The sequence below is a fragment of the Carcharodon carcharias genome, chromosome 27 (genome assembly GCF_017639515.1).
Source record: "Carcharodon carcharias isolate sCarCar2 chromosome 27, sCarCar2.pri, whole genome shotgun sequence".
Taxonomy (NCBI): domain Eukaryota; kingdom Metazoa; phylum Chordata; class Chondrichthyes; order Lamniformes; family Lamnidae; genus Carcharodon; species Carcharodon carcharias.
Window position 1 is genome coordinate 18,273,981 of NC_054493.1, and position 72,089 is coordinate 18,346,069.

General features: G+C 44.6%; 2 protein-coding genes, 1 long non-coding RNA gene and 1 pseudogene across 4 annotated transcripts in view; 1 reads left to right on the forward strand and 3 right to left on the reverse strand.

Moving 5' to 3' along the window:
- LOC121270336 (gastrula zinc finger protein XlCGF26.1-like) overlaps positions 1-7,909 on the reverse strand; it is a 9,444-nt gene extending 1,535 nt beyond the window's left edge. Inside the window, exons 1-4 of the mRNA XM_041175629.1 lie at positions 7,788-7,909; positions 4,173-4,342; positions 3,057-3,145; positions 1-1,659 (exon numbers count right to left, since the gene is read on the reverse strand). The exon at positions 1-1,659 is cut by the window's left edge and continues 1,535 nt beyond it. Of these exons, the coding sequence (XP_041031563.1) occupies positions 490-1,659; positions 3,057-3,145; positions 4,173-4,342; positions 7,788-7,909 (1,551 nt within the window). The 3' untranslated portion in view covers positions 1-489. The remainder of the gene's footprint in view (positions 1,660-3,056; positions 3,146-4,172; positions 4,343-7,787) is intronic.
- Positions 7,910-21,639: 13,730 nt separating this feature from the next.
- Positions 21,640-30,600, reverse strand: LOC121270103. Its single transcript, XR_005941479.1, has 3 exons — positions 30,481-30,600; positions 29,663-29,767; positions 21,640-21,940 (listed from the first exon to the last, which is right to left on the reverse strand). It is a non-coding gene; the product is annotated as an uncharacterized LOC121270103 (long non-coding RNA).
- Positions 30,601-33,639: 3,039 nt separating this feature from the next.
- On the forward strand, positions 33,640-38,171 carry LOC121270554 (zinc finger protein 271-like). 2 transcript variants are annotated; one of them, XM_041175916.1, is made up of 2 exons: positions 33,640-33,708; positions 36,604-38,171. In XM_041175916.1, the coding sequence occupies exon 2, from the start codon at positions 36,713-36,715 to the stop codon at positions 37,748-37,750; it is 1,038 nt and encodes a 345-aa protein (XP_041031850.1). In that variant the 5' UTR covers positions 33,640-33,708; positions 36,604-36,712; the 3' UTR covers positions 37,751-38,171. The 2 variants fall into 2 exon arrangements, with proteins under 2 accessions (XP_041031850.1, XP_041031851.1); XM_041175917.1 differs by having other exon boundaries at positions 33,643-33,683.
- Positions 38,172-47,500: 9,329 nt separating this feature from the next.
- On the reverse strand, positions 47,501-57,048 carry LOC121270183 (annotated as a pseudogene).
- Positions 57,049-72,089: the final 15,041 nt, after the last annotated feature.

The following is a 72,089-nucleotide window of genomic DNA, read 5'->3' on the forward strand; positions in this document are numbered from 1 at the left end:
CCAGGGTCATACTCAGTACTCCAGCTGTGGTCTAACTAGTGTTTTACACAATTCTAACATAATCTCCCTGCTCTTATATTCTAGGCCTCAGACAAGAAAGTGCCCCAAATGCCTTCTTGACCACCTGATCTCCCTGTCCAGCCACTTTCAGGGATCTGTGGATGTGCACTGCAAGGTCTCTCTGTTCCTCTGTACTTCTCAGCATCATCCCTTTTATTTTCATTCCCTTTCCTTGTTTGCCCTCCCCAATTTCATTATCACACACTGCTCCAGATTGATTTACATTTACCAATTTTCTGCTCATCTGACCAGTCCATTGATGTTTTCCTGCAGTCCACAGCTTTCTTCCTCATTGTCAACCACACCAGCAATGTTGACATCATCTGCAAATTTCTTGCTCATTGCCCCTACATTTAAGTCTAAATCATTGATATAAACTACAAATTGTGGAATCCCACTGAAAACTGAAAACAGACGTCCAGACATGATTCAGTCCTGTATGTGATTAACAGTAGCAATACCAGCAGAATCCAACCCCCGCTGTCGCATATGAACTTGCTGGTGTCTCACCAGGTTGTTTGACTGAGCGAATCTCTTCCCACACACGGAGCAGGTGAACGGCCTCTCCCCAGTATGAACTCGCTGGTGTGTCAGCAGATTCTGTTTACTTTTAAATCTCTTTTCACAGTCAGAACATTTAAAAGGTCTCTGATCAGTGTGAACAAGTTGATGTGTAGTGAGGTGAGATGACTGAGTGAATCTTTTGCCACACACAAGGCAAGTATATGGTCTCTCCCCAGTGTGAACTCGCTGGTGTATCAGAAGGTCAGATGAATCAATGAATTCCTGCCCACATTGACTGCAGGTGAATGGCCTCTCCCCAGTGTGAACTCGATTGTGTCTCACCAGATGGGCTAACCGAGTGAATCCCTTCCCACAGATAGAGCAGGTGAATGGCCTCTCCCCAGTGTGAGTGTGTTGGTGTTTCAGAAGATCCTTTTTGCTTTTAAATTTTTTCTCACAGCCAGGACAATTATAAGGTCTCTGCTCAGTGTGAACAAATTGGTGTGTCAGAAGGTGGGATGAAGAAGTGAATCTCTTCCCACACACGGAGCAGGTGAATGGCCTCTCCCCAGTGTGAGTGCGTTCATGGTTCAGTAAATCTTTTTTACTTTTAAAGCTCTTCTCACAGTCAGAACATTTAAAAGGTCTCTTATCAGTGTGAACAAGTTGGTGCGTCAGGAGGTGGGATGACTGACTGAATCCCTTCCCACACACATTGCAGGTGAACGGCCTCTCCCCAGTGTGAGTGCGTTGGTGTGTCAGTAGATCCTTTGTGCTTTTAAAGCTCTTCTCACAGTCAGAACATTTAAATGGTCTCTCATCAGAGTGAGCTCGATGGTGAGTCCGGAGGTTTGACAAAGCATTAAATCCCTTCCCACATTCAAGACAGGTGAATGGCCATTCGCCAGTATGAACATGCTGGTGTGTATAGAGGCTGGATGACTGAGTGAATCGCTTCCCACACACGGAGCAGGTGAACGGTCTCTCCCCAGTGTGGCTGCGTCGATGAGTTTCCACCTCAGATGGATAATTAAATCCCTTCCCACAGTCCCCACATTTCCACGGTTTCCCTGTGGAGCGGGTGTCCTTGTGCCTCTCCAGGTTGCACGGTCAAATGAAGCCCAGTCACACACACACACACACACACACACACACACACAAAACAGTCCCTCCTCCAAAACAGTTGATGTTTTTTCAGGCTGTGTGACTGGTTAAAGCTCTTTCCACAGTCAGTTCAGTAGAAAACTCTCACTCGGGGTGTGTGTGTCTGTCTTTGTGCTTTTCCAGTCACAATGATGTTTGAAACATTTTCCCACAGATAGAACAGCCAAACATTTCTCCTTCCACATTCAAAGGCCAATGATATTCGGATCCTGATGAATCAAGTGACTGTCAGATCTTGATGCGGTGTTTGGTTTGAATTTCCCATCTGCAAATCCAACCCTCCGAATACCCTGTAAATGAAGTTTAAATTGAAATACTCAAAATATGCAATTGACAAACAGGCCATTCTATCCAACTATTCTGCTAGTTTTATGCTTCTCCTCCCATTCTATGCAAATCATCTCAGCCTTTCAGCTTACCTTTCTAATCCCTTTTCTCCCATGTAGTCATCTAGTCTCCTGTTGAAACTATCACAATGTTTCCCCCTCAAGGGTTTCTTGTGAGTTCCACATTGTAACCACTCTCTGAGTGAAGAAATTTCAAGTGGAAACATTCTCTCCATATCTACCCAGTCCAACCCATTGATCATTGTAAAGATCTCTACCTAAAGAAAAAATGCCCCAACCCAAACTTTCCCAACACCTGTAATTTTTTTTTTGGTTTACAAAATTCATCAATTGGCCCAGTATAGAAATTGGGAAGAGACAAAAGTTTCTCTCGGTTTGAGTTTGCTGTGTGTAAATCCTCCTCTTCTAACCCCCTGTAAAAGGAGTTTCCAAAATCCATCCCTGTCAGTCCCGGATAGAAATCCACAACATACTCTCCTCCTGCTCCGGGTTTGTCACCGGGACATTTCCTCTCGGCTCCACTCAGTGCAAACGGAGAACCGGTAGGTTCTCATTTGGGGTTTGCAGTTTTCACAAGACGTTTCCGGAGCCTCTCCGTCCACCCGCCGGATCCCTCGCTCCCTCCGCCCCGCCATCCCGCCCTTTACCCATTCTAAATCCGGGAGAGAAGCGTCTGTCCCTGGTCATCTGACACTGCGCATGCTCCCAAAACTGGGCAGCACTGCGCCTGCGCACTACTCCCCTGTGGTTATGGACAGGGGACATTCTCCACCGCGGGGGATGCTGGGTAGAAATGCTGCCACAGAGAACTCCAATTAAGAACAGGTTTTTTTTTGCTTTCACACTGGGGTCGGATGGCCAATAAATAAGATTAAATTCGTGCTGGCTTTCCTTAATTAACCAACATTTATCAATGTGATTATTAATTTTATCTCGAATTATTGCTTCCAGAATTTTCCCCACCACAGAAGTTAAACTGACTGGCCTGTAGTTACTGGGTTTATCTTTACTTTGTTTGAACAAAGTTGTAACGTTTGCAATCTTCCAGTCCTCTGGAACCACCTCTGACCCTAAGTGAAATTGGAAAAATATGGCCAGTGACTCTGCAAATTCCACTCTCACTTCCTTCATTATCCTTGGATGCAACTCATCCAGTCCTGGTGCTTTATTAACTTTTAGTACAGACTGACTATCTAATATCTCCTTCTTATCAATTTTAAATACTTCTAGTGTTTTAATTACCTCCTCTTTCACCGTGGCCATAAAGCATCTTCATCCTTGGTAAAGACAGATACAAAATATTCTTATAAAAGCAAAATACTGCAGATGCTAGAAAGCTGAAACAAAAACTCAGCAGATCTGACAGCCTCTTACTCTCTCCAATACTATACTCTCACTCATTCTCTCTCCAGGAAGAATGTATCCATTGTCCTTTGTTGTTTCATTGGCCTTTATTGCTTTTTATCATCCGTAATTGGCCTTTAATGTAAGCGGATTGGAGTAGAAGAATTAAGTTGTCTTGTTACAATTATACAGGGATTTTCTGAGACCACAACTGCAACCCTGCATGCAGTTTTGGTTTCCACATTTAAAGAAGGATATACTTGCATTGGAGGTAGTACAGTGAAGGTTCACTACATTGGTCCCTGGGGTGAAATGGTTGTCCTATGATCAGTGGCTGAGTAAATCTCAGGAATTTAAAAGGTGAGAGGTGATCTCATTTTAACATTTCAGATTCTAAGGAGCTGGATAGGGCAGACATGGAGAAGTTGTCTTCCCGGCTGAAGAATCAAAAAGATGGGGCACAGTCTCAGGATAAGGAGCCAATCATTTAGGACTGAGATGAGGAAAAATTTATTCACTCATGTTGTTGTGAATATTTGGAATTCTCTACTCCAGAGGATTGTGCATGGTCTATTGTGCACGATTCTTTTAAGGCTGAGATAGACAAATCTTTGGTCTTTCAACGATCGACGGATATGGGGAACAGGTGGGAAAGTGGAGTTGAAGCTGAAGATCAGCTAGGATCGTATTCAATGATGGAGCAGGCTCGAGGGGCCCTATGGTCTATTCTGCTGCTTTTTCCTATGCACTTACGTCCAGAAAATGCTTTTAACTTGTAAAACTGATTCGATTTCTGATTCCCAGCTGTTGGTGTTTTAATCTTGTCCCATTGAGTGATTTCACTGTGACTGAATATGGTTTTACTGATCAATGGACATTGAGCTCTCAGTGACTGCGCTGCAGAAATCATTCGTTTAACTGTTCTGTTTGGAAATGAGAAACTGAGCAGAAAATGGTTAACAGGTGCACTTCTCTCAAACACTGAGATTAGAGAGGGGAAAATGTGTTATCGTTGACAGCAAGCAGTCTCAGGCATTCCATGTCTGACTGGTTGTTTTTATTTAATTGTAAGAAAATAGGGAAGTGTAACACAGAAATAAGAGGAGTTCATACAACTCCACCACCCCCCCCCCCCCCCCATTTTACATCATTATTTTGTTAAACGCTCTAAGATTTAGTCTTTTTAATCCTATTTGTCTTTAATATTCGACTTTCCAAGAGCTTATTTTAAACTCTTCAACTCATCTGTGATGGTCACTCTCTCTGTGCCCAACCTGCCTTTATTCGGAAATAAATTGATCATTACTTCTCTCTGTCAGTCTAACTTTCTCTCTTTCTAGGTATCTGTCATTCTCACTCTGCATCATTCTCCATCAATCCCACTCTTTACAGTTTTTGGAAAATATATTGTCCTTCAATAGAAACAGGAGGATGTCACTCAGCCTCCTTGACGCTACTCTGAATTCACTAAGAGAATTGCTGATCTGCCTATCAGCATCGTTCCCTTACTTCCATCTTCCTCGCTCAACAAAAGCAGGAACAGCCCCGGCAAACAAACTCCCAGGAGGAGGTTGGGTGTGGGGGGCTCAATTCCACTTGAGCATTCATTGATTGAACCAAAGTCCAACACCATAATCATTCGAACAACCTGCTGCAATGGAACCTTTTGCTGACCATTCATTGGGCCTTTCAGTGAACGAGACAGGACACATTCCAATGGTCATGGTGAGTTTCTTTTTCTCAAATGTTCCTTCATTCTATTTTCATCAGTCTCCAATTTGAAATGACTGACAAGTCCCTCTCAGTATTATAACTGAGAATGTGTCTATCTGCTCAGCATTAATTGAACACGGTAAGATTATTTGAACTTGGTTTCAGCCCATGCACACAGTGGTTCACTGAGGGCTTGGTGATACATGTGCTACTGACATATTTACGATGCGGGGAAGAGACTGTGAAGAGAATCTATGTATCAACATTACATAGGCAAGAAGATAGAATGGAGGGAAACTGAAATGAGTGGAGTGTATGAAGGCAGATAGAAAGACAGAATAATACATGATGGACACAGACTGTTTATAATGTACCTTCACTTGTCTGTGATTACAGATATCCGGTAACATAACGGTTGTGAACTTAATGTTGATTATCATGTTTTGTTTCAAGATTCAAACATCCATCTTCAAATTTGACATGTGGGGAATCTTCTCTGTTGCAAAGCTAGCTGCCTTTCCAGAAACTCATCAGAGATTTCAATGATGATGATGACGGCGATCATTACTATTAATTCATGTTGATATAACCATGACAAAGTGGATAGTGGAGGGGATACTCTTATGACAGACAGATGATGAGGAAAGTAATGCCATACCATCTTGCACCTTAAAATCGTAGACCTCATGTGCGCCAGCATCATCAGAATGTCAGTAAACCTCCACAATGTCACAATAGAATGTCATTCCCACTCGGTCTGTAACAGATGAACCATCCCGCCTGTGAGCAGGCTGACTATAACCTAGCTCAGGGTCAGAGAATCATAGAGTTATACAGCACAGAAAAAGTCCCTTCGGCCCATCATGTCCATGCTGGCCATCAAGCACCTATCTATTCTAATCCCATTTCCCAGCCCTTGGCCCACAGCCCTGTATGTAATGGCATTTCAAGTGCTCACCTAAATATTTCTTAAATGTTGTCAGGGTTCCTGCCTCTACCATCCCCTCAGGTGGTGTGTTCCAGATTTCAACCAACCCCTGTGTGAAAATATTTTTCCTCAAATCCCCTCTAAAGCTCCTGCCTCTTAGCTTAAACCTCTGCCCCCTGGTTATTGACACCTCCGCTGAGGGGAATAGTTTCTTCTTAATTACCCTATCTATGCCCCTCAGGGATCTATGGACTTGTACACCAAGGTTCCTCTGATCCCCTGTACTTCCTTGGCTCGTGACATTCATTTGTATTCTCTTGCCATGTTAATCCTCCCAAAATACATCACCTCACACTTCTCAGGATTAAATTCAATTTGCCACTGCTCTGTCCATTTTACCAGCCCATCTATGTTACCCTGTAATCTAAGGCTTTCCTCTTCACTATTTATGACACCACCAATTTTTTTGTCAGCTGTGAACTTACTGATTATACCTCCTATATTCACATCGAAATCATTAAAGTACACTACAAACAGCAAGGGTCCCAGCACCGATCCCTGAGGTATACCACACATCACAGGCTTCACAAAAACAACTTTGGACAATCACCCTCTGCCTCCTGCCACTAAGCCAATTTTGGACCAATTTGCCAAATTGCAGAGCTCGAAATCGGGACCAAATTAATCACGTTAACTATATGGGGGCTGCAGCTGACTGACGCTACAGAGTTGTACTACTCCCTGAGGCTCACAGTGACAGAAAACAGTGAAACTCTCATACAGAACTCCTGGATGCCTGGGCCCCAGCTGCTGAAGCGTGATATAAGGGCGGTCAGATGCTGACACGGTGCTGAGTCACGCCCCTGTGAGCTGACACACACGGAGACGGAGCCAGGAAGCAGCCCCTTGTGTGAAGGACTCACAACAGAGATTATTTGACACTGGGAAGTGTTCTCGAGTGTCAGCAATCTCTGTCTCGATGCGTATCTGAACTTTGAACCCTAGTTTTAAAGGGAGAAGTATTTGATCAGAGGCAAGAAGGAAGGTTTAACCTGTATATTGATTCTCTGATGGGTCTGTCTGTCCGATTCGATTCGACAGTTTGTTTTCTCAGCTGCTCCTGGACACAGTTGGGTGACAGTTTAAGCCGAGTTTCTATCTGACACCCAACAGGAGTTCCCAGCCACAATCCAAAGTCAGTTTTTGTACAGGGGTGAGACAGTTTTCCATCACTGTGAGTCTTAGAGAGAGTGCAGTGTGAATACGCTGGTGTCTCAGCAGGTCATTGCTTCTTGTAAAGGTATTCTCACATTCAGAATATTGAAACAGAGTGAACACATTGGTGTTCAGTGTATTGGGAGGATTCAGAGAGAAGCCGGAAGAGGCGGATAGTGAGAGTGGAGAATAAAAACAAAAAAACTGCGGATGCTGGAAATCCAAAACAAAAACAGAATTACCTGGAAAAACTCAGCAGGTCTGGCAGCATCGGCGGAGAAGAAAAGAGCCGACGCCTCGAGTCCTCATGACCCTTCGACAGAACTTGCCTAAGTTCTGTCGAAGGGTCATGAGGACTAGAGGCGTCGGCTCTTTTCTTCTCCGCCGATGCTGCCAGACCTGCTGAGTTTTTCCAGGTAATTCTGTTAGAGTGGAGAATGTTCATTGTTTAATATTCGGCTCTGGGGCGCACTCGGGATTTATAAACCCCGCCCTCTCACCTGACAGCTCACAATACACGGCTGACTGACAGCAGCTCCGGACCAATAGCAGGAGGGGGCGAGTCCGCGGCAGCGGCTGGTTCTCGAGCCAATCGGAGTGGTGGAGGGGCGGGGCTAGGCTGCGACTGAAGCATGCGCAGTACTGGAATCGGAGCCGGAAGAAGGCGGTCGGGTTAAGATCTCAAAGGGTGAGAAATGAAGCCGACGGCTGGAGATTGTGAACCGGGGGGGGGGGGGTGGGGGGAGCCTGGAAACCGCACGCGAGCTCAGAAGGCGGGTGGAGATTGTGAATTGGGGGGAGCCTGGAAACCGCGCGCGAGCTCGGGGGGCGGGGAGACGGTGGCCTAGTGGTAATGTCACTGGGCTAGAAACCCAGAGACCCTGTTCTGAGGATATGGATTCAATTCAGTGAATAAATCTGGAACATAAACCTCGTCTCGGAAATAGTGATCATAAAACTATCATGGGTTGTTTTAAACCCATCTGGTTCACCTGCGCCCCTTCAGGGAAGGAAATCTGCCAACCGACATTTGACTCCAGACCCACAGTGAAGTGGTTCACTCTGAAACCGTCCAGCAAGCCCCTCAGTTCCAGGGCTATTCCGGATGGGCAAAGCCCACATCCCATCATAGAATTAAAAAACACGGTGGCTGTGGGACTGGAAACCCTGCTAAGAGGCCTGGCTTATGCAGGCAACTGCCTGTCACCATCTTGGGAGGGGAAGGGGGTGGGGGTGAATGGCTGGCCATATTGGTGAGGGAATTGTCATTTGTGGGAGAGAATTCCAAACTTTTCCCAGCCTTTGTGTCTACAATTGTTCTCTCATTTCACTCTGAAAGACCTGGCCATAATTTTTAGACTATGTCCCTAGTCCACAACTCTCCAGTTAACAGAAATAACAATCCGAGCTTCAGTCATCTCTCCTGATAATTTAATTTCAGGTATTACTGTGACTGGAAAAGTACCTGGATACACAAAGCCCTGCTCAGACCACACCTAGAGAACGGTGTTCACTTTTGGGCAGCGCACCTTAGGAAGGATATATTGTTCTTGGAGGAAGTGCAGCACAGATTTGAATGAATGATACCTGGACTCCAAGAGTTAAATTGTGAGGGAAGATGATACAAAGTTGGGTTGTATTCCCTGGAATTTAGAAGATTAAGGGGTGATTTGATCAAAGTTTTCAAAATATTAATTGGAACTGACTGGATAGACAGAGGGAATCAATTTCCACCAGTAGGGGAATCTGGGACTGGGAGCATAGTGTAAACATGAGAGAGCCAGACCTTTCAGGAGTGAAGTTAACAAACACTTCTACACACAAAGGGAGGTAGAAGTGATGAACTCTGTTCCACAAACAACAGTTGATGTGAGATCAATGTTAATGTTAAATCTAACGTTGAACGATCTTTGTTAACCAAAGGTGTTAATGGATATGGGGCAAAGGCAGGCATATAGGGTTAGATCACAGATAACTCATGATCTCATTTCATGGTGGAACAGACACGAGGGGCTAAATAGCCATCTCCTAGAATCATAGAAACTTATACCACAGAAAGAGGCCATTCAACCCTTTGTGCTTCTGCTGTCTCTTTGAAAGAGCAGTCATGTTTAGACCCACATACTCACACTCTGTTTGTAATCAGTAAGTTCCTCATTCTCAAACCCTTTTAAAATTCCTTATAGAATCACATTCCAGCGCCTTTTCAGCTCAAGAGTTCCCGGTTCTGACAACTCCCTGCTGGTGCAGAAACTGCTGAACTCGATGTTGAGTTCTGGAAGGTAGTAAAATGTCGAATCAAAACATGAGCTGCTGTTCCTCGAACTCCCACTGAGCTTTATTGGAACAGTTCAGGGGGCCAAGGGCAGAGAGGTCAGAGTGGGAGTGGGGCAGAGAATTAAACTGACAAGTGACTGGAAGCTCAGGGTCAAGCTCACAGACTGAACAGAGGTTTTTCAACAAAGTGATCACCCAATCTGTGTTTGAACTTCCCCATGTAGATGCAGACCACATGATGAGCACTGAATAAAGAAACTAAATAGAAAAAATTACAAGTAAATCACTGTTTGTTGTAGGCTGAAGAAAGATGCTTTATTTGAAGAGTAGGGGTTACAAAGTAAAACAAGCCGATTTCCAGAATGTTAAATCACCAGTCCAATTATAGAGATTATTATCAGCAGAAACAAACCCAAACTATCAGAGTGAACATGGTTCAGTCCTGAATGTGATTAACAGCAGAATCCAATTCCTGGAGTCACTGCTGAACTTACTGGTGTGTCAGCTGGTTGGATGATGGATTAAACCCCTTCTCACACGTGGATCAGGTGTCCGGCCTCTCCCTAGTGTGAACTCGCTGCTGTGTGTCTTGGAGCCGACGGTATTCCCCATGCACCAGTTGCTCTTGTCTTTCCAGGTGGTGGGGGTCATGGGTTTGGGAGATTCTATCAAAAATTCTGGTTGAGTTGCAGATCTATGAAATCCATCTCCTTTTCCCCTCCTCCACCTCTCTCTCTTCTCCCATAGAGGCCAGAGTCTTGTGTAGGCAAAGACTGGTGGCAGGTTCCCTTCCCTGAAGGACATTGGTGAACCAGTTGGGTTTTTATGACAATCCAGCCCATTCTCTCGGTTCCTTCGCCTCCGTCGCATCTGTTTCGATGATGCTACCTTCAAAAACAGTTCCTCTGACATGTCCTCCTTCTTCCTTAACCGAGGTTTTCCACCCACGGTTGTTGACAGGGCCCTCAACCGTGTCCGGCACATCTCCCGCGCATCCGCCCTCATGCCTTCTCCTCCCTCCCAGAAACATGACAGGGTCCCCCTTGTCCTCACTTATCACCCCACCAGCCTCCGCATTCAAACGATCATCCTCCGCCAACTCCAGCATGATGCCACCACCAAACACATCTTCCCTTCACCCCCCCTGTCGGCATTCCGTAGGGATCGTTCCCTCTGGGACACCCTAGTCCACTCCTCCATCACCCCCTACTCCTTAACCCCCACCTATGGCACCTCCCCATGCCCACGCAAAAGATGTAACACCTGCCACTTCACTTCCTCTCTCCTCACTGTCCAAGGGCCCAAACACTCCTTTCAAGTGAAGCAGCATTTCACTTGCATTTCCCCCAACTTAGTCTACTGTAGTCGTTGCCCCCAATGCGGTCTCCTCTACATTGGAGAGACCAAACGTAAACTGAGTGACCGCTTTGCAGAACACCTGCGGTCTGTCCGCAAGAATGACCCAAACCTCCCTGTCGCCTGCCATTTTAACACTCCACCCTGCTCTCTTGCCCACATGTCTGTCCTTGGCTTGCTGCATTGTTCCAGTGAAGCCCAACGCAAACTGGAGGAACAGCACCTCATTTTCTGACGAGGCACTTTACAGCCTTCCGGACTGAATATTGAATTCAACAACTTTAGGTCTTGAACTCCCTCCTCCATCCCCATCCCCTTTCTGTTTCTTCCCCCTTTTGTTTTTTCCAATAAATTATATAGATTTTTCTTTTCCCACCTATTTCCATTATTTTTAAATCTTTTATGCTCCCCCCACCCCCACTAGAGCTATACCTTGAGTGCCCTACCATCCATTCTTAATTAGCACATTCGTTTAGAGAATATCACCAACTTCAACACCTCTGTGTTCTTTTGACTGTGACATATTTTGATGATCTGCTCCTATCACTGCTTGCTTGTCCCTACAACCACACCACCCCCCTTCCACTTATCTCCCCCCACCCGACCCCACCACCCCCCCTGCCCCCCCCACACCTTAAACCAGCTTATATTTCACCCCTTTCCTAAGATTCACTCAGTTCTGTTGAAGGGTCATGAGGACTCGAAACGTCAACTCTTTTCTTCTCCGCCGATGCTGCCAGACCTGCTGAGTTTTTCCAGGTAATTCTGTTTTTGTTTTGGATTTCCAGCATCTGCAGTTTTTTGTTTTTATCTAGCAGTTTTCATTTTATCCTAGTGCCGCCCCCCCACAAATTATCAGATTCATTCAGCTCAATTTCACAGCCTGCCCTTGTGTTTTTGTGGGTTCTGTTTCATAGTTCCTTGTTTGTTTTAAATTAATTTTACAGGGTATTAGAAAGATTTTCAGTCAGGAAAGTCAAACCAAACATCACATCAAAATCTGCCAGAGTCGTTCGATTCATTAGGACCTGAATATCATCAGCCTTTGAACATGGAAGCAAAAAGTACCATTCACACCAGGGAGAAACCCTGGAAATGTGGGGACTGTGGGAAGGGATTCAGATCCCCATCTGAGCTGGAAACTCATCGACGCAATCACACCGGGGAAAGGCTGTTCATCTGCTCTGTGTGTGGGAAGGGATTCATTCAGTTAGTCTGTCTTCAGAGGCACCAGCGACTTCACACTAGGGAGAGGCCGTTCACCTGTTCTGTATGTGGAAAAGGATTCACTCTCTCATCCCACCTGCTGAAACACCAGCAAGTTCACACTGACAAGAGAGAGTTTAAATGTCCCAAATGTGAAAAGAGCTTTAAAAACCCACACGGACTGAGGGTGCACCAGCACATTCACACCAGGTACGCACCATTCAGCTGCTCACAGTGTGGGAAGAGGTTCAGGACATCACCCCACCTTCTGACACACCAACGAGTTCACACTGACGAGAGACCTTTTAAATGTCCAGACTGTGGGAAGTGCTTCAAAACTCCTGGGGATCTGCAATATCATCAACGTATTCACACTGATGAGAGACCGTTCAGGTGCTCTCACTGTGGGACTGGCTTCAGGCAATTGTCTCACCTCACTACACACCAGCGCACTCACACTGGGGAGAGGCCATTCACCTGCTCCCAGTGTGGGAAGGGATTCAGTCAGTCATCCAACCTGTTGACACACCAACAAGTTCACACTGAGGAGAGGCCATTCACCTGCTCTGAATGTGGAAAGGGATTCACACGATCATCCCACCTACTAAGCCACCACCGCATTCACACTGGGGAGAGGCCGTTTACCTGCTCCAAGTGCGGGAAGGGATTCACACAATCATCAGCGCTGCTGACACACCAGCGAGTTCACACCGGGGAGAGACCCTTCACCTGCTCAATGTGTGGGAAGGGATTTAATTGATCATCCAACCTGGGGAAACACCAGCAAATTCACATGTGACAGCACTGCTCTGATTCTGCTGCTGTTAATCAGATTCAGGAGTGAACCTTGTTAATTATGATATTGGGGAAGTGTTGATGTTTTTGTTGCTAACCACAGTATCCAGGCTGGAGTTGACAATTATGAAGTGCCTTTCACAATCTTAGGACAGCTCTGTGTGCAGTAAGCCTCCACAAACAGCAGTGTGATAATGACCAGAGATGACCTGTTTTTAGTGAGTTTGGTTAAGGGTGAAATATTGGCCTCACAGGGGAGAACTCCCCTCCTCTCCTTCCAAATAGTGGCCATGGGATCCTTTACAGTCCATGTCCAAATGCAGCCAACCTGGTCAATATCCAGGTTTGGGCTGACAAGTGGCAAGTAACATTCACACCACAGAAGTGTCAGGCAATGACCATCTTCAACAAGAGAAATCCAATCATTGGCCCTTGATGTTCAAAGGCATTACCATCACTGAATCCCCCACGATCAACATCCTGGGGGTTACCATTGACCAGAAACTGAACTGGACCAGCCATATAAATATTGAGGCTACAAGAGCAGATCAGAGGTTAGGAATCATGCATTGAGTAACTCACCTCCTGACTCCTCAAAGCCTGTCTACCATCTACAAGGCACAAGTTAGGAGTGTGATGGAATACTCCCCACTTGCCTGGTTGAGTGCAGCTCCCACAACACTCAAGAAACTTTACACCACTCAGGACAAAGTAGCCTGCTTGATTGGCACCACATCCTCAAACATGCACTCCCTCCACCACCGATGCACAGTAGCAGCAGTGTGTACCATCTGCAAGGTGCACTCCAAGAATTCACCAAGGCTCCTTCAACAGCACCTTTCAAACCCACAACCCTACCATCTAGAAGGACAAGGGCAGCAGATAGATGGGAATACCACCACCTGGAAGTTCCCCTCCAAGTCACTCACTATCCTGACTTAGAAATATATCGACATTCTTCACTGTTGCTGGGTCAAAATCCTGGAACTCCCTTCCTAACATCACTGTGGGTGCACCTACACCACATGGATTGCAGCGGTTCCAAGAAGGCAGCTCACCACCACCTTCTCAAGGGCAACTAGGGATGGGCTCAGCCAGCGAAGCCCACATCCCATGAATGAATGAACAAAAAACATCCAGAGTACTGTGTACAGTACTGTTCTCCTTATTTAGGAAAGATGTCAATGTGTTCGAAGCAGTTCAGAGAAGGTTTACTAGACTAATACCAGGAATGGGTGGGTTGTCTTATGAGGAAAGGCTTTTTTTCCATTTGTTCATGGGATGTGGGCATCGCTGGCTAGGCCAGCATTTGTTGCCCATCCCTAATTGCCCTTGTTCAGAGGCATTTCAGAGTCAACCACATTGTTGTGGGTCTGAAGTCACAATATCCACTGGAATTTAGAAGAATAAGAGCTGACTTAATTGAAATGTTTAAGATCCTGAGGGGTTTTGACAGGGTGGATGTGGAGAGGATGTTTCCTCCGGTCGGAGAATCTAGAACTAGGGGGTCACTGTTTAAAAATAAGGGGTTGCTCATTTAAGACAGAGATGAGGAGAAATTTTTTCCCCTCAGAGGGCTGTGAGTCTTTGGAACTCACCATTAGAGATATAAATTATCCACGTGGGTCAAAAAATCAAAGGGGTTGTTTTTACGGTAAAAGACAGTTAATTTACATTTCTGTTTGGACCATCCTTGGTATATCACGTCATGTAGATAGGCTGTGGGAGTTAGGAAAGTTCTTTGGTATAATTTATCTGTGTGTGGCCATCTTGGTGATGCAACAGAGGGTGGGCGGGGCTTCATGGTCCCAGTGACCAGGAGAGAAAATGATGAATTCATTGCTTACATTCTCACTCTCCATACAGGGACTTGAGAACAGAACCCAGCCAGATTAGAGAGAGGGATAAACTGGGAGTGAGGAGAGGAATGGTGGAGATGGTATGATGGGTTTGGCAGGATGACCATATCTCATGTTGAAAATTAAGGGACAACCTGTCATGAGAATCCATATAAGTGGGTGGGAAGGTCTTGGTTGGGATGCTGCCAGAGCTGGTGAGGCGCGGAGGAATGGGGTGAATTGGCTGACAGAGCTGTTGGAGCACAGAAACAGTAAGGGACAGTGTTCTGTATGAGGCATGACCACAAAGGTCCAATTTAAGGGACAAACAGTGATCTGGCACCAGGAAGCCCAGGACAGCTGAATACAGGACAATTCTGTAAAATCCTGCATTTTGGATTCCAGCACAGGGAGAAGGAAGAGTGTGTGGGATGAGGGTTTACTGCCTTGCAGGAACAAGAGAGGAAACCATGTTCCATAGAAACCAAAATTGTCTGTTTAGAATTTCTATCCTGTCTTTACAGTGATGAGTTTTGTAAACTCCTTTTCCAGGATATTAGAACGGGTTTTACAGGCAGGAGGCTCAAACCGAACACCACAGCATGATCTGACAGAGTCACTCGATTCATCAGGACTTGAAGATCATCAGCCTTTCAATGTGGATGGAGAAATGTTTGTTTGTTCTGCCTGTGGGGAAATGTTTCAAACATCACATATACTCACACTGCGGAGAAGCCATTCATCTGCTCCTTGTGTGGGAAGGGATTCCCTTGGTTATCCCAACTGCTGACACATCAGCAAGTTCACACCGGGGACAGACCGTTCACTTGCTCCTTGTGAGGGACTGGATTCACTCAGTCACAACACCTACTGAGACACGAGTGGGTTCACAAGTGATTACAGGGGTTGGATTCTGCTGTTATTGCTGCTGTTAATCACACCCAGGATCGATAGTCTGACAATAATTGGTTTGTTTCTGCTGATGTTAACAAAACTGTAACTGGCTAAAGTTTAATATTCTGGAAATGTCACTGATTTTCAGGGCTGCACTGTCCCTTTTTAAAAGCTTCATCTGTGATCTTTCCTCTTAATACGAGAACTCTCAATAGGAGCTAATTCACAATAAAATTCTGAACTTTTACTTCAATCTTAAATTGATCTTTGATGCAAACTCTACAGTTCAGTATCTGAAAGGTTCCACTGATTAACATCTTCAATAAGAAAGTGCTGATTAACCCTTGCTGACAATTCTTACTGACTTCCACATTCTTCATAGTGACACCTCCATTACGAAGTTAAATTATGAATGAACAGCAGTTAAAATGGTGAAATATTTTACAGGCAGATCAATAAAAGCTTCATCAATCAACATTGATATTGATGAAGCTTGGAAATCGCTGAGTTCAATCATTTCTGACACAGCAGCAGCAACATTTGGTAAAGGTGGAACCCACACAAAGACTGGTTTGAGACCTACTCAGCAGAGATGACATCTGTCATTGAAGCAAATGGCAAAGCCCACCTGATGTACAACATAAAGCCAACACCTAAATACTGTGTGCAGTTCTGGTCACCATATGAATTTAAGGGGAGGTGGTGGAGTGGTATTGTCACTGGACTCGTGTTCCAGAGACCCAGGGTCATGGGGATGCGGGTTTGAATCTCACCATGGCAGATGGTGGAATTTGAATTCAAATATCTGGAATTAGAAGTCCAATGATGACCATGAAACCATTGTCATAGAAACCCATCTGGTTCACTGATGCCCTTTAGGAAAGGAAATCTGTCATCCTCACCTGGTCTGGCCTACATATGACTCCAGACCCACAGCAACTCCTAAAAATGCTCTCTAAACAAGGGCAATTAGGGATTGGCAATAAATGCATGGGTTTGTATGTCATGAGAACGCACACACACAAACAAACTGGGTCTCTTTTCTTTTGAAATAAGACATCTGAGGGCTGAGCTAATCATTTAAAATGATGAAAGGTTTTGATAGAGAGGATACAGGGAGAATGTTTACTCTTGTGGAGAAAAGCGTAACTAGACACCATCAATATAAGATTGTCACCAAGAAATCCAAAAGGGAATTCAGAAACTTCTTCACCCACAGGTGGAGTGAGTGAAATGAATAGTATCAATGTACTTATGGGGAGGCTGGACAAACATATGAGGGAGAAGGGGATATTTGGTTATGGTGATAGATTTGGAAGTGGAAAGATGGGAGGAGGCTCGAGTGGAACATAAATACCAAAATGGACTGGATGGGCCGAATGGTCTGTTTCTGTGCTGTATGTCTATGTAAGGCTTCAACTGATTGTCCAACCTGGAGGGACACAAGGACACCCACAACTGGGAGAAACCATGGAAATGCAGAGACTGTGGGAAGGGATTCTGTTCAGCTTCCCAGCTAGAAAGTCATTGGCTCAGTCACACTGCGGAGAGACTGTTCCCCTGCACCAGGTGGAGGAAGGGATTCACCGAATCATCCAGCTTCCAGAAACACCAGCACACTCACAGTGAGGAGAAACTGTGAAACTTACACTGTGTGTGGGAAGAGATTCATTCAGTCACCCATTCTCCAGATACAGTCTGTAAGAATTCCGTTCTTTCTTTGTGTATTTATATAGTCTGTAGGAGTTGTGTTCTTTCTTTGCCTGTGTGTTGATCTGTAGGGCAGAATCTGTGGAGGTGATGCCATGATTTGAACTAGCTTATCCTAGTTTGGAACTGTGAGATGGTGGAAGTGTAGAAGTTCTATGTAACTCTTTCAAGTACAAACACATTTCCATCTGTTTCAGATGAAGTTACATTGTTTCATAGTTTGCCATTGTGAGATTTGAACTCTTGATACTCTTTCGAGTACAAACCTGTTTCCATCTGTTTCAGATGAAGTCACATTGTTCCATAGTTTGCCATTGTGAGATTTGAACTCTTGATACTCTTTCAAGTACAAACCTGTTTCCATCTGTTTCAGATGAAGTCACATTGTTCCATAGTTTGCCATTGTGAGATTTGAACTCTTGATCTTGGGGTTACAAACCCAGTACCATAACCACTTGGCTATTTAGGCCAAGCCAGAAATTCTATATAATCACAGAGGAATGTGTGTGCTCTCAACAACAGGCGAATGCTGTTCAGATGAACATACCTGTGATTGGACAAGAGCCACATGATTGTGTAGTGAAATGTACATGGACAGTTCTGATTGGTGGGCTCAGGGGAGCCAGTTGGGTTGGGTGGGGGGGTGGAGGGGGGGGAGGTTTCCAGCATAAGAACAGTCCTCTCAAGGGGTTTGGTGCAGTGGAGAAAAGAACAAAGGGGAGAAGACAAAGAAATAAGAAAGAAGCAAGAAAGCTGGAAACTCAACACGAAAACCAGAAGCTACAGGGAAAGAAGTGTGCTCTGCTGTCCAGATATGACACGGGAAGTATAGAGCTCACATTATTCTGTAAATCACTGCTTGAACTTGACCTTTAGTCCAGAAGTTTGTCCTGCCTTTTTCTTAATAAAGCTGCTCCATAACTGAACTTTATTGTCACATCCGATCCTGTTGTAAGTAAGGAGTTCAATCCCTACAACCCACAAGTTCACATCAAGGAGATTCTGTCCATCTGCTCCATTTGTAGGAAAGGATTCACTTGTGTGTCCAGCCTCACTGCCCATCAAGTTGTTCACTCTGATAAGAGACCTTTTAATTGTTCTCATTGTGTGAAGAATTTTAAAAGCTGTAAATATCTGATGAAATACCAACTCACTCACACTGAAGAGAAACTTTTCATCCGCACTGAGTGGGAAGAGATTCACTACTCACTCAACCTGTGGACACACCAACCATCCTGCCAATGGAAACAATTTCTCCCAATGTAAATGAAAACTCCTAAAAAATAATCATTTCCACACCTCTGTTAAATCAGTCCTTAACCTTCTTTGCTCTAAAGAGAACAATTCCAGCTTCTCCAGTCTCTCTGCATAACTGAAACCTCTCACCCCGATACTATTCTGGTAAGTTTTCTCTGCACTCCAAGGCCTAGACATACTTCCCAAAGTGTGGTGCTCAGAATTGAGCACAAGACTACAGATGATCAGTGATTTATAAAGATTTAGGATAACTGCCCTGCTTTTCCACTCCATGTCCCCATTACTAAACCGAGGTTCCCATTATATTTTTTATAAACAATTGATCAACACGTCCTGACGGATTCAAAGGTTTGTGTCCATACACTCCCAGGTCACTCTGTTCCTGCACTCTGTTTAAAATTGTACCATTTAGTTTATACTGCCTCTCCTCATTCGTCCTTCCAAATGCATCATTGACTGTGAATCATTTTGAAATGTTCTGAGTGTGTGAAAGGTGCTAAATGAACACGAGAACTTTCTTTTACAGCTGAATAAAAGTTGTAGATTTTGATCCAAAGATTAAATTGGGATTGATATTCAAAGATAACTACTTTACTGTAGAAAAACTCCAACTGGGAGTCAGTGAATTAAGAGGAATGATCCCAAACAATGGTTCTTCAAGGTACACTGCAGGCCCGGCAGCTCAATCAGCTACACTCTCAGCTCAGGAGATCTCAACAACTCCACAAACTATCCACAGGGGAGTTCTCCTGGTGCAGTGGGACCAATATTGGTGCTTTAACTATCACCACCAAAAAAACTGTATTAATTAGTCACTGGTCTGATTGCTGTTTGTGGAATCTTACTGTGCACAAACTGGCTGTTGTGAAACAGTAACAACTGGTATCTATATAACATGATTAATGTAATAAAACATACCAAGTGCTTCAGAGAAATTTCATAGAGAAAAAAATTGACACTGAGTTACATAGGACATTATTAATGTAGATGGCCAAAACCTTGATTGGAGAGGTAGATTTTAACAAGCATCTTTAATCAGGAGACAGAGCTGGAGGAGTGGAATGGGTTAGGGAGGGAATTTTATGCCTGGGTACAGCTACTAATGGTGGAATAATTAAAATCAGGGATGTTGAAGGGGCCAGAATAAGAGGAGAGCAGATATCTCAAAGGGTATGAGGCTGGAGATTACAAAGATTCGGAGTGATGGGCCATAGAGGAACTTGAAAACAAGGCTACGATTTTAAAATCAGGATTTGGTCAAAACCAAGTTTTAACCAATGGCCAATGTAGAGCAGAGAACACAGGACTGATGGGTGAATGGGAATTGGCGTGAGAAAGCACATGGGCAGCAGAGTTTTGGACAATCTCACGTTTCCAGGTGGGGGTGGGGTGAACGTGAGAGTCTGGTCAGGAATATATTGCAATCGTCAAGTCTAGAGGTAACACAGGCATGGATGAGGGTTTCAGCAGCAGATGAGCTGGGGTGGGGTGGAGACAGGTGACGACAGGGAGATTGAAATATCTGGTATTAGTGATGGTGTGGATATATGGTCAGGAACTCATCTTGGGGTCAAATCTGACACCAAGATTGTGAAGAGTGTGGTTCAGCCTCAGACAGTTCCCAGGGAGAGAGATGGACCCGGTAGTTAGGGAACGGAATTTGTAGCAGTGACTGAAGACAATGACTTTGGTCTTTCCAATTTTTAATTGGCAGAAATTTCTGCTCATCCATTGGAGGAATGGAGAGGGATGGTGGTGAGGTAGAGCTGGGCGTTGTCAGTGTACATGTGAAAACTAACACGGTGCTTTTGGATGATGTTGCCTAGTAGCAGCATGTAGATGAGAAATAGGAGTCCAAGGATAGATCCTTGGGGGACACCAAGTACAAGGACTTTGCAGAGGAAATGGAGGTTGGAGATGGGTGGTAGTTTGCTAGGACTGTGGAGTCAAGGGTTGGTTTCTCTCAGGAGGGTGACAATGGTACATTTCAAGGCAAGGGTGATAGTACCAGGAGAGAGAGAGAAAAATTAACAATATCAGCTAACATGGGCAAGTTAGATGGTCAGCAGTTTAATGAGAATAGGATCGAGGGACTTGGATGTGGGTCTCATGGACAAGATGAGCTCTGACAGGGATTGACAGGAGGTAGAAGAGAAACTGGAGAAAGATGCAATTTCAGGGTTTGGTCAAAGAGGAACTGTAGAGACCATTTGGCCCGGTGGACTGGTGGGAAAGAGGGAAGCAGCAGAGGCAGCTGATTGGATTGTCTCAACCTTAGTGACAAAGAAGCTCCATGAGCTCCTCACAGTTGTTGTTGGGAGTGAGGATGGAGGAGGCTGGGTAGAGCCCTTCAGAAGGAACTAACTTGTATTCGAGATACTAAAAAGATTCGACAGGCTGTGTGTTCAACACAAAGCTGATTTATTTAATTATTGCCAGAATAATATTCTCGCTAACTAGGCTGGAGTTTATTAACATCAGTAGAAACAGACCCCAATGAACATGGTTCAGTCCTGAATGTGATTAACAGCAAAATCCATCACTGTAGTTACTTGTGAACTCGCTGGTGCTTTAGCAGCGTGGATGAAGTTGTGAATCCTTTCCCACACTCAGAGCAGGTGAATGGCCTCTCCCCGATGTGAATTCGCTGGTGATTCAGCAGGGTGGATAACTGAGTGAATCCCTTCCCACATTCCATGCAGGTGAATGGCCTCTCCCCGGTGTGAATTCGCTGGCGCACAGTAAGTTGTTCTGATCGCCTGAATCCAGTCCCACAATGAGAGCACCTGAATGGTCTCTCCTCAGTATGAACACGTTGATGGGACATCAGTTCCCCATAACTTTTAAAGCACTTCTCGCAGTCTGGGCATCTGAAAGGTCTCTCCTCAGTGTGAACTCACTGGTGCGTCAGCAGGTTGGATAACTGAGTGAATCCCTTTCCACGCTTGAAGCAGGTAAATGGCCTCTCCCCAGTGTGATCTCGCTGGTGTCTCAGCAGGCTGGATGACTGAGTGAATCCCTTCCCACACATAGAGCAGGTGAATGACCTCTCCCCAGTGTGACTGCGTCGATGAGTTTCCAGGTCAGATGGGTAATTGAATCTCTTCCCACAGTCCCCACATGTCCACAGTTTCTCCCCAGTGTGACTGCGCTTGTGTCTTGACAGGCTTGTTGATTGTCTGAAACCTCGTCCACACACAGAACACGTGTACAGTTTCTCCGCGATGTGAACGGTGCTTTTTCCTTCCATGTTCAAAGGCTGATGATATTCCAGTTATGATAAATTGGGCGACTGTCAGCTCCTGATGTGATGTTTGGCTTGAGGTTCACGACTGAAAGTGATTTAAAACAGAAAAAAGGGGGTGAGAGAGAACCCACAAAAACACAAGGGCAGGTTGTGAAATGAAGATGAATGAATCTGGTAATTTGTGAGGCCGGCACAAGGAAGAAGTGTCCATGAAAACTGCTGGATTGTCATAAAAACCCAACTGCTTCAGGGAAGGGTACCTGTCACCCAGAATGGACCTACACAAGACTATGGGAGGAGAGAGAGAGAGGAAGAGAGAGAGAGAGAGAGGTGGAACAGGCAGGGGGTCAAAGAGAGGGAACAAACCCAGAACCTACTAAAAGGACCAGGGTATCAGGTGTATGCGAACACCATCACCTCCAAGTTACTCATCGTCCTGACTGGTCTGACATCCAGTACTGGATTAACAGAAATTTCCTCCACTTAAGTACGGGGAAGACCAACGCCTTTGTCTTCAGTCCCCACTACAAACTTCACTCCTTAGCCACCGACTCCATCCCTCTCCTTGCCAACTGTCTGAGGCTGAACCAGGCTGTTTACAACCATGGCAGAATATTTCACCCCAAGCAAGATAAGCTTTCAGCCACGAATCCACATTATCACCAAGACCGCCATTTCCACCTCAGTAACATCATCTGACTCCGTCCTCATCTCAGTTCATCTGCCGTTGAAACCATCATCCATTCCTTTGTTACCCCTAGACTTAACTATCCTCACACACTCCCTGCTGGCCCCCCACATTCAACCTCCCTGTGACCTTGAGGTCACGCAAAACTCTGCTGCCCGTGTGTTTACTCACACCAAGCCTCATTCACCCATCCTCCCTATGCTCACTGACCTACAAAGGCTCCTGTTTAAGAAGCACCAAAATTTAAAAATTCTCACCCTTATTTTCCTCCATGGTTGTATTCTCCCCTATCTCTGTAATCTCCTCCAGACAGTCAATCCTCCAAGATCAAAAACAAAAATACCTGGAAAAACTCAGCAGGTCTGACAGTATCTGCAGAGAGGTTGCACTCATCTAATTCAGGCGTTCCTGATTAGTGGCCGTCCTTTCAGTTGCCTAGGCCCCAAACTCTGGAATTTCATCCTTAAACCTCTCCCCGTTGCTACCTCACTCTCATCTTTTAAGATAATCCTCAAAACCTACCTCTTTGGCCCTACACCTGCTGCCCTGCTCCCTCACAACTTATATAGCTCAGTTTAAATGTTTCTTTATAACATTTTTGTGAAATGTCTTGGAAAGTTTTATTATGTTAAAGGCACAATATAAATATAAATTATTAGAACATAAGAAATAAGAGCAGGAGTAGGCCATTCAGCTCCTCCAGCCATTCAATAAGATCATGGCTGCTCTGCCCCAGGCCTCAACTCCTCATTTGTGCCAGTTCTTCATAGCCCTCAACTCCTCAATATTTCAAAAATCTATCTACCTCCTCTTTAAATCTTTTCAGTGATCCAGCCTCCACAACTCTCTGTGGTAGAGAATTCCAGACATTCACTACCCTCTGAGAGATGAAATTCCTTTGCATCTCAGTTTTAAATGAGTGTCCCCTTATTCTGTAACTCTGTCCCCTAGTTCGAAATTCTCCCACTAATGGAAACATCTTCTCAACATCTAACCTGACAAGCCCCCTCAGAATTTTTTATGTTTCAGTAAGATCACACCCCACTGACTTGGATGCATATCTCTGCTTCTTCATCATTGCTGGGTCAAAATCGTGTAACTCCTCACCTAAAAGCTTCATGAGATCACCTTCACCACATGGAATGCAGAAGTAAGAAAGTCAAACATCATCTTCTCCATGAGCAACTGGGCATTGGCAATATAAAAACAGAATTACCTGGAAAAACTCAGCAGGTCTGGCAGCATCGGCGGAGAAGAAAAGAGTTGACGTTTCGAGTCCTCATGACCCTTCGACAGAACTTGCGTTCGAGTCCAAGAAAGAGTTGAAATATAAGCTGGTTTAAGGTGTGTGTGTGGGGGGCGGAGAGATAGAGAGACAAAGAGGTGGGGGGGGGGGTGGGGGTGTGTGGTTGTAGGGACAAACAAGCAGTGATAGAAGCAGATCATCAAAAGATGTCAACGACAATAGTACAATAGAACACATAGGTGTTAAAATTAAAGTTGGTGATATTATCTAAACGAATGTGCTAATTAAGAATGGATGGTAGGGCACTCAAGGTATAGCTCTAGTGGGTTTTTTTTTTTAATTTTAATATATAATGGGAATAGGTGGGAAAAGGAAAATCTTTATAATTTATTGGAAAAAAAAGGGAAGGGGGAAACAGAAAGGGAGTGGGGATGGGGGAGGGAGCTTACGACCTAAAGTTGTTGAATTCAATATTCAGTCCAGAAGGCTGTAAAGTCCCTAGTCGGAAGATGAGGTGTTGTTCCTCCAGTTTGCGTTGGGCTTCACTGGAACAATGCAGCAAGCCAAGGACAGACATGTGGGCAAGAGAGCAGGGTGGAGTGTTGAAATGGCAAGCGACAGGGAGGTTTGGGTCATTCTTGCGGACAGACCGCAGGTGTTCTGCAAAGCAGTCGCCCAGTTTACGTTTGGTCTCTCCAATGTAGAGGAGACCACATTGGGAGCAACGGATGCAGTAGACTAAGTTGGGGGAAATGCAAGTGAAATGCTGCTTCACTTGAAAGGAGTGTTTGGGTCCTTGGACGGTGAGGAGAGAGGAAGTGAAGGGGCAGGTGTTGCATCTTTTGCGTGGGCATGGGGTGGTGCCATAGGAGGGGGTTGAGGAGTAGGGGGTGATGGAGGAGTGGACCAGGTTGTCCCAGAGGGAGCGATCCCTACGGAATGCCGATAAGGGGGGTGAAGGGAAGATGTGTTTGGTGGTGGCATCATGCTGGAGTTGGCGGAAATGGCGGAGGATGATCCTTTGAATGCGGAGGCTGGTGGGGTGATAAGTGAGGACAAGGGGGACCCTATCATGTTTCTGGGAGGGAGGAGAAGGCGTGAGGGCGGATGCGCGGGGGATGGGCCGGACACGGTTGAGGGCCCTGTCAACGACCGTGGGTGGAAAACCTCGGTTAAGGAAGAAGGAGGACATGTCAGAGGAACTGTTTTTGAATGTAGCATCATCGGAACAGATGCGACGGAGGCGAAGGAATTGAGAGAATGGGATGGAGTCCTTACAGGAAGCAGGGTGTGAGGAGCTGTAGTCGAGATAGCTGTGGGAGTTGGTGGGTTTGTAATGGATATTGGTGGACAGTCTATCACCAGAGATTGAGACAGAGAGGTCAAGGAAGGGAAGGGAAGTGTCAGAGATGGACCACGTGAAAATGATGGAGGGGTGGAGATTGGAAGCAAAATTAATAAATTTTTCCAAGTCCTGACGAGAGCATGAAGCGGCACCGAAGTAATCATCGATGTACCGGAGAAAGAGTTGTGGAAGGGGGCCGGAGTAGGACTGCAACAAGGAATGTTCCACATACCCCATAAAGAGACAGGCATAGCTGGGGCCCATGCGGGTACCCATAGCCACACCTTTTATTTGGAGGAAGTGAGAGGAGTTGAAGGAGAAATTGTTCAGTGTGAGAACAAGTTCAGCCAGACGGAGGAGAGTAGTGGTGGATGGGGATTGTTCGGGCCTCTGTTCGAGGAAGAAGCTAAGGGCCCTCAGACCATCCTGGTGGGGGATGGAGGTGTAGAGGGATTGGACGTCCATGGTGAAGAGTAAGCGGTTGGGGCCAGGGAACTGGAAATTGTTGATGTGACGTAAGGTGTCAGAGGAATCACGGATGTAGGTGGGAAGGGACTGGACAAGGGGAGAGAGAAGGGAGTCAAGATAACGAGAAATGAGTTCTGTGGGGCAGGAGCAAGCTGAGACGATCGGTCTACCGGGGCAGTTCTGTTTGTGGATTTTGGGTAGGAGATAGAAGCGGGCCGTCCGAGGTTGGGCGACTATCAGGTTGGAAGCTGTGGGAGGGAGATCCCCAGAGGAGATGAGGTCAGTGACAGTCCTGGAAACAATGGCTTGATGTTCAGTGGTGGGGTCATGGTCCAGGGAGAGGTAGGAGGAAGTGTCTGCGAGTTGACGCTCAGCCTCCGCGAGGTAGAGGTCAGTGCGCCAGACAACAACAGCACCACCCTTGTCAGCGGGTTTGATGACAATGTCAGGGTTGGACCTGAGAGAATGGAGTGCAGTAAGTTCAGAGAGAGACAGGTTAGAATGGGTGAGAGGAGCAGAGAAATTGAGACGACTAATGTCACGCCGACAGTTCTCAATGAAAAGATCGAGAGAAGGTAAGAATCCAGAGGGAGGGGTCCAGGTGGAGGGAGAATATTGGAGATGGGTAAAAGGATCTGTTGAACTGGGAGAGGACTCCTGCCCAAAGAAGTGAGCCCGGAGACGAAGACAGCGGAAGAAGAGTTCAGTATCATGCCGAGCCCGAAATTCATTGAGGTGAGGGCGTAAGGGTATGAAACTAAGTCCTTTGCTGAGCACTGAACGTTCAGCATCGGAGAGGGGAAGGTCAGGGGGTATAGTGAATACACGGCTGGGGTTGGGATTGGAAGAAAGGGTGGGGACGGAGGAACAGGCAGGGGTGGGGGGTCCTAGATGGGTGTTGGTGTCGATGAGTTGTTGTAGCTTGCGTTCCTTAGCACTTGAGAGAAAGAGAAAAAGTTTCTTGTTGAGGCGTCGGATGAGCCGAAGGATAAAATGAAACTGGGGACACGCGCAGCTTTGAAAAAGGGTACGGCGGTGCTGCTGGAGGGAGAGGTCGAGTGTGTTCATATGGCGGCGCATGGCACTGAGTGTGGATTTCAGAATGTGACGGGAACAGCAGTCCGAGAAACGTTTCATGTCCCGGAGATACCTGTAATCCTGGGTGGGTTCGAAACATGAGGGGTGGAATTTCAGTTGAAATCCACGTGGGGTAAGTCGGAGACGGAGACAGTCACTGAGAAAGGAGATATGGCTGTGAAAGCGGGTTTTAGTAAACACCTTGTCAAACACTAGGAGGGAAATGGAAAGCAAAGAAGGTGAGCAAGACAACAGAGAGATACGGAAATCTTGTCGCAGAGTGGAACAGAACTTCTTCAAGGAGGTAGGCATTTCTTGAAGAGCAGTGGCAGTCAATTAAACACAGAGATAAGAACAAAAAAACTGCGGATGCTGGAAATCCAAAACAAAAACAGAATTACCTGGAAAAACTCAGCAGGTCTGGCAGCATCGGCGGAGAAGAAAAGAGTTGACGTTTCGAGTCCTCATGACCCTTCGACAGAACTTGCGTTCGAGTCCAAGAAAGAGTTGAAATATAAGCTGGTTTAAGGTGTGTGTGTGGGGGGCGGAGAGATAGAGAGACAAAGAGGTGGAGGGGGGGGGGTGGGGGTGTGTGGTTGTAGGGACAAACAAGCAGTGATAGAAGCAGATCATCAAAAGATGTCAACGACAATAGTACAATAGAACACATAGGTGTTAAAATTAAAGTTGGTGATATTATCTAAACGAATGTGCTAATTAAGAATGGATGGTAGGGCACTCAAGGTATAGCTCTAGTGGGTTTTTTTTTAATTTTAATATATAATGGGAATAGGTGGGAAAAGGAAAATCTTTATAATTTATTGGAAAAAAAAGGGAAGGGGGAAACAGAAAGGGAGTGGGGATGGGGGAGGGAGCTTACGACCTAAAGTTGTTGAATTCAATATTCAGTCCAGAAGGCTGTAAAGTCCCTAGTCGGAAGATGAGGTGTTGTTCCTCCAGTTTGCGTTGGGCTTCACTGGAACAATGCAGCAAGCCAAGGACAGACATGTGGGCAAGAGAGCAGGGTGGAGTGTTGAAATGGCAAGCGACAGGGAGGTTTGGGTCATTCTTGCGGACAGACCGCAGGTGTTCTGCAAAGCGGTCGCCCAGTTTACGTTTGGTCTCTCCAATGTAGAGGAGACCACATTGGGAGCAACGGATGCAGTAGACTAAGTTGGGGGAAATGCAAGTGAAATGCTGCTTCACTTGAAAGGAGTGTTTGGGTCCTTGGACGGTGAGGAGAGAGGAAGTGAAGGGGCAGGTGTTGCATCTTTTGCGTGGGCATGGGGTGGTGCCATAGGAGGGGGTTGAGGAGTAGGGGGTGATGGAGGAGTGGACCAGGGTGTCCCGGAGGGAGCGATCCCTACGGAATGCCGATAAGGGGGGTGAAGGGAAGATGTGTTTGGTGGTGGCATCATGCTGGAGTTGGCGGAAATGGCGGAGGATGATTGGCAATATATGCTGCCGGCCTTTTAGTGATGTCCAAATTGTAAGAATAATTTTTTAAAATATGTATATATTCCAAAAACAATACTCTTTTACATTGTACATACAGCGTTTGTTTAATAACCAGATCTCCCTTAGTATCTGCCTCCCTTGATAGTTTCAATTTGAAATTGCTGGGTCCAACTGAGTTTCAAAATCCTCAGGGTTAAACCCAGCAGCTTCTCTTCCATCTCCCCTCCAGCCCAAACTGATGCAAATAAGATTGTAAAAAGGGAATTGGATAGCAATCTAAGGAGAAAAAAATTGCCAAAGAAAGGACAGGGGAATGGGACTAGCTGATCTGTCCTTGTTGAGAACCAGAACAGGCACAAAGGATCAAATGGCCTCTGTCTGTATTGCAATCATTCAATGATTCTCTGATTCTATTAAAAAGGACCAACTTCTGAACCAATGCCTACCTGGCAACAAACTGGCTCATAATTCTAGACTCGGTTCTGTGAGCAATGCTTGCAATAAAAGGAACACAAAATACTGAAGCTGCTGGAAATCTGAAATAAAAAGAGCAAATGCTGGAAATACTCAGTAGATCAGGCAGTATCTGTGGACAAAGCAAAATAGTTAATGTTTCAGGTTGTGCAGAATGAATAACGGGGAATAAAAATGATGTAGAATTTGGTGGTCAATATAAGCTTAGAAACAGAAAAGAAATGGGCCAAAGCGCAGGAAAAGAAAATTCCTGACTGAAAAATATGGTAGGAAGATAAAGCTGGTAAGCGAAATATAAAATACCAAATAGAGCTAAAAGACACCCAATACTGGAGGCAGCGGATGTTAGAGAATGGGAGAGAGGTCATCTGGAAGGGCAGAGGTGAAACAGAGCAATAGATGGATTCAGATCCACAGAACAGGAGCTGCACAGCCCAAGAGCCGCACAGCCCAAGAGCCATGAAACTCTCACAGATAACAAAGTACAGCACCAAGAGTTCTAAATGGTAGCTGAATGTCAAAAATACTCACCTCTGAAACAATTTCAGTTTTCAATATTAAAATCTCCTGCTGGAGCCTGCAGCTGGAAAGATATCAGAAGCACTGGAGTCAGAGAAAAATCTCCCAGTTGAGGAAGTACCCAGGTCCTGCGGTGATGTCACCGAGCAATTGTCGGTGTGTGATGACATCACAGACATGAACACAGAACATCTGGATCTGTGCAAACCAGTGATCACCACATATTATGAAGGATGTGAGGGTTCTTGAGAGGGTGAAGAGGAGATTTACCAGAATGGTTCCAGGGGTGTGAATTTTATTTGCAATGTTAGGTTGGAGAAACTGGGGCTGTTCTCCTTGGAGCAAAGGTGATTGAGGGGAGATTTGATAGAGGTGTACAAGTTTATAATAGGTTTAGGTAAGATAGATAAAGAAAAACTGTTCCCATTATCTGATTGCGAAAAGGTTACTCACCATAGATTTAAGGTTTTGGGGAGTTGAGAGGAAGAAATTTTACACAGCGAGTGGTAATGACCTGGAACTCAATACTTACATTCAAAGGCTGATAACATCCAGGTCCTGATGAATTTCTGATTCTTTCAGATGTTGATGTGATGCTTGGTTTGAGTTTCTTGTCTGAAAATCTTCTTCTAATACCCTGTGAAAAAAGTTCACAAAAACCATCACTGTCAGTCCAGGATAGAAAATCAGAAGAGAAAAGCATTTTTCTTGATTTGAGTTTGCTGTGTGTAAATCCTCCCCTTCTAATCCCCTGTAAAAGGAGTTTCAAAAATCCATACCTCTCAGTCTAGGAAAGAAATTCACAATATTCTCCCCTCCTGCCACCTAGCCCTGCTGCACATTACCCTACATCGTCATCAGCAGTGTTCCTCGATTCAAGGATGACATTTAATCAGGGTCGTGAGTTTCTGCCGTGGGTCTTCATGTGATTAAACAGATGCACAGAGCTTTGGACACATTGGGTTCCATGAGGTATTGGGATTAGGACAGCAGGATTTGCTTCCTTGTCTTTCCTTCTCTGCCTCCTCAATAAGACATTGGGACTCAAAGGGCAATACAGCTTGATGGACAAGCTGTCCCCATTCTGAACAATGGGTAGCAAGCTCCTCCCAGTCATTAAAAACATTGCCCCCTACAAAGATGGCGGCCGTGCATGAGCCCTGCTGCACGTTACCCCAATAAAGATGGCGGCCGTTAACCGGCCCGATTACTGGCACCGCTTGGTGAAAACAGTGGAACAATAAGTTCTTTTTCGGGGTTCGCGGCTTACACAACATGTTTAAGAACCCTCCCCGCCCACCCACCCACCGGATCTATTGCTCCCTCCGCCCCGCCATCCCCCCTCTTTACCGATTGCGGATCCGAGAAAGAAACGCCTCTCTTTTTCTCTCTCGCCATTACCCTCACTGCGCATGCTTCGGTCACAAGACAAGCCCCGACCCTCATTCACTCCGATTCGTTGGATGACCAGCCGCTCCAGCTCGGTCCTCCTGCCCCGCCCCTAGTTTCTATTGGTCCGGAGCAGCCGTCAACCATCCGGGCATTGTGACGGTTACAAACGCTGAGAGCGGCCACAGACTCAGCCTGACTTGCTGATTCTTGGCAGCATTTTCTGTTTGAGAATTAGAGCTAGAGATGGATGGTCAGTTCCCCTCTGTCCCAGGGGATGGGATTCACACTCATTTCCCTAGTGCAGTAATTATCACGTTTACTTTACATGAGAAAGTCCCCGGTTCAATCCCGGCTCTGAAGAAGTCATACGGTCTCGAAACGTAAACTCTCGTTCTCTCCCCACAGATACTGTTAGACATGCTGAGTTTTTCCTTCCTTTTCTGTTTCAGATTTCCAGCATCCACAGTATTTTGCTTTTATCAATCCCGGCTGGAAGCTTTGTGTTTAACATTGTTACTGGTGAGGAATTAAAAATGAGTTTAGTTTCATGTCGAACAGGGTGATAGTTACCGTTGTCTCATTCTTTAAACGTTCCTTCTTCACCTTGAAACAGGTAACGGAAAGTGAGAGTAAACTGATCCACAGCGACCCAAAAACAAGACACTGGAAATCCGACATCAAAACAGAAAATGTTGGAAACGCTCAGCAAACAATGGAGAGGGAAACAGAGCGAATTTTTCAGGTCATTGAACTTTTATCCAAACTGGGAAAACTATGTTTACTAACAAGTACATAGTCGGAGATAAGAGAGGCAGAGAGCAGGAAAGAAAAACGATCCTATGAAAGGATGGAAAGCTGGAGATTAAATGACAAAGGGGATGATGGTGCAAGGCAAACCTGGGCGATAATGATACAAGCAAACAAACCAATGGAACAAGTGAACAAATAAAAGACAAGTCCAGAGGAAGTACAAATCGTAACAGCAGAACAATTAGCATCAAATACTGTGCGGAAAAAAGGGAGCAGTGGTTATGATCTGAAATTGTTGAAATGAATGTTGAGTCCAGAAGGTCATTAAGTGGCCAGTCAACAACAAGGTGCTGGTCCTCGAGTTTCCTTTGAGATTTATTAGAAGAGTGCAGGAGGCTGAGGGCAGAGGTCAGACCTGAAGTGAGGTGGAGAATTAAAATAGTAAATGACCGGAAGCTCACAGACTCACAGACTGGTGATGTTCCACAAAGCAATCATCCAATCAGATTTATTCTCTTCAATGTAGAGGAGACCACATTATGAGCAGATAATACAATACTAAATTGCAAGAAGACACAATAAATTACTGTGCCACTTGGAAAGTGTGTTTGGGGTTCTGGAATGTAAGAAGTGGGAGGTGAAAGTTTGGGTGCTGCATCTGCTGTACTTGCATAGAAATGATTCACAATGATGTTCATAAGAACACAAGAAATAGGAGCAGGTGTAGACCATATGGTCCTTGAGCATCTGAACCATTAAATGATTAACCTTAGCCCCACTTTCCTACCCTATCCCCAAATCTATTGATTCCCCGATTATCCAAATCTTCATGGATTTGCATTCTGAATACACTCAAAGTGGAGAGTGATAGATTCAATTAATTTTTAATCTGGAAAATGCATAGAGAAGGTGCACATGAATCGCAAGTGCTCCCTATCACTGCTTGGCAATCATATTAACTGAACTTTCATTTGGCTTGTGTCATCCCACTGAAATCCTGTCTTTCTCTGACATGTTGTTCTTCATATCATAACTGATGGATTAAGAGTTAAACAGCCCACTATCCCAGTGTAAGGGGAAGAGGCAACTTTGTAGATGCTCCATAATGTTACAGACTGGCTCGTTGGATCTGCTCATTCTATCCCAACTTATATTCAGCTAATGATTAAAATGCTGCAACATACAGGCATTTGGGGACAATAGTGAATTTAATGCTCAGATTAGCTTAATATATAAAATGGATCTGGAAGAACTGGAGAAGATGCAAGAAAAAATTACTAGAATGATGCCAGAACTGGCAGGTTACGCCCAACAAGAAAAATTGGACAGGCTGTAAATGTTTTCTCTGGAAAAGAAAGTAAAGGATGACCTGAACATTTAAGATTATGAAAGGCTTTGACAGGGTAGATAAGTGAGAGATGTTTCCAGTTGTGGACAGATGAGAATAAATATCAGTTTGTCACTGATAAATCTAAGTACAGTTCTAGAGCAACCAGAGATAAAAACAGAAAATGCTGGAAATACTCAGCATATCAGTGGAAGGAGAAAAGGAGTTAATATTTCAGATCTGTGCAGTTCTGATGAAAGCTCATCTGCCTGAAATGTAAACTCTGTTTCTCTCTCCACAGATGCTATCAGATCTACAGAGTATTTCCAGAATATTCTAATGTTAATTCAAATCTGATGCACCCACAGTATTTTGCTTTTCTTTAACTGGAGAATGCTGAGAACGTGGAACTCATTACCAAGAGCACTTGGGATTCCTGTCTGAGCTGGAAACTCATGGGTAAAATCCCCCCGTGGAGAAAAGATACTTTGCCAGATGAATGTGGAAATGGATTCACTCAGTCATCCCATTTACTGACACAACAGCATAATCACACCAGAAGGAGACCACTCAGACACTTACCATGTGTGAAGGGATTTGCTCAGTTAAACCACTGGTTAACATTCCAGCTTTAAAAGCTAAAAGCACTTGATCCACTGTCAGTGTTTTCATGTTGGTGAGGGGCAGTTTAACTATTGTGTCTATGGGGAAAAAGCCATATACCCTACCTGCTGAGACCCCAGTGAGTTCACACCTAACTATAGATGTTTGTTCTGCTTTTAATCACACCCAGTACAAAACTATGTTAGAGGGCCTGTGGTCTTTAGTTGCTACATCAATTAATTTAATAAATTGGTATCGTGGCCCAATGGCTCCAATCGTAATCGATTCGCACAACTTTATGTTCCATCAACACTATCGACTTTCAATGGCGAGGAACTTACCCAGCATTCGCTGCGAGTACGAATATGCTCTATCCTCATCACCGGGGCTCATCGCGCAAGCGCACTGTTCCGTTGCGAAGCATGCGCAGTGTGGGCTGTCACTGGAGCTGCAAGGAACGGGCAGGAAGTGATCGAGTGCAGTTGAGTAATGGAGCCGGTGGCTGGGTGAGGAGGATTAGAACCATCGAAGTGGGCGGGGATGCTTCATAAGTACTCAGTGTAGGCCTGAAACCCGAAATAAAACCTTATCGTTCCCGCCTTGGCACCGAACGGAGTATAAGCAATGGGACTCCTCCCGCTAGAAGGCCTGGTTTGCCGGCCGCCATCTTGGTGGGGGGCAATGTGCAGCATTGCGTGTGCGCGACCGCCATATTTATTGGGGGTGATCCTGGACCAGGAGCAGAGGAAGGGCTGCCATCCCATCACAGATTCACAGAATTGTTACGGCACAAAGGAGTCCATACAGCCCATCGTGTCTGTACCGGCTCTCAAAATGAGTATTATAACATTTCCCCGTACCCTTGCATATTGTTTCTATTTAAATAATTATCCAATGTCCTCTTGAATACCTCGATTGAAGCTGTCTCCACCACACTTCCAAGCAGTGCATTCCAAACTTGAACCACTCACTGTGAGAAAAAGTTTTTTTCTCACACGACATTTGCCTTTTTTTGCAAATCACTTTAAATCTTTGCCGCCTTGTTCTCCATTGTTTTCCGAGCAGGAACAGTTTCTCCCTTTCTACTCTATCCAAACCCCTCATGATTTTGAGCATCTCTATCAAAACTCCTCTTAGCCTTCTCCTCTCCAAGGAGAACAGTCCCAACCACTCCAATCTATCTTCATAACTGAAGTTTTTAATCCCTGAAATCATTCTTGTCAACCTCTTCCACACACTCTCCAATGCATTCATATTGTTCCTAACGTGTGATGCCCAGAACTGTACACAATACTCCAGCTGAGGTCTAACTAGTGTCTTATATAAGTTCAGCATAACCTCCTTGGAGTCTCGAGGAATTAAAGATGAATCCCCAGGACACTGCCGTGTGCAACCCTGGAGAAAAATCATCAGGACATTAAAAAATATATTTTTTTGTAATTTTCTTTGAATGTGGAAGGTAAAAGGTTTCTCTATACTCTCTGTGGGAGAAGATGTCAGGTATCAATGCGACTGGAAAAGCACTGAGACACACAAACCCTGGTTAGAGCACACCTGGAGAATTTTGTTCAGTTCTGGGCAACAAACAACAGGAAGGATAGAATGACCATGGAGGGAGTGACATTTACCTAAGTGATATCTGAACTCCATGGTTTAAATTACAAGGTGAGGTTACACAAAAGAGTCATCGAGTTATGATGGCACAGAGGAGGCCATTAGGCCCATTGAGTCCATGCCAGCTCTCTACTGCAATCCAGTCAGTGCCATTCCCCTGCTCTATCCCTGTATCCTTGCAGGTTTATTTCCCTCAAGTGCCTATCCAATTTCCTTTTGAGATCATTCATCATGTTCATTTCCACCACCCTCAAAGGCAACAAGTTCCAGCTCATTACACTCACTGTGTAAAAATGTTTTCCCTCAGAAGCCCCTCAATCTCTTACCCAAATCCTTAAATCTGTGTCCATGAGTCCTTGAGCGATCAGCTGATGGGAATAGCCTTTCTTTTTCTACCTTATCTAAACCTGTAATAATCTTGTGCACCTCTATCAATCTCCCCTCAACCTCCTTTGCAGGAACCATTCTGGTAAAGCTCCTCTGCACTTTTCTCAATGACTTTCACATCCTTCCTAAAGTAAGGTGACCAGAACTGGATGCAATTCTTGAATTGTGGCCAAACCAGAGCTTTATAAAGATTCAGCATAACTTCCCTGTTTGTGTACTCAATGCCACTATTCATGTAGCTCAAGATCCAATTTATTTTAACCAGCTACTCTCTTAATATGTCCTGTCACCTTCAAAGATCTCTGCACATGAACCCGCAGGTCCCTCTGTCTCTGCTCACTCTTTAGAACTGTGCCTTTCATTATATATTGACTCTCTCTATCCATTCTGCTAAAATACTCACTGTGAGGATTGTGATCCCTAAATTTAGAAGATTAAGAGGTGATTTGATCAAAGTTTTCAGTATATTAATTATAACTGTCAGGGTGGATAGAGAGGAACTATTTCCACTGGTTGGGGAATCTAGGACGAGCGAGCAGAGTCTAAACATAGAATTAGGTCCAGCACCTTTTCAGGTACAGAATTCCCGATCCTGACAATCCTGATCCTGTTGGTGCTGAAACTGCTAAACTTGATATTGAGTCTGGAAGGTTGTAAAGTGCTGAATCGAAAGATGAGTTGCTATTCCTCGAGCTCCCACTGAGCTTTATTGAAACAGTTCAGGAGGCCAATGACAGAGAGGTCAGAGTGGGAGTGGGGCGGAGAATTAAAATGACAAATGACCGGAAGCTCAGGGTCAAGGTCACAGACAAAATGGATGTTGTTCCAAAAAGTGATCACCCTCATTGTCGAGCAGATCACTTCGTGAGCAGTGAAGACAATAACTAAATTGCAAGAAGTACAAGCAAATTTCTGTTTGGTTTCATCTTGCAAAACCTTGAGAATAGCCCAAAGAAAGATACTTTCTTTTAAGAATAAAGGTTACAAAACAAAGCCTCTTCCCAGTGTGAACATGCTGGTGTGTCTTGGACGTGATGGTTTTCCCATGCACCAGCTGCTCTTGCTCTTCTAGAAGATGGGGTGCTGGGTTTGGGACATGATGTCAAAATTGTCATGTATCAAGTCCATCTCCGTTGCCCCCTCCTCCACCTCTCTCTCTTCCTCCTCCCATAGAGGCCAGGTTCTTGTGTAGCTCCAGACCGGCTGGCAGGTTCCGTTCCCTGAAGGACATTAGTGAACCAGTTGGGTTTTTATGACAATCCAGCAGTTTTCATGGTCACCTTTCCCTGGTGCCAGCCCCACAAATGACCAGATTCATTCAGCTCAATTTCACAACCTGCCTTTGTGTTTTTGTGGGTTCTCTCTCACTCCCTTTTATCTGTTTTAAATCAATTTCACAGGATATTAGAAGGGGAGGATTTGCAGTCGGGAAACTGAAACCAAACATCACATTAGAATCTGATGGAGTCTCTCAATTTATCAGGACGGGAATGTCATTAGCCTTGGAACATGGAAGGAAAAAGCACCGTTCACGCTGGTGAGAAACCCTATAAATGTGGGGACTGTGGGAAGGGGTTCAATTACTCGTCTCAGTTGGAAATTCATCGGCGGAGTCACACTGGGGAGCGGCCGTTTACCTGCTCTGAGTGTGGGAAGGGATTCACTCAGTCATCCAACCTGCTGCAACACCAACGAGTTCACACTGGGGAGAGGCCATTCAGGTGCTCTCACTGCGGGACTGGCTTCAGGCGATCGGGTGACCTCACCACACACCAGCGAGTTCACACCAGGGAGCGGTTGTTCACCTGCTCCGTGTGTGGGCAGGGATTCAATCATTTTTCTGTCCTGTGGACACACCAACAAGTTCACACCGACGAGGGAGAGTTTAAATGCTGTAACTGTGAAAAGAGCTTTAAAAGCCCATGTTCACTGATGGAACACCAGCGCATTCACACCAGTTCCACGCCATTCAGCTGCTCTGAGTGTGGGAAGAGGTTCAGGGGATCCTCCACCCTGCTGAAACACCAATGCACTCACATTGGGGAGAGGCCGTTCAGCTGCTCTGAGTGTGGGAGGAGATTCACTCGGTCATCCAATCTATTGAGGCATTGGCATGTTCACTCAGACGAGAGACCTTTTAAATGTCCAGACTGTGGGAAGTGCTTTAAAAGGTCTGAGAAACTGACGTCCCATCAACGTGTTCACACTGACGAGAGACCGTTCACGTGTTCTCACTGCCGGACTGGGTTCAGGCGAGCAGGTGACCTCACTGCACACCAGCGAGTTCACTCTGGGGAGAGACCGTTCACCTGCTTGGAGTGTGGGAAGGAATTCACTCGTTTATCTCATCTCACTACACATCACCTTGTTCACACAGATACGAGACCTTTTCAATGTTCTGACTGTGAGAAGCACTTCAAAATCAGAAATGATCTGGTGAAACATCAGCAAATTCACACTGGGGAGAGGCCATTCACCTGCTCTGTGTGTGAGAAGAGATTCACTCGTTCATCCAACCTGCTGAAACATCAGCGAATTCACAAGTGATTACAGGGGTTGGATTCTGCTGTTGTTGCTGCTGTTAATCACATCCTGGACTAAACCATGTCCATTCTGACAGTTGGGGTTGATCTCTAATGTCAGTTGCCCAGTTTAGGCTTAGCGTGTACCTGCATCGTCTCTCAATCATATGTGAATAAACCATCATGTCTGCAAACCTCGTTTTCAATGTAAATCACTCAGAAACTGTCTTGAACTAAAGATGAACAATAAACAGATCACAGTCCTGCAGCTCTATATTGACGGGAGAAATTCTGTTCTGTAACTCGAGGATGAGGCTCGGTAAGCTCTGAATGTTTGTAATCACAAGTAGGCTCGAGCTGTTTGTGAGACGGGCTGATCAAAGCTGTTAATTTGTCAGATATTGAAGGAATTACTCTGAAAATAAACTCACCAATTTATAACCTCAGACTCTGCTCCCTGCTGTAATCAATACTCAGCATCCATTTGTGCTGTTTTGCAGTGAATCACTGAATATCCTGTGGAGTCTTTGTTCCTTGTTCTCTCCCCATTAGTGCTGAACTGCTGGATAAATCTGATTACATTTAGACACGTCTAGAAAGGGTCTGTGTGCCCACATTTCACTGTGATTTGAAAACAATAAACAATGTTCATGGCCTGACTTGTAGTCTGGTATCCGGGTGATTTGTGAAGAAAGATTTAATTCACTTACTCAGCAGCTCGAGGGGAACCAGACTGAGGTTTAATGAACATAAGAAATAGGAGCAGGAAAGGCCATTCAGCCCATTAAGCCTGCTCTGTTATTCGATACGATCATGTCTGATCTTCTACCTTAGCTCCACACTCCCCACAAACGTTAATTCCCCTTGTACCCAAACCTCTATTGACCTCTGTTTCAAATATAATTGAGAACTACAGCTCCCTGGGGTAGAAAGTTCCAAAACCCTATCAATCTCTGTCTTAAATATAACTGAGAACCACAGCTCCCTGGGGTAGAAAGTTCCTAAACCCTATCAATCTCTGTCTTAAATATAACTGAGAACCACAGCTCCCTGGGGTAGAAAATTCCAAAGGATCACAACTCTGAATGAAGAAATTCCTTCTCATCTCAGTCATGAATGGTTGACCCCTTATTCTGAGACTAATCCCCGTGTCTAGATTCTCCAGATGGGAAACTTTTTCTCAGCATCTACTTTGACAGGCCCCTTAAGAATGTTTCAGTTAGATCACCTCTCATTCTTCTAAACTCCATTCAATATAGGCTTAATCTGCTCAATCTCTCCTCATGGGACAATCTCCTCATCCCGGGAACCAGTCTGGTGAACATTTGTTTCACTCCCTCTAGGTCAAGTATGTCTTTCTTTAGGTAAGGAGACTAAACCCGCACACAGTACTGCAGGTGAGGCCTTACCAATGCTCTGTGTAATTGTAGTAAGACTTTTTACTCTTATACTCCAATCCCTTTGTAATAAAAGCTAACAGACCATTTACCATTTGCTTGATGTACCTGCGAGTTAACTTTCTGTGATTCATGTACAAGAACAGCCAGGTCCTTCTGAATGCAAAAATTTCCCTCTCACCATTCGAAAAATATTTTTTTTTATTATTCCTACCAAAGTGGATAACTTCACATTTCACCATGTTGTATTCCAACTGCCATGTTCTTACCCAACCTGTCTATATCCCTCTGCAGCCTCTTTGTGTCCTCCTCAGCACTTACCTTCCCACCCCACATTGTATTGTCAGAAAACCTGGATACATTACACTCAGTCCCCTCATCTAAGTCATGGGTATCAATTGTAAATAGCTGAGGCACAACTACTAATCCTTGTGGTACCTGCTAGTCACAGCCTGCCAACCTGAAAATGTCCCGTTTATTCCTACTCTCTGTTTTCTGATCATTAACCAATCCTCAGTCCATGCTGAGATACCCCCAAACACCAGACCGAATTGTGTGCAATTACTTCTTGTGTGACCCCTTATCAAATGCTTTTTGAAAATCCAAATACACAACATCTACTGATACCCTCATTATCCTCCTTACTTATTACATTTTCAAAAAGCTCTGAACAGATTTGTCAAATATGAATCCATAAATCCATATTGGCTCTGCTTAATCAGTTAATGATTTTCTAAATGCCCTGTTAACACATCCCTCATGATAGATTCCTACATTTTGCCAATTATTGATGTTAGACTAACTGGTTTCTAGTTCCCCATTTTCTTTCTTCCTCCTTTTCAGAAAAGTGAGATGATGTTTGCTACCAAGGCTAGGAGAGACACTCTGGAAGGTATGGGCAGCTGGGACTTGTCCATGAGAGTAACCAAAGGTCTGGGAACTGAATTAATCCAGAGCGATGATGAGGTGTTAGTTGTGGCTCAGTGTTGCATTTTTATATCTGAGTCAGGAGGTTGTGGGTCCAAATCCACATCCAGAAAGATGAGCATAAAATCCAGGTTGACATTCCACTGCAGTACTGAGGGAGCACTGCACTGTCAGAGATGGCACTGAGACAGAATGGATGGGTGTAAGAGATCCATTGACACTATTTCAAAGAGCTGGGGGTTTCTACCAAGAGTTTTGGTCAATATTTATCCTTCAATCAACATCACTGAAACAGATCATCTGGGTATTATCAATTTTTTGTCCATGGGATCTTGCTGTGCATAAATTAGCTGCTGTATTTCCTACATTACAATATTGACTGCACTTTAAAGGAATTTCATTGACTATAAAATGCTTTGGGACATCCCTGATGTCATTAAAGGCTCTGCAGAAATACAAATCTTTCTTTAACAGTGGAGAAAAGGCCCAGAAATGGAACAGTCAAGAACAGGATTTCAATTTGTCTCCCCTTAACTTGGAGAAAACAAATACTCCACACACACTGTGTTGGACACCAAGTTGATTTATTTGACATTTAACCAGAATATTAAACTCCAGACCTGTTGCAGGGATTATTAACATCAGGAGGAATAAACTCCCAAGAGCTGGATTTTCAAAGCGGTTTGGAAACCTGACACTGGATTAATTCCAAGTTCAGACACTGCACCTGAACTGCATTGCTCTTGCGACATTATTTTTAAATGTAAATGAGCTGTTTTGGCAGGAGGTGAGCTCAGCATCCAATCCAAGGCACCAAGTGCCTCCAGGGGGAGGGAGCTTCTTGTCTGAAACCAGCAGCAAATGCAGACAGCAGCCATTTGGGGGTTTGCTGCTGCTTTGCAGAGGGGAGCTGGCAGTTCATGAAATGACCAGGACAATAAAGACAACACAAGTGTGCACTGATGCCAAGTTGAGGTACAGCGCTCAAACCAGAACAAGTCTACCCCACAAATTTTACACGCACACAAAAAAAGAGAAAATTAACTTCCTTTTGACGCATGGTAACTCTAACAGCTGTGCACTAACATGTCTGGCATCATCCTGTAAGTAAGCCTGGGTAATAGATTTTAGTGCAGCCCAACCACGTTCAGGTTCATTTCATGTCATATTCTTTGTAATAAGCTAACAAGGTCAAAACACAATTTTCTGCTAACGCTGAGATGAGAAGCCATTTTGATGTTAACCTTTTACAAGAAACTAACCCAAAACAGTATCACGAAGCAGTGACTGATGAGCAACAGATGATTGGTAGTTAAGTAGAAGTCACTTTATGTTGTTTCTGTATTTCTCCATTAGCATTTCTTATGAGAGAATTAAAGTGCTGTAACAGCTAGGAAAGAAATGGGATAAGCCCTGGACTCACTCCCTATCAGGAACACACATTGATTGTTGAGTCTATCTTAATGAATGGGCTCCTGTAAAGACACCAAGAAAAGAGACACAGCTTAAAGGTAGGCACTGTCCTAAGTTTAAGACAATGTGGTAAATTAGCTAAAACCAATGGAGTTAGCTCTTGCCACATTCTTGACAAATTATAGACCAATTAGCCATTTCCAACAACTTGGCTAAGGTAGGCTTACAATGTCTTTTAAGTTCTGGTATGAAAGCCAAATGGTTATGGTACTGGGCTTGTAACCCCAAGATCAAGAGTTCAAATCTCACAATGGCAAACTATGAAACAATGTAACTTCATCTGAATAGGAACAGATGGAAACATGTTTGTACTCGAAAGAGTTACAACATCTTTTAAGTGTAAAAATGAAGGTTGCGAGAAGCCATTTTGTTAGCATGTTATCTGTGTATCAAATGACGGAGGGTTATCCTCACTTCACATCTTCGGCCTGATCGACCGAGCAACATTAAGTCTGTTTAATTGTTAAAGTTAAACATTCTCCTCTTACTGTTAACTGAAACTTTGATTTTTAATCTTTCTAACTTGTTACCTTTCCAACTTTTAATGGTTAATATATCTTTTTGAAACGACCATTTAAAGCATTCATTCCTACAAGTCCTGTAGTACCTGATGATTTCATTCACAATTGGGGATTTATTGCAAACAACCTGTACTCCATAAATCAATTTAGAATCCAGAAGAAATGATTGAAAATCCCATTCTGTTCCAGACAGGCTCCTTAACAACTATGAGATTAAATTGGTTCATTAGTGGTTAATCAGACGGTTAATTGGTGGTGAGTTAATTGGCGCTTTGAAAATCACAAACTGTCTCAGAGGCAGCGGATCCAATGCTTCTGACCAGGAAAGTAATTTTCAAGTCGCACAAGTCCCAGTTCTTACCCTCCAGCTCATTGTGATGTGATCCACAGCAGCAATAACAGCAGAATCCAACGCCTGTTGTCATATGTGAAACTTCTGGTGTCTCTTCAGGTTAGATGAAAAAGTGAAACTCTTCCCACAGATGGGACAGTTGAAAGGCCTCTCCCCAGTGTGAACTCGCTGGTGTCTGTGCAGGTTATGCGACCAAGTGAATCTCTTCCCACACACAGCAGGTGAACGGCCTCTCCCCAGTGTGAACTCGCTGGTGTTTGAGCAAATTTATTGGTCCTTTGAAACTCTTCTCACAGTCAGAGTATTTGAACAATCTCTGATCACTGTGAACAAGTTGATGTGTCAGCAGAGCAGATGACTGAGTGAAGCCTTTTCTACACACAGAGCAGGTGAACGGACTCTCCCCAGTGTGAACCCGCTGGTGGGTCCCCAGGTTAGATGAGCTCATGAATCCCTTCCCACATACGGAACAGCTGAACGGCCTCACGCCACTGTGAACACGCTGGTATGTCAGAAGATTTGATAACTGCGTGAAACCCTTCCCATAGTCAGTGCAGGTGTACGGCCTCTCCCCAGTGTGAATATGCCAGTGAATTTCCAGCTGGGTTGGGGAAATGAATCCAGCTCCACAGTCCCCACATTTCCACGGTTTCTCCGTGGTGCGGGTGTCCTTGTGTCTCTCCAGGTTGGATCCTTGTCCAAACACACAGACACGTGTACGGTTTCTCCCCACTGTAAATGCTGTAATTTTTTCAGGTTGCGTAACTAGCGAAAGCTCTTGGCAGTCAGTGCACTGGAACACTCTCACTGGTGTGTGTGTGTCTCGGTGCTTTTCCAGTCATATAGATGAGTGATTTTTTTTTCAACAGTCAGAATAGGCAAATATTTCTCCCTTCCATGTTCAAAGGCCGGTGATATTCAGCTCCTGATGAATCAAGTGACTCTGTTAGATCTTGATGTGATGTGTTGTTTGAGTTACCAGTCTATAAATTCTCCCTTCTGATGCCCCTGTAAGCAGAGGTTTCAAAAGACCTCATTGTAAGCACAACACAGAAATTCAGAAGTTAATTTTAGTTTCTATGGAACATTTTTTCCTCTCTTGTTCCCCAAAAGCTGTAAATCCCCATCTCACGCACTCTCCCTCCTCCCTGGGCTGAAATTCAAATGAAGTGTTGGATAATTCTCTGTATCCTTTTAATAAATTCTACAACTGAAGATCATGTTTTACAAGGGGCCATTTGTTAACAGTTTCCCAAACACAGATCAGATCCTCATTGATTTGAGCCCAAAGTGTAACCTCTTATTTATTGTCCCCCCTCCCCTCCCCCATCCTCTGATGTGAACCATCCTCCACTCGCTGACCCAGGATGGCGGCCGTTAACCTGGGCCTGTTCCCGGGAGGGAGAAGCCCCGCAGCTGCAAACCAGGAGCTGACAATTATTCCTCAGGGTTTGCGGATCCACAAGGTGTTTCCAAATCCTCCCCGTCCAGCCACCGGCTCCATGGCTCCCTCCCCCCGGGCCTGTCACCGCGGGGTAAACACGGGGCCTGGGGCCTGCCCCAGAAGTTGATCCAGTTCCCAGTCCAGCCACGGTTTCCATTCCTACCCTGTGCTCACAATCTCCTCCCGCCTCCCGCTCCTCCTCACTCTGTCAACATGACTGACACTGAGCATGCTCAGAGCTCACACCCACACTACACCTGCGCACTGGGGGGGGGGGGGGTGGCGGGGCTTCACGATCCGCCCCCATTTTGGCAAAGGAAGGTGAGTCTTGTTCAGGGAGCTGGGCACATGGGCAGCCATCTTGGTGAGGGAAGAGAGGAGTGAGGTCTTCCCTGGTGACAGGCCCGGGTTACCCGGGCAACCAGCCGCCGCCATCTTGTGCTGAGTGTTTTCCATCCGGGTCTTTAGTGAAGGAATGGACAATGAGCTGGAGTCATTTTGAAAACTGTTCAGAGGAAGGTCTGAAATCAGATTTACATCCAGATACCTGTGAGGACAATAATGTTTACATCAATTATGTGTTTAAAATGAAATCAGAATGCTGGAAATACTCAGTTCTGAAGAAGAATCATATTGGATTGGAAATGTTAAATCTGTTTCTCTCTCTTCACAGAAGCTGCCAAACCTGCTGAGGATTTCCAGAACTTTCTGTTTTTATTTCAGATTTCCAGCATTCACCATACTTTACTTTTATTTCAGTGCTGGTACTTCTGTAAAGAAATATAAGCCAAAAAGCTGTGTTGAGGTAGATGGAATGGAATTGTCTTGTGTGAAATATAAACACCAGCATAGGTCAGTTGAACAGAAAGGTCAGTTTCTGGAGTCGGTATTCTCTGTAATTCAGCGTCATCTCCCACCTGCTCCTGATCAGCATGTTCCACATCCACCACTTGTACTGTACATGCTCAGAGTACAACCCGGTGCTGAGTAATCGCACTGGGCTCCTGCAGTCATTGATGGGTCACATTCTGCCATATGGGAAATTATGGATTATAACAATGTAATTGAAAGACCAATTGGTGAACATAAATTTTTATCACCACATTGAGATTGGACCTGTTTCTGAGATGTTGTCCTATGGGACAGAGACAAATTAATGCTCAACTCTCTACAGCTGTGGCCCAGGAGATGGTTTAATACATGGGCCCATAGCCCCTACCCACCACCATTAACACTGTCATCCTCATCACCAACTCCATCCCCCTCCCCTTACCAAAGTCTGAGGCTGAAGCTGACCGATTGCAACCTTAGTTTCCTATTTGACCCTCAGCTGAGAGCTGAGCTACCGACAACTTATCCTTTCCATCACTAAAATCAGCTCCTCCCACCTCTAATATCAGTTTCTTCATCCCTCCTCAGCTCATTTCCTGTTGAAATCTTCAATCATGTCTTTGATGCCTCCAGATTCGACTATTCCAATGCTCTCCTGACTGGTGTCCCATCTTCCACCCTCCATAAACTTATGCTCATTTAAAACTCTTTTGAGTGGTCAGCAGTTTAGCAGAATAGGGTCAATAGAACAGAAGGTGGGTCTCATGGACAAGATGAGCTCTTGAGAGGATAACGGGAGATCAGAGAGAAACTAAAGAAAGATGTGAGTTCAGGGCTAGAGTTGGTCAGATCTTTAGAGGAAGGTTGGCCAGATGGTCTAGTGGAAAGGAGGGGAGGAGCAGAGAGAGTTGATCGGATTGTCTCAATCTCAGCGACAAAGAAGCTTCATGAGCTCCTCACGCTTGTTTTTGGGGGTGAGGATGGAGGAGATGGGGAGAGAGAGAGCCCTTCAAAAGGAATTAACTTGTGATAGAAATATTAAATGACTTGTCACATTGGCTGTTTTACATAAAGCTTACTGGTTTGACTTTTATCCAGAATATTAACATATATAACTGGGTAAAACTTTTAGCTTTATTAACATCAGCAGAAACAGTTCCCAATGCTATTTTTATTTTCAGACAAGTGATGAAAAAATATTGGGGAGGTCAATGAATCATGAAGATTGTATTTATTGATCTAGAGAAGGCTTATGACCAGGTGCCCAGGGAGGGAAACTGGAGATGTGTTAGAATTCATGGAGTCCATGTACGACTATTAAGGACATGTCCAAGGAGTTCCAGACAGGAGTAAGAAGCTGTGTGGGAGAGACTGAGAGCTTCAAAATCAAAGTTGGATTGTACCAAGGATCAACACTGAACCCTTTCCTCTTCCTGATGGTCACAGATGTTCGAACTGAGCAAAAGTGACAGGAACTGCCATGGTCAATGATATTTGCAGATGACACTGAGCTGTGCGGTGGGTTTGATGAGAACATGACTGAGTATCTGGAGAAAAGCACTGGTAAGACACGGGTATGAAGATTAGGTTTTTAAAAATTTATTATTTCATGGGATGTGGGAGTCACTGACAAGACCAGCAACTGATGTCTATTCCTAATTGCCAATAATGGTTCCTCGTCCATTGCAGGGGGCAGTTAAGAGTCAGCCACATTGCTGTGGGACTGGAGTCACATGTTGGCCAGACTGGGTAAAGATGGCAGATTTACCTTCCCTAAAGGACATTAGTGAACCAAAGACCCAATTTATGGACTGTCAGTTTGAGTCTAGGGAAGAGAATCAGAGTGACGTTGTAAAGGTTATGGGCGAAGACTTGGAGAATGTGAGTAGCTACAAGTGCCTGAGGTCAGTGATGGCAGAGGGTGGAAGTATAGAAATTAAGAAACCGATTAGCTCAGGTTGGAGTAATTGGAAGAAGTGCGGCTCAGTGTGCTGTGATAGAAAAGTGTCACTGAAGTTGAAAAGGAAGAATTTACAGGACCGGCCTTGTTGAATAGAGCAGAAACTCGGACAACATCAAGAAAAGAAGAACAGCAACTGAATACTCGTGAGATACAGATGCTGAAGTGGACATGTGGAGTGACAAAGGATAAGATCAGGAATCAGTGTGGCCGTTATCATCGTGACAGCAGCGGTGGCAGACAATGAGGACAACATTTTTTCTTCTTTCAAGGGATGTGGACGCCACTGGCTAGACCAGCATTTACTGCCCATCCCTAATTGCCCTTGAGAAGGCAATGGTGAGCTGCCTTCTTGAACCACAGCAGCCCATGTAGTGTGGGTATACGGACAGTGCTGTTCGGGAGGAAGTTCAGCATTTTGACCCAGCGACAGTGAAGGAACGGTGATATATTTCCAAGTCAGGATGGTGAGTAGCTTGGAGGGGAAATTTCAGGTGGTGGTGTTCCCATGTGCCTGCTGCCCTTGTCCTTCTAAGTGGTAGATGTTGCAGGTTTGGAAGGAGCTGTCAAAGGCCTTGGTGAGTTGCTGCAGTGTATGTTGTAGATGATGTCACTGTGGATCAGTTGTAGAGGGATGGATGTTTAAGGTAGTGGTCGGAGCACCAATCAAGCTCGCTGCTCTGTGCTGGATGTTGTTGAGCTTCTTGCATGTTATGAAGCTGCACCCATCCAAGCAAGTAGCGAGTATTTCATCACACTCCTGACTTGTGCCTTGTAGATGATGGGGAGTGTTATGACGTGGTAGGTGATGTGTGCCAGGCAGACCAAATCCACAAGGGAAACTTATCCACACTATCACAAGGGTTTTGCAATTTGTATTTATTTCAAGATTTGTGCACTGATCAGAAGTAATGTGTGCACTAACACCTTTAGAGACTTTATAAACTAAATTGACACATTTATTAATGAAAAAAATATTTCAAGCATGTACATAAGATTAGTTACTTAATACAATAACAAATCTCAAAATTACTAATTAACCTGATTTCCAACTACCCACTTTAAGGCAACAGCCCAAAACAGATTTTAAGTTAAAATAGCAAGCCAGCAAGTTTACCACAGCATCCACTCGACTGTGGAATTCCAAAGGCTTTTCTCCAACTTTAGTTACCGGACTTCTGCAAAAATGGCTGGGGGCTTCTCTAAGGCTGTTTCACACACTCCTCTTAGATCTTACATGGCTCCAAAACAAAGCCTTTCATTCCTCTATATATGTTTCTCTCTCTTTAATCTGTAAATTCCATTGTTCTGTTTGTCTTTGGCAATTTACCTTCTTCATAATATAAAAAGCTTTCATATTGCCAATATGGTCAGTACCTTTGGGAAAAATAAACACACTGGTTGGCCTTGCTTATCTTGCTAGTTGTAAACATTCTATCATCCCGTTGAAACCCAACAACTCCTTCGCTTATCTAAAAATTCAAATTTCCTTTGCACCATATATGCAAAGCCTTGTCCATGCTTACACATTAGCATTTATAATACCGTTTGTACACCTCACTTCTTTTGATAATTTCAACCTTGCAGTCGATGTGACTCTCATTAAATATCGCAGACAGAAAAATGTACATTCACATCCACAAACCAACTTTACAATAAACCACTATAATATTATGAAAATTATTATAGTTTCATGACAGGAGACAGGAGGTGAGAAACACGCCACAGAAATCCTCGTCTCAACCTGTTCTTCTTGCCACGCTATAGTGGGGGTTTCAGTGATGGTAATGCCATTGAATATCAAGGGGAGATAGTCATTGCCTGGCACTAGTGTGAAGTGAAAGTAACTTACCACTTGTCAGTCCAAGCCTGAATGTTGTCCAGGTCTTGCTGCATATGGACATGGACTGCTTTAATATCCAAGGAGCCATGAGTGATGGCTGAACATTGTGCAATGATCATTGAAATCCCCATTTCTGACTTTATGATGGAGGGAAGGTCATTAATGAAGTAGCTGAAGATGGTTAGGCTGAGGACACTACCCTGAGAAACTCCTGCAGTGATGTCCTGGGACTGAGATGATTGACCTCCAACAACCACAACCATCTTCCTTTGAAGAAGAAGAAAACGATCCCAATGAACATGGTTCAGTCCTGGATGTGGTTAACAGCAAAATAAAATCACAGTGCTTACTCATGAGCTCACTGGTGTGTCAGCAGGTTGGATGACTGCGTGAATCCCTTCCCAAACTCGGATCAGGTGAAAGGTCTCTTTCCAGTGTGAACTCGCTGGTGTCTCAGTAGGTTGAATGACAGAGTGAATTCCTTTCCACAGTCAGAGCAGGTGAATGGCCTCTCCCAGTGTGAATTTGCTGGTGCGTCAGCAGGTGAGATGACTCACGAAATCCCTTCCCACAGTCAGAGCAGGTGAATGGCCTCTCCCCAGTGTGAACTCGCTGGTGTCTCTGCAGGTGGGATGACTGAGTGAATCTCTTCCCACACTTGGAGCAGGTGAATGGTTTCTCCCCAGTGTGAATTCGCTGGTGCGTCAGCAGGTGAGATGACTCAGGAAATCCCTTCCCACAGTCAATGCAGGTGAATGGCCTCTCCCCTGTGTGAACCTTCCGGTGTGTCAGAAGGGTGGATGACCGAGTGAATCCCTTACCACACTCAAAGCAGGTGAATGGTCTCTCCCCAGTGTGAACTCGCTGGTGTATCAGCAAGTAGGATGACTGAGTGAATCCCTTTCCACAGTCCCCACATTTCCATAGCTTCTTCCAATTGTGACTGTGCTTGTGTCTTGACAGGCCAGATGATTGCCTGAAGCCTTGCCCACACACAGAACACGTGTACGGTTTCTCTCCACTGTGAACGGTGCTTTTTCCTTCCATGTTCAAATTCTGATGATACTCAGGTTTCAATAAATTGAGCAACTCTGTCAGATCCTGATGTGAGATTTGGTTTGAGTTTCCTGACTGCAAACCCTCCACTTCTAATATCCTGTGAAATTGATTTAAAACAGATAAAAAGGGATGAGAGAACCCACAAACACAGTTTGTAAAATTGAGCTGAATGGATCTGGTAATGTATGGAACTGGCATGAGGAAAAAGTGACAATGAAAACTACCGGATTGTCACAAACATCCAACTGGTTCACTAATGTCCTTTAGGGAAGGGAACCTACCACCCTGTCTGAGTCTGGCTGTACACAAGAGTCTGAACACTTGGTGCGGAGAGACAGATGTGGGAGAGGGGGTGAAGGAGTGGGAGTTTAAATGTTTACAGCTTGACCAAAATTGTGATAGAATCTCCTAAACCCTCAACTTCAACCTTCTAGAAGGACCAGGTGGTAGGTGCTTGTGAATACCATCACCTCCAAGTCACACACCATCCTGACTCGTCTGACATCCAGTACTGGATGAACAGAAATGTCTTTCATATAAATACAGAGAAAACTTTTTTAATTCGTGCATGGGATGTGGCCATCTTTGGTTAGGCCAACATTTATTGCCCATCCGCAATTGCCCTGGAGAAGTTGGTGGTGAGCTATCTTCTTGAACCACTGCAGTCCATGTGGTGCAGGTACACCCACAATGCTATTAGTGAGGGAGTTCTAGGATTTTGAACCAGCAATATTGAAAGAACAGCAATATTTTTCCAAGTCAGGATGGTAAGTGGCTTGGAGAGGAACTTCCAGGTAGTGGTGTTCCCATCTGTCTGCTGCCCTTGTCCTTCTAAATTTGAAAGATGCTGCCAAAGAACCCTTGGTGAGATCCAGCAGTGCATCTTGTAGATGGTGTGTACCGTGCGTCGGTGGTGGAATGTTTGTGGATGGGGTGCCAATCAAGCGGCTGCTTTGTCCTTGATGGTTTCGAGCTTCTTGAATATTGTTGGAGCTACACTCATCCAGACAATGGGAAAGTATTCCATCAAGCACCTGACTTGTGCCTTGTAGATGGTGGACAGGCTTTGGGGAGTCAGAAGGTGAGTTATTTGCTGCAGCATTCCTAGCCTCTGACCTGCTCTTGTAGCCATAGTATTTATACGGCTAGTCCAGTTCAGTTTCTGGTCACTGGTGACCCCTAGAATGTTGATATTGGGGGATTCAGCGATGGTAATGCAATTGAATGTAAAAGGGAGATGCCTGGCACTTGTGTGGCACGAATGTTACTTACCACTCGTCAGCCCAAGCCTGGATATTGTTCAGGTCTTACTGCATTTGTTCATGGACTGCTTCAGTATCTGAGGAATCGTGAATGCTGCTGACATTGTGCAATTATCAGTGAACATCCCCACTTCTGACTTTATGATGGAAGGAAGGTCAGTGATGAAGCAGCTAAAGATGTTTGAGCCCAAGACACTACCCTGAGGAACTCCTACAGTGATGTCCTGGAGCTGAGATGATTGACCTCCAACAACCACAACCATCTTCTTTTGTGCTAGGTATAACTCCAACTAGTGGAGAGTTTTCCCCCAATTCCCTTTGACTCCAGTTTTGCTAGGGCTCTTTGATGCCACAATCAGTTAAATGCTGCCTTAATGTTAAGAGCAGTCACTTTCACCTGACCTCTGGAGTTCAGCTCCTTTGTTCATGTTTGAACAAAAGCTGTAATGGGGTCAGGAACTGAGTGAACCTGGCAAAATGCAAACTATGTGTCATTGAGCAGGTTATTGCTAAGCAAGTGCTGCTTGATAGCACTGTTGATGACCCCTTCCACCGCTTTCCTGATTATCAAGAGTAGACTGATGAGTCTGCAATTGGCTGGGTTGGACTTTTCCTTTTGTGTGCATGACAAACCTGGGCAATTTTCCACAAAGTCAGGTAGATGCCAGTGTTGTAGCTGTACTGGAACAGCTTGGCTAGGGGCATGGCAAGTTCTGGAGCACAAGTCTTCAGTGCTATTGCCAGAATGTTGTCAGGGCCAACAGCCTTTGCAGTATGCACTGCCTTCAGCCATTTCTTGATATCACCTGGAGTGAATTTAATTGGTTGAAGACTGGCATCTGTGATGCTGGGGACCTCAAGAAGAGGCTGAGCTGGATCACCCACTCAGCACTTCTGGCTGAAAATTGTTGCAAATTCTTCAGCCTTATCTTTAGCACTGATGTGCCAGGTTCCCCCATCATTGAGGGTGGGGATATGTGTGGAGCCTCCTTCTCCAGTGACTTGTTTAATTGCCCACCACCATTCACGACTGGATATTGGCAGGACTGCAGAGCTTAGATCTGTCAGGAAGATATAATTATTATTATAATGTTATTGTAAAATAGAGTAACAGTGGGATGTGTCTATGCGTCTATATGTGTCTGCGTGTGTGTGAGATTTAATTGAATTAGAGGCAGCTAGTCTGGATGCTTTTACGTAAGAAGAGAAGTTAGGTTTGAAAGATTACTTTGATAAACATAGTGAAGTTTAGAAACATAGGTGTCAAGGGAATATTTGCATTTTTGAATAAACCAGACTAGATTGTTTTTAAAAGATGGAGTGAAATGTGACACCTAGCCAGGTGAAGTTTAGAAAGAGTGTGTTTATTTTTCCAAAAGACTATTGGTAAAACTTAGTGGTATGAGACATTTTATCAGAAACATGAAGTCCAACGACATAGTGAAGCAATAGGAATTTGCATTTAAAGGGGAAGAAATGTATAAAGGAACGAAGGTTGCGTGTAAGGGAAAGCAGTCTAAGGTTCAACGAGTGTGAAAAACCTTTAGCATCTATGCCTCAAACTGCTGCCTTCAGGGGCTGAAGTTAAGAGAACTCATTTGGATTCTTAATTTAAAAAAAAAATTCATTCACGGGATGCGGGCTTCACTGGCTGGGCCAGCATTTATTGCCCATCCCTAGTTGCCCTTGAGAAGGTGGTGGTGAGCTGCCTTCTTGAACCACTGCAGTTCATGTGGTGTAGGTACACCCAGAGTGCTGTTAGGAAGGGAGTTTCAGGATTTTAACCCAGCGACAGTGAAGGAACAGTGATATATTTCCAGGTCAGGTTGGTGAGTGACTTGGAGGGGAACTTCAAGGTGGTGATGTTCCCATCTATCTGCTGCCCTTATCCTTCTAGATGGTAGAAGTCATCGGTTTGGAAGGTGCTGTTGAAGTAGCCTTGGTGAATTCCTGCAGTGCATCTATTAGATGGTACACAATGCTGTTACTGTGCGTCAGTGGTGGAGGGAGTGAATGTTTGTGGATGTGGTGCCAACAAGCAGGCTGCTTTATCCTGGATGGTGTCCAGCTTCTTCAGTGTTGTAGGAGCTGCACTCATCCAGGCAAGTGGAGAGTATTCCATCACACTCCTTACTTGTGCCTTGTAGATGATGGACAGGCTTTGGGGAGTCAGGAGGTGAGTTACTTGTCACACAACCTGCTCTTGCAGCCACAGTATTTATATGGCTAGTCCAGTTCAGTTTCTGGTCAATGCTAACCCCCAGGATAGTGGGGAATTTAGTGATGGTAATGCCATAGAATGTCAAGGGGCGATGGTTAAATTCTCTCTTGTTTGAGATGGTCATTGCCTGACACATATGTGGCACGAATGTTACTTGCCACTTGTCAGCCCAAGCCTGGATGCTGTTCAGGGTAAGGTTTATTTTGCCTGGGACTTAGGAAAGTATGTGTCTTACTGTTGCCTTAATGAAAGTGCAATTGGGAGTCAGATTAAGCAGATTAAGTTATCAAAGTAGTAATTTATGGATCTATATATGTATTTAAAGTCATTTCTTTTATTAATAAATATTTAATCTAGTTATGTAAAAACCAGTAAGACTTGATGGGCTTATTACTACTGAATTCAAGGCACGCATCTCAAAATGTAAACAAATTGCAAAATAAGTTGTGGCAGTTGCTTCAAGTTCTCCTTTAGGATTTGAACAACTCAGCATTTACCATCGCCTGTGCCATAACAGATCTGAACCGTTGGTTGTGGAATCGCTTAGCTCTGTCTATCACTTGCTGCTTATGCTGTTTGGAACTCAAGTAATCCTGTGTTGCAGCTTCAGCAGGTCGATACCTCATTTCTACATATGCCTCGTATTGCTCCTGGTATGCCACCTGCACACTTGATTGAAGCAGGGTTGATCCCCTTGATGGTAATAAGACCATAAGACATCGGAGCAGAAATTAGGCCATTTGGCCCATCGAGTATGCACCACCATTCAATCATGGTTGATAAGTTTCTCAACCCCATTCTCCCACCTTCTCCCTGTAACCTTTGATCCCCTTACCAATCAAGAACCTATCTATCGCGGTCTTAAATACACTCAATGATCTGGCCTCCACAGCCTTCTGTGGCAATGAATTCCATAGATTCACCACTCTCTGGCTAAAGAAGTTTCTCCTCATCTCTGTTCTAAAAGATCTTCCCTTTACTCTGAGGTTGTGCCCTCGAGTCCTAGTCTCTCCTACTAATGGAAACATCTTGCCCACATCCACTCTATCCAGGCCTTTCAGTATTCTGTAAGTTTCAATCAGATCCCCCCTCATCCTTCTAAACTCCATCGAGTATAGACCCAGAGTCCTCAAACGTTCCTCATATGTTAAGTCTTTCATTCTTGGGATCGTTCTTGTGAATCTCCTCTGGACCCTCTCCAGGGCCAGCACATCCTTCCTGAGATACGGGGCCCAAAATTGCTCACAATATTCTAAATGTGGTCTGACCAGAACCTTATAAAGCCTCAGCAGCACATCCCTGCTTTTATATTCTAGTCCTCTCGAAATAAATGCCAACATTGCATTTGCCTTCCTAACTACTGACTCAACCTGCAAGTTAACCTTAAGAGAATCCTGGACTAGGACTCCCAAGTCCCTTTGCACTCCAGATTTCCGAGTTCTCTCCCCATTTAGAAAATAGTAATGGTAGAGTGGGTGATATACCAGGGCATGAGGTTACAGATTGTGGATGAGTACAATTCTGCTGCTGCTGATGGCCCACAAGGACTATATTCTGCGAATATGAGTGTGTCAGGCTTTTGCTTAATTTGCTTGTGAGCAGCTCTCCCAATTTTGGCACCAGATGTTAGTAAGGATGATGTTCCAGGGTCGACAGGGCTGAGTTTGCCATTGTCGCTTCCGGCCTAGGTCGATGCCAGGTGATCTGTCTTGTTTCATTCCTTATCCAATTGCTGGTAATGGTTTGACAGAGTCAACCACATTGCTGTGGGTCTGGAGTCACATGTAGGCCAGACCAAGTAAGGAAGGCAGATTTCCTTCCCTAAAGGGCATTAGTGACCCAGATCGGTTTTTAAGACAATCGAGAATGGTTTCATTGTCATCATTAGACTTTTAATTCTACCATGTGTCATGGTGGGATTACAATCCGGTTCCCAGAGCATTACCCTTGGTCTCTGGATTACTAGTCCAATGACAATATCACTATGCCACCACCTTCCCTATAACTGAAACCATTGTCTTCAGTCCCTTCTCCATTCAATAGACACTGACCCCATCCCTCCCCCTAGCAACTATCTGAGAATGAACCAGACTGTTCACAACATTGGTGTCATGTCTCACCCCAAACTGACCTTCCAACCACATATCTGCATCGTGTGAACATGCAAAATAGGAGCATAAATAGGTGATTCGGCTCCTCAAGCCTGCTTCGCCAGTCAATATAATTATGACTTTGATTAGAGAACCTTTGATTCCCTTGCCTAACAAGAATCTATCTACCTCAAAAATATTTAATGACCCTGCCACCACCGATTTCTGAGGCAGAGAGTTCCAGAGTCGCAGAACCCTCAGAGAAAAAAATTCTCCTCAACTCTGTCCTGAAAGGGCGACTCCTAATTTTCAAACAATGCCCCGAGTTCTGGACTCACCCAAAAGAGGAAACATCCTTTGCAAGTCCATCTTGTCTAAATGATTCAGGATCTTATATACTTCAATCAAACCACCCCTCACTCTTCTAAACTCCAGTAGAAACAGGCCAGCCTGACCAACCTTTCCTCATAAGACAACCTGCTCAGTGCAGGTATCAATGGAGTAAACCTCCTCTGAACCACCTCAAACACATTTACATTCCTCCTTAAATAAGGAGACCAAAAACTGCTCACAGTTTTTGAGATGTGGTCTCACCAATGCCCTCTATAACTGGTGTATAACATACTGACTTCTATATTCAATTCATCTCGTAATAAAGAGAAGCTTCCATTAGCCTTCTAAATTACTTACTGTACCTGCATATTATTTTTTTGTGACTCATGCACTAGAACACCTAGATCCCTCTGCACCTCAAAATTCTGTATAATCCTCCATTTAAGTAACACTCAGCCTTTTTATTCTTCCTGCCAAAGTGAACAACTTCACATTTTCCCACATTATACTCCATTTGCCAGATCTTAGCCCACTTGCTCAACCTATCTATATGCGTCTGCAATCTTCTCATGTCATCTTCACAACTTACTTTCCTACCTATCTTGGTGTCATCAGCAAATTTAGCTCCCATGACTTTGCTCCCCTCATCTAAGTAATTGATATAAATTGTTAAATGTTCAGGATCCAGCACAGACCCCTGGACTCCACTCATCACATCCTGACAATTAGAAAAATACCCATTTATGTATACTCTCTGTTTTCTGCCAGCCAGCCAATCTTCTATCCATGCTAATATGTTCCCCACTACAACATGAGCTTTTATTTTCCACAATAATCTTTGGTGTGTCACCTTATCAAATGCCTTCTGGAAATCCAAGTACAATATTTCTACAGGCTCCCCTTTATCATCACCAAGACTGCCCATTTCCACCTCATTGAAATCGTCCAACTCCATCCTCGTCTCAGTTCATCTGCTGCTGAAACCCTCTTCCATTCCTTTGTTACCTCAAGACTTAACTAACCTAACACAATCCCGGGTGGCCTTCCACATTAAACCTCCTGTAATCTTGAGGTCATCCAAAACTCTGTTGCCCATGTGCTTACTCATACTAAGTCTTGTTCACCCATCATGCCTGTGCTTGCTGATCTTCAAAGGCTTCAGTTTAAGAAACACCTACATTTTTAATTTCTCATCCTTGCTTTCAAATCCCTACCTGTCTCTGTGATCTCCTCCAGTCTCACACCTTCTAAGATAATTCTTAAAACCTACCTCTGTGACCAAACCTTTGCCCAAACATCTCCGTATGTGGGCTCATTGTCAAATGCTGCTTTATAAGACTCCAGTGAAACGCCTTGGAATGTTCTATTACATGAAAGGCGCTATATAAATATACATCATTGTTGTTGATTTGGACGTATGTCACCGTTCCGTCATCGTCACCGAGTGAAAATCCTGTAACCGCTTATCTCACAGAATTGTGGGAGCACCTTCACCACACGGGCTGCACCGGTTCAAGGTCAAACATCATCTTCTCCACAATTGCTGAACAATTCTATGACTCGATGACTCTTTACATAGATGGGAACATCACCACCTGGAAGTTCCCCTCCAAGTCACTCACCCACCTGACCTGGAAATATATCGGCCGTCCCTTCACTGTCGCTGGGTCAAAACCCTGGAAGTCCCTCCCTAACAGCGCGGTGGGTGCACCTACACCACAGGGACTGCAGCGGTTCAACAAGACAGCTCAGCACCACCTTCTCAAGGGCAACTAGGGATGGGCAATAAATGCCGGCCTCTCCCCAGAGTCGGACCCGAGCGAAACGGAAGAAACCGGGGACTCGGGGATAAATATTCACTGTTTTCTAGTCGCGTCTTAAGTAGAAAATGTCGCCGGTTTTATTTGGGGCTCGGGATCCGCATTCAGTGTTTGTCAAACCTCCATTTTAAACCCGCTGCCTCGAGCTTTCTTACCGTCTGTCGCCATGGCCCACGCACGCTCAGATCACAATGCCCGGGGTGTGATTGACGGCGGCTCCGGACCAATAGGAAGAGGGTGGGGCAGGTCTGGAGGACCCAAAGCGAAAGGATGATCCTCCAGCCAATCGGAGTGAACGAGGGGCGGGGCTGAACCTGGATGTCCCCCATTGGCTGAAAGTCTGCATCTTGAAAGCTGATCTGTCTCAAACTCCAGGAGAAAACTGGACCTTTCTGTTTTGTGGCTTTTAACACCTGTGGATGTGGAGCAAACATTTCAACATTTGTTAGTGAAATTGATTAATTCAGGACAAACAGCAGGGATTATTTCAGGAAATTACACAGTGTAGTGATTATTTCTCTTTGAATTCACTCCTTGGAGAACAGTGTGAATTAGTGGAAGAATTCACAGGCAGTTTAATGCTCTTTCCATGTCTGGAACTGTTTAGTTCCAGCCGATCTGCAGTTCCGGCTTCAACCTGGAGAGTTTCATGAGTTCCCACAACTCACTCAATGGGAGTGGACAGCTGGACCCGCCGGACTGTCTGATATCAACCCAGAATGAGCTGGAGAGCCGTCTCCACTCCCCAGGACTGTCTACAGTGGGGTTTCTGACACAGAGGCAGGAACGCCAATAGTTTTCTTTTAGTAATAACCCTAAATAGTACAAGTTTCATTGAGCTGACATGATCTCTTCCTTTCTATATCCACTTCACTGTTTAAATAAAATTTTGATTTTACTTCCACAGCTTAATGGCAGCAGCGACATCATCGAACCACCTCCTTCCTTGTGAGAATGCAGAAATACAGTCACTACAGAAACACATCCTTCTCTATCCTCTACCAAATCTCTCCTCATCCTCTGAGAATCAAACTATTTCTAGCTCTGTCCAGTATTTTCATTATCCTTCAATGAAAGGTCTCTGTATTATTGCTTAGTTATTGTGAATCTAATCAAGCTGCTCCAATGTTCCTTCTAATTCAGTTTGCGTTATGATTAATCTTGGGCTATCACATCTGCTTCTGCCTTATCTTCATGTTCAGCCTGGTTTCACTGGAGTGAGCTTCCTGAGGCCAGAATTCAGTTAAACGACCTGTTCAGCTGCATGTATTCTCTCAGTGCCCAAGTGCCTGTGTTAGTCATTTGGTCATTGTTTAATACTTTATCAGCAGTCTCTCGATTCAAGGATGACATCTACTCAGCCTGGTGAGTTTCTGCCATGGGTCTCCTTGTGACTGATCAGCCTGATTCTCGACATGCAGATCTTTGGCCTCATGGGGCTGGACATCCATGAAGTATTGGGATCTGGAGCACAGCATTTGCTTCCATTTCTTTCCTTCTCTGCTGCTGCTCTGCCTCATCATGAAGATGTTGTGACTCAAAGTGTGATGCAGCTTGATGGAAAAGTTGTCTCCATTCTGAACAATTGGGAGAAAGCTCCTCCAGGTCATTAAGGTCAACGCTGCTGCACTACAAGGTGAGCAGGCTGCAGAAAATTGGTTTGTATTTCATTAAATATTCAGGTTTCAGGGATGATATGATGCTGGTTTTTAAAATGATCAATGTGCTTGTGAGGATAGATACAGGGAAACGATTTGCCTTGCTGGGGAATCCAGAACAAGAATGCATAATCAAAACAATAGAACTGGAGTGAAATCAGGAACAACGTGTTCAGACAAAGGGTGGTGGAAATCAGGACCAAACTCCCCAGAATCTGTGGATGCTGGGGGTCAATTGAATTTCTCAAGGCATGAACCGATCGAATTTTGTTCAGTAAATATATCAAAGTAATTTGATCCAAGATGGGAAAATGGAGGTGTGGTGCAGATCAGCCATGATCTAATAGAACGGTGGAGCAAGCTTGAGGGGCTGAATGGCCTGCTTCTGTTCCTATGTGCTGGCTGCAATCGCTCCAGCAAGAAGTACCCAAGAAAGGGGGCAGTTTGTAATGTCCCTATGGGGTGCAGTGTGTTCAGCATCTGACTCTGAGCTGCCTTCTCTCATCAAGCTCCAGGGAGCAGTCACTCTCCTCTCAGATGGAGTTTAAAGGAAGGGCCGCTCCATTTGACACAGGTGATACTTGGGATTTTGGTGTCACTAACAAGACCAGCAGCAGATATTGCCCATGCCCAGTTACCTGTGGGGAAGATGATGTTCTTGAACCGCTGAAGTCTGTGTGATGGTGCTCCCACAATGCTGCTAGATAAGGAGATACAGGATTTTCAGCCAGTGAGGATAAAGGAACAGTGATATATGTCCAAACCAACAATAATTTATATTTATATAGCATCTTCAATGTAGTATAATGTTCCAAGGCATTTTGCAGAAATATTACAAAGCAACATTTGACACCAAGCAGCGTAAGGAGAAATTGGGGAAGGTGACCAAAAGCTTTGTGAAAGAGGTAGGTTAAGGAGAATCTTAAAGGAGGGAAGCGAGCAGAGATGTGGAGAGGTTTAGGGAGGAAATTCCAGAGCTTGGGGCTTTGGAAACTTAAAGAATGGTCAAGAATGGCCAAGAGATCAGTGCAGACATCTTGGAGGGTTGTGGGACTGGAGGACATCACAGGGATAGGAATGATCACAGTCACAGATGGATTTGAAAACAAGGACGAGAATTTCAAAATGTTGGTGCTTCTTAAACAGGAGCCTTTGTAGGTCAGTGAGCACAGGGATGATGGGCGAACAAGACTTACTGCAAGTAAACACATGGGCAGCAGAGTGTTGAATCAGCTCAAGATTACTGGTGGGCGAATGTGGGAGGCCAGCCTGGGGTGTGTTAGTATAGTTAAGTCTCGAGATAATAAAAAAATGGATGAGAGTTTCAGAAGCAGATGAGCTGAGACAAGGACTGGGTTGGGTGATGTTACTGAGGTGGAAATAGGTGGTCTTGGTGATAATGGAGATATGTGAATGGAAGCTAAGTTTGAAACATGACACGAGTTTGTGAAGAGTCTGGTGCAGCCTCAGACAGTTGCCGGGGAGAGGGAAGGAGTCAGTGGCTAGGGAGTGGAGTTTGTAGCGGGTACTGAAGACAATGGCTTTCATTTTTTCAATATTTAATTGGAGGACATTTCTGTTCATCCAGTACTGGATGTCAGACAAGTCAGGACAGTGTGTGACACTTGGAGGGGAACTTGGAAGTGATGGTGTTCACATACACCTGTTACCCTGTTCCTCCTAGGTGATGCAGATTAAGGGTTTGGGAGCTTCTGTCAATGTTCTGTTCGAATTGATATGAAATCCCTCTCCTTCACCCCTGCCACTCCTATCTGTCTCTCTCTCCCTTTTTACCCCTCTGCATCTCTCTCATCCACCCAGTTCTCTCTCTCTCTATCTCTCTCTCTCTCTATCTTGCTCTGTCCCTCCTCCCATAGAGGCCAGGGTCTTGTTAAAGCCCAGACTGGATGATAGGTTCCCTTCCCTGACGAACATTAGTGAAGCAGTTGAATTGTTATGACAATCCAGCAGATTTCAATGTCATTTTTCCCCAGTGCTAGTCCCACAAATTCACAGATTTTAAGCTCAATTTCACAATCTGCTTTTTGTGTTTTTGTGGGTTCTCTCTCACTCCCTTTTTTCTGTTTTAAGTCAGTTTCACAGGGTATTAGAAGCGGAGGATTTGCAGTCAAAAAACTCAAACCAAACTTCACGTCAGGATCTGACGGAGTCGCCCAATTTATCGTAACCTGAATATCATTGGACTTTAAATATGGAAGGGAAAAGCCCATTTCACAGCGGGGAGAAACGTGTACACGTGTTCTGAGTGTGGACGAGGATTCAGAGGATCATCTCGCCTGTCGAAATACAAGTGCAGTTACACTGGGGAGAATCTGTGGAAATATGGGGAATGTGAGGAGGGATTTAGCTACCTGGAAGCTGGAAATTCACCAACACAGTCACACTGGGGAGAGGCCTTTAAGCAGCTCCACGTGTTGGAAGGGATTCATTCATACATCCACCCCACTGAGAAGCCAGTGAGTTCACACTGGGGAGAAACCTATTAAATGCCCAGACTGTGGGAAGTGCTATAAAAGTTCCAGCGAACTGATGTCTCATCAACATGTTCACACTGACAAGAGACCTTTCAGGTGCTCTCACTGTGGAACTGAGTCCAGGCGATCATATCAATTCACTGTACACAAACAAATTCATACTTGGGAGAAGCCATTCACCTGCTCTGAGCGTGGGAGGGGATTCACTCAATCATCTCACCTCATGGCACACCCGCAAGTTTACACTGAGAAAAGACCTTTTAAATGCCCAGAATGTGGGAAGTGCTATAAAAGTTCTGGGGACCTGATGTTCTATCAACTTGTTCACACTGATGAGAGACCGTTCAAGTGCTGTCACTTTAGGACTGGTTTCAAGCGATCATGTCACCTCACTGCACACCAGCAAGTTCACACTGGGGGAAAATTGATCACCTGTTCTGAGTGTGGGAAGAGATTCACTCAGTTATCCACCATGCTGTCACACCTGTGAGTTCACACTAACAAGAGACCTTTTAAATGCTCAACATGTGGGAACTGCTGTAAAAGTTTTGGGCAACGGATGCTCCATCAATGTGTTCGCACTGATGAGGCCCTTCAGGTGTTCTCACTATGGGATTGTGTTCAGGCGATCATCTCATCTCACTGTATACCAGAGAATTCACACTGGGGAGAGACCTTTCACCTGCTCTGAGTGTGGGAAGAGATTCATTCAGGAATCGCACCTCATGGCACACCACCGAGTTCGCAAGTGACTGTTAGAGCTCGATTTTGCTGTTAATCACATCCAGGATGTGACCATGTTCATTAGGGTCTTTTTCTGCGGATGCTAATAAATTCCAGCCCTGTTATAGATGTTAATCATCTGAATAAAAGTCAAATAAATCAGCTTTTTGTTAAACACACAGCCTGTTGAATCTTTTTAATATCTTTAACACAAGTTACTTCCTTTTTAAGTGCTCTCCCTCTCCCCTGTCTCCTCCATCCTCATCTCCAACAACAAGTGTGAGGAGCTGAAATAAAAACAGAAAGTGCTGGAAATGAATAAACTCTGCAGGTCTGGCAGTATCTGCCAGAAAGTAGCAGGTTAATGATTCGAGTCCAATATGACTCATCTTCGGAACCTTGCTCTTTGGGAGAGTCATGTTGGACTCAAAATGTTCACTCTGTTGACATACATTGCCTCCTGATCAAACAAGGCTTCAATTTTTAAATTTGCATCTTTGTTTTCAAATCCTTTCATGACCTCATCCTTTCCTGTCTCTGTAATCTCCAGTCTCACAATCCTCTGAGATATATGAAATCCCCCTCCTTTGCCCCCTGCCTCTCTAATCACTCCTCCCACGGGGACTGGAATCATGTTTAGGCCCAGATCAGGTGGCTGCTCCCTTCCCTGGTGGATATTATTGAACCCAGTTCAGTTTCTGATGACAATTTAACAATTTTCATTGTCACTTTTTCCTAGTGCCGGCCCCAAAAATTACCACATTCATTCAGCTGAATTTCACAACCTGCATTTGTGTTTTTTTGGGTTCTCTCACTCCCTTTTTTTCTGGTTTAAATCAATTTTAGAGGGGATTAAGGAGAAGTATTTGCAGTCCAGAAACTCAAAGTAAGCATCACATCAGGATTGGAGAGAGTCGCCCAATTTATCCTAAACTGAATATCATCCTCAGATTTTGAACATGGAAGGACAAAGTGCCGTTCACAGTGGGGAGAAACAGTACACATGTTGTGTGTGTGGGCGAGGCTTCCACCCATCATCAGGCCTAATGAAACACAAGTGCAGTCACTCCAGGGAGAAACCATGGAAATGTGGGGATTGTGGGAAATAATTCAGCTACCCATCTGAACTGAAAACTCATCGGCACCATCACACCCGGGAGAGACAGTTCACCTGCTCTGAGTGTGGGAAGGGATTCATTCAGTCATCCCAACTGCTGAGACACCAACGGGTTCACACTGGGGAGAGACCGTTCAGCTGCTCCCTGTGTGAGAAGGGATTTACTCAGTCATTGCAGCTGCTAATACACCAGCATGTTCACACTGGGGAGAAGTTATTCACGTGCTCCCTGTGTGGGAAAAGATTCACTCAGTCGTTGCACCTGTTGATACACCAGCAAGTTCGCACTGGGAAGAGGCCATTCACCTGCTCTATATGTGGGAAGGGATTCACTCAGCCATCCCACTTGCTGATACATCAGCGAGTTCACACTGGGGAGCGGCCATTCACCTGTTATGAGTGTGAGAATGGATTCACTCGGTCATCCCATCTGCTCACACACCAGTGAGTTCACACTGCAGAGAGGCCATTCACTTGCTCCGTGTGTGGGAAGGGATTCACTCGGTCATCCCACCTGCTGGAACACCAGCGAGTTCACACTCTGGAGAGACCGTTCAACTGCTCCGAATGTGGGAAGGAATTCTCTCAGCTATCCTCCCGGCTGAGACACCAGCAAATTCACACTGAGAGGCCTTTTAAATGCCCAGATTGTGGGAAGTGCTATAAAAGTTCTGGGGAACTGATGTCCCATCAACTTATTCACACTGTGGAGAGACCGTTCAGGTGCTCTCGCTGTGGGACTGTGTTCAGCCGATCAGACAAACTCACTGTTCACCAGCGCACTCGCACTAGGCAGAGACTATTCACCTGCTCTGTGTGCAGGAAGAGATTCACTCAGTCACTGGCACTGCTGAGACACCAGAGAATTCACAAATAACTACAGTGATTAGATTTTGCTGTTATTCACATCCATGACTGGAGTATGTTCATTGGGGCCTGTTTCTGCTGATGTCAATAAACTCCAGTCTACTTATAGGGCTTAATATTCAGGGTAAAAGGTCAAATAAATCAACTTTGTGTTAAACGCACTGTGATGAGTTTTTAAAAATATATCTCTAGCATAAGTTAGTTCCTTTTGAAGGGCTTTCCCTCTCCCCAGTCTCCTCCATCCTCACCCCCAACAACAAGTGTGAGAAGCTCATGGAGCTTCTTTGTTGCTAAGGTTGAGACCCTCTGATCAGTTGCTTCTGCTGCTGACTTCCCTTCCACTAGCCCACCAAGCCAAGCTGCCTCTAAAGATCTGCCCAACTCTAGCCCTAAACTCATTTTTATTTAGTTTCTCTCCAATCTTCCTCCATCCTCTCAACAGCTTATCTTGTCCATGAGACCCACATTCTGCTCTATCCACCCTGTTCCCACTCAACTGCTGACCACCTAAAAAAGTTTTGGATGAGCAAAACATTCTGGAGGGTGGAAGATGGGAGACCAGCCAGGAGAGGATTGGAATCATCAAATCCGGAAGTAACAAAGGCATGGATGAGAATTTCAGCAGGAAATGGGCTGAGAATGGATGGACATAACCAATATTACAGAGAAGGAAGGAGGTGATCTTAATGGATATGTAGTGGTAGCTCAGCTGTCAGTCAAATAGGAAACTAAGTATGCAATTGGTCTGTTTCAGCCTCAGACTGTGGTCAGGGGGGTGGGGGGATGGAGTTGATGATGAGGGTAACAGTTTATGGTGGGGAGAGTGTTTTCATGGGCTCATATATTAACCCACCTCGTCTCGCAGCCATTTAGACTCGAGCATTAATCCCCATCTCTGGCATATGATTACATTACAGAAAAAGATTCATTCAGTCCAATCTTGGCGTGTTGACGAAAATTTCTGTTCATCAGTTGGGGCTTTCAGTGACAGTACTACAATCCATAATTAATCATGTGTCAGAATGACTGCAGGAGCCCAGTACGATCACTCAGCACCAAGTTGTACTCGGAGCATGAGCAGTACAAGTAGTGGATGTGCAACATGCTGATCAGGAGACAGTTGGAGGTGACATTTAATTACAGACAATCTCGAGTCCAGAAACAGACCATTCAGTTCAACCAATGTGCGCTGGTGTTTATAGTGGACATAAGATACGTTCCATTCCATCTCCCTCATCTCAGTCTTTCAGCTTATCTTTCTAATCTCCTTTCTCTCATGTAATCATCTAGCTTCCTTTTGAAACAATCTAAGCTATTTGCCCAACTTCTTCCTGGGGTTGTGAATTTCTCATTCTAAACATTCCGAGTAAAGACATTTTTCCTTATTTCCTAATAAATCCAACAGGGAAATATCTTGATTTTATGGCCCTAGATTTTGATACCCCACAAGTGGAAGTATGGATTCCAAATTTACCTTATCGAACCCGTTCATAATTTAAAGACCTCTATCCAGTCACCTCTAAGACTTCCCTTTTCTAAAGGTAAAAGCCCCAACCTGTTCAATCTTTCCCAAGGACTGTAACCTCTCTGTTCTGACATCATCCTTGCAAATCACTTTTGCACTTTCTCCAGTTCTTCTTTATCCTTATTACAGTACAGAGATCAGAACTGTGCACAGGATCCTACACAAATGGAACATAACTTTACTATTTTGGAATTCTACACCCTAGAAATACGTCCTGGTCCTGTGTGAACATTTTTATTTGATTTACTGACTTGTGATGATGTTTTTAACTATTTCTTCACCTGTATTCGAGATTGGTTTGCCCTTCTACCCCTTTAACTTTCTTATTCTCTAAGGTTTGGTGATATTTGTACTTTTCCTACCAAAGTGCATCATCGCATATTATCTCCGTTGAAGTTTATTTACCACTTCACTGTCCAGTCTGTAACTTTTCCAATATCCTCTTGCATTATGTTGCATTCTTCCTCAATTTTTGATATATGCCCTTAGTTTGGTAACAGCTGCAAACTTTGACATTGAATTACTCGTTCTCAGGTCCAAATCATTAACGTAAAGTATGAATAATAGTGGTACCAGGACTGATCCTTGTGGATCACCACTTTTGACCTTTTTGTAATCTGAAATTGTGGGAGGTGGGTGGGAATAAATTTCACAGACATTGCATCAGCAGGAGGAACTTGAAATCATAGGTGAACACAGTGGGGAGAACTTGAAATAAAAACAGAAAATGCTGGAAAAGCTCAGCAGGTCTGGCAGAATCTGTGGAGAGAGAAACAAAGTCAATGTTTCGAGTCCGCATGACTCTTCTTCAGAGCAGGGGGTACTTGAAACTACAGGTGAACACGGAAAGCAAGGAGGGAGAAATGTCTGAATAGACTGAGAAGCTTTAGAAACTTTCTAAGATCCTGAAAAAGAGGCCACAGGCCCCGAGTTTACTTTTCAGTGAGAGGCCCAGGGGAGTGGGCTCACTGGAGTCAGGATTTTATTTTCCGAGTACTTGGAATGGACAATGAGCTGGAGTCAGTTTTCAAGCTGTTCTGAGGAAGGTCTGAAATCAGATTTACATCCAGATCCCTGTAAGGACAATAAAGTTTAGATCAATTATGTTTTTAAAATGAAATCAGAATGCTGGAAATACTCAGTTCTGAAGAAGAATCATATTGGATTGGAAATGTTAAATCTATTTCTCTCTCTTCACAGAAGCTGCCAAACCTGCTGAGGATTTTCAGAACTTTCTGTTTTTATTTCAGATTTCCAGCACCCATACTATTTTGTTTTTATTATAGTTTTTTTTAAAAATTTTGTTGCATAACAAGTTAGGGTAAATAATTGTTACCATTTAAATATACAAATCAATGATATGCAATTGTGGAATTGAGAATTGGCTGTTTAGGAGCAATGTCAGACAGCATTTCTTCACAAAAAATATATTGGAAATCTGGAATTCTGTTGAGATTAGAAGGGCTGAAATTTAAAAACTAAGATCGCACGATGTTTCTGAAGAGAATCAAGGCAGTTGGATGGATTTAACAAACAGATCAGGTACTGCATACTGGAGCTCAATGCCTGAGGTTGGACTAACTCTGGTTTTGTTTCGAAAATGGTGTAGGTTTCCTGTTTGCTCTGTAGATTATCTTCATGCCTGTAGGTAATTTGATGGAGGTGAAGAGCAGTTTTGCAGTGAGTGAAAGGGAGGATGGATGGTGTGATATGTTAAGAATGGCAGATGATGTGTGCCAGACAGACCAAATCCACAAGGGAAACCACAATGGTTTTCCAGTTTGTATTTATTACGAGAAGATGTGGGTTTTTTTATGCATTCATGGGATGTGGGCGTCACTGGCTAGGCCAGCCTTTATTGCCCATCCTAAATTGCCCTTGTTCAGAGGGAATATAAGAAGCAACCACACTGCTTTGGGTCTGGAGTCACATGTAGGCCTGACCAGATAAGGACGGCAGACTTCTTCGCTAAATAACATTAGTGAACCAGATGGGATTTTACAACAATTGACAATGGTTTCGTGTCATCATTAAACTTTTAATTCCAGATTTTTACTGAATTCAAATTCCACCATCTGTCGTGGCAGGATTCAGACTCGGGTCCCCGCAGCATTAACTTGGGTCTCTGGATTACTAGTCCAGCTAGTCCAGTTCTGAATTCAGAAGTAATAAGTCCACTAAGACCTTTAGAGATTTAAAAAAATAAATCAAAATATTTATCAACAAAATAAAAGATTTCAAGCACATACATAAGACTATAATTACTTAATACTATAACAACTCTTAAAAGTCCTAATTAACCTGACTCCCAGTTACACACCACCTTTAAAGCAACAGTCCAAAACAGATTTTAGATTAAAAAAACAAGTTAACATGGTACCCACTTGACAGTGGAATTCCAAATAGATTTCTCCAACTTTAGTTACTAGGCACAACAGACTTATGCACAAATGGATGGAGGCTTCTTGAAGGTTGTTTCACACACTCCTGTTAGATCTACATGGCCCTCAACATAGCCTTTCATTCTCCTTTACATACTTTTATCCCTCTTTATTATGTGAATTCCAATGTTCCATATGTCTTTGCAACTGTACCTTTCCCATAATATAAAAACCTTCATGTTGCCAATATTGTCAGTAACCTTTGGGGAAAAAATAAACATACTCCCTAGCTTTGCTTAACTGGCTAATTATAAACCCTTTGAAATCCAAACAATCCCTTCACTTGTCTAAAAATACAAATTTCCTTCACACTTTACATGCTTAAACAGCATCGGGGTTTACTCATTAGCATTTCAAGTACATTTCTACTCTGAGCTTATTTTGATAATTTCAAGCTTACAGTCCACCTGACTCCAAATGTAGTTAAATCACACAGACAGGACCATCTACCCTCATACACATATACCTACTTTACAACAAATCAGCAAAATATTGTGAAAATTATTATACTTTCGTAACAGATAACACAACCTTGTTTGACCACAGCCTTCATTGAAATAGGATAGTGGTTCTTTTAACAAAGTCACCAAACATGGGGAAATTGGATGGTCGGCAGCTGGGCAGGAAAAGGGCTGATGGAGCAGGAGGTGGGTCTCAGACAAGATGAGCACTGAGAGGGCATGAGCGGAGATCAGAGAGAAACTAGAGAAAGATGTGACTTCAGGGCTTGGCAAGGGGCAGTTTTAGAGACAGTTTGGATCAGTGGGCCAGTAGAAGGGAGGGAAGCAGCAGAGTCAACTGATCAGATTGCCTCAATCTTAGCGACAAAGAAGCTCCATAAGCTCCTTGCACTTGTTGCTGGGGGTGAGGATAGAGGAGACAGGGGAGAGGGAGGGAACACTTCAAAAGTAATTAACTTCCTTTAGAGATATTAAAAAGAATCAACCGTGTTTAATACAAAGTGGATTTATTTGACTTTTATGCAGAAAATTAGCCCCAATAACAGGACTGGAGTTTATTCACATCAGCAGAAACAGAATCCAATGGACATATTTCAGTCCTGAATATGCTCCACAGCAAAATCCAATCACTGTAGTAGTAGCTTGTGAACTTGCTGGTGTCTCAGCAGGGTGGAGGAGTGAGTGAATCCCTTCCTGCACATGGAACAGGTTAACAGCCTCTCCCCATTGTGAATTTGTTGGTATTTCTGTAGGTAGGATGAACGTGTAAATTTTTTTCCCACGCTCAGATCAGGTAAACAGCCTTTCCCCAATGTGAACTCGCTGGTGTCTCAGCAGGTCAGATGAATGAGGGAATCCCTTCCCACGCCTGGAGCAGGTGAATGGCCTCTCCCTATTGTGAAAGCATTGGTGTCTCAGCAGGTCTGATGAATGAGTGAATCCTTTCCCACATTCAGAGCAGGTAAATGGCTGCTTCCCAGAGCGAATTTATTGATGTTTCTGCAGTTAGGATGAACAAGTGAATCCTTTCTCACACTTGGAGCCGGTAAACGGTCTCTCTCCAGCGTGAACCCGCTGGTGTCTCACCAGGTTAGTTTAATTACTGAATCCCTTCCCACACTCGGTGCAGGTGAACGGCCTCTCCCCAATGTGAATGCGCTGGCGTCTCAACAGGGTGGTTAACTGAGCAAATCTCTCCCCACACACTGAACAATTGAATGGTCTCTCCCCCAGTGTGATTGTGCCAATGAATTTCCAGTTCAGAAAGGGATCTGAATTCTTTCCCACAATCCCCACAGTTTCACTGTTTCTCCATGGTGTCAGTGCCTTTGTGTTTCTTCAGATTGGACAATCAGTTGTAGCCTCGTTCACACACAGAACACATGTACAGTTTCTCCCCAGTTTGAATGGTGTGATTGTTCTTTTCCCAGGCTGTATAATGGGTTAAAGTTCTTTCCAGTCAGTGCACTGAGACACTCTCACTCAGGAGTGTGTGTGTCTTGGTGCTTTTCCAGTCACACTGATGTTTGAATTTTTTTTTTGAAAAATATACTTTATTCATAAAATATCTGGAAGAATGTTCCAAACCATTTCAAAATCACCATCATATAAGTACAATCAGATTCAACTTTTACACATTTATCACAGGTGCATCAATACAATCAATGAATATTACAGTCATTTCAATATGGTCAATGCAGACAATCAGACAATGTTATTGGAGTTATCAACATACATCATGTTGCACTCTGAGGTGCTTCAATACATTTATAATACACTTTATATTCACTGCAGACATTCATTTTGAGCTGTACAGCCCAAGGAGCTCTCAACAGTTCCCAGCCCCTCAGTGCACTGTAGCAGAAAGGTCTTAGGCAGCGACCCTTCCCCATTGCGCCTTTACGCTGGCTGCCCCAAGCTTTAGTGCATCCCTCAGCACGTAGTCCTGGACCTTGGAATGTGCCAGTCTGCGACACTCGTCGGGGACAACTCTTTGCGCTGGAAGACCAACAAGTTTTGGACAGACCAAAGAGTGTCTTTCACCGAGTTGATGATCCTCCAGCTGCAGTTGATGTTTGTCTCGGTGTGTGTCCCTGGGAACAGCCCGTAGAGCACAGAGTCCTGTGTCACAGAACGGCTCGGGATGAACCTCGACAGAAACCATTGCATCTCTCTCCAGACCTTCTTTGCAAAGGCACAATCTACAAGGAGGTGAACAACGGTCTCGTCCCCACCACAGCCACCTCGAGGTCAACGTGTAGAGCGGGTGAGACTCCTGGCATGTAGGAAGGATCTGACGGGGAGGGCCTTTCTCACCACCAGCCAAACTACTTCTTGATGCTTGTTGGAAAGTTCTGGCGATGAGGCATTCTGCCGAATGACTTTGACAGTCTGCTCGGGGAACCATCCCATAGGATCCACCCTCTCCTTTTCCCGCAGGGCCTCTAAGACATTATGTGCCTACCACTGCCTGATGGACTTGTGGTCAAAGGTGTTTCTCTGCATAAATTTTTCCACCAGGGACAGGTGGTACAGCATGGTCCAACTACTTGGAGTGTTCCACGGCAGCGTGGCCAGACCCATCCTTCACAACACCGGGGACAGGTAGAACCTCAGCACAGTGACACTTGGTGTTTGCGTACCGAGGGTCTATGCACAGCTTGATGCAGCTGCACACAAAGGTGGCCATCAGTATGAGGGCAATGTTGGGCACATTTTTTACCCCTTTATCTAGAGGCTTGTACATCACATCCCTGCGGACACGATCCATTTTCGACCTCCAGATAAAGCGAAAGATAGCTCGGGTGATCACCATCATGCAGGAGTCAGGAATGGGTTAGACCTGCGCCACATACAGCAACAGCGAGAGTGCCTCACACCTGATGACCAGGTTCTTACCCGCAATGGAGAGGGAGTGTCACTCCCACATGTCCAGTTTTCTTTGCACCATAGACACTCGCTCCTTCCAGTTTCTAACACACACCCAGGTCCCTCCGAACCATATCCCCAGCATCTTCAGGACGTCAGCCCTGACGGTGAAGGGGACAAAGGATCGGTCAGCCCAGTTCCCAAAGAACATGGCCTTGCTCTTCCCACAATTTACCTTGGCTCCCGAGGCCAATTCGAACTGGTCGCAGATGTGGATAAGTCTGTGCACCGACAGCGGATCCGAGCAGAAGACGGCGACATCGTCCATGTACAGGGAGACTTTGATCTGAGTGCCTCCACTACCTGGGATCGTCACTCCTCTTATGCCCGGATCCTTCCTGATGGACTCAGCAAAGGGTTCTATGCAACACACGAAAAGAACAGGCGAGAGAGGACAGCCCTGCCTGAGTCCAGATTTAATCGGAAAGCTATCTGATTCCCACCCATTGATAGAGACTGCACTACTGATGTTAGTGTAGAGCAGTTGGATCCAATTGCGAATTCCCTCCCCAAACCCCATTTTGGAGAGCACATCAACATGTTGGTGTGCGATATTCTGTCAAAGTCCTTCTCCTGATCCAGGCTGATGAGGCAGGTGTCCACCCCCCTGTCCTGC

Bases quoted from the DNA above. Each gene is read 5' to 3' on its own strand.
- LOC121270554 (XM_041175916.1), top strand. From the start codon at position 36,713: ATGGAAGGAAAAAGCACCGTTCACGCTGGTGAGAAACCCTATAAATGT.